Source organism: Doryrhamphus excisus, chromosome 8 (genome assembly GCF_030265055.1).
Source record: "Doryrhamphus excisus isolate RoL2022-K1 chromosome 8, RoL_Dexc_1.0, whole genome shotgun sequence".
Classification (NCBI taxonomy): domain Eukaryota; kingdom Metazoa; phylum Chordata; class Actinopteri; order Syngnathiformes; family Syngnathidae; genus Doryrhamphus; species Doryrhamphus excisus.
Genome location: NC_080473.1, coordinates 16,380,372 through 16,441,697, shown reverse-complemented (window position 1 = coordinate 16,441,697; position 61,326 = coordinate 16,380,372). Strand labels below are relative to the sequence as shown.

Here is a 61,326-nt window from a genome sequence, read left to right as displayed (position 1 = left end):
GTTTCCATAAATAAATCAGTATTCGTTCCATGGTGGACTAAATAACATAACAACGATCAATAGAAATCCAAATGATTAACCCATGGGGATCTGGATTCTGAATCACTCAGATCACAGGTTGATGCCTCAAAATGAGGCTTGGTGGTGTTCACCTGAGATCTCCTCTTGGACCTTGAGCAGGGCATCAGTCAGCTCTTGTCCAGTCTGTGGTGCAACAAAGCGGTGGTGGAAAAGAAGGACACAACGTCCTAGAAATGCTTGATGGGATTCATGTCTGGGAGTGCAGGTCTCCAACCTCTGGTGCTGATGTAAACGCTGGTAACCAGAATGAAAAACTAGGTAGCCATTGGTGTCTCATTCCTACGCTAAATGAATATAGTCAGACATTGAATGGACCACTAAGATCCGCTCAAGTAAAAAACTCTTTATTGGCACAAACAGTAACATCCATGGAGTTAATAGTCGACTCAAAATGAACCCATTTCCTCCAACCCACAACTACACAAATGCTTGCTCTCTTCTCAACCAATCAGCAGTCAGGGTTCAGCCTGTAATGTAATTAACTGCTGGCTCGTTACACTATTCGTTTGATGGCACTGATTTTGGCAAAAATGGTTGAGTCCGTATCTTTTGAGGCGAAGTACAGCCAAACTTTGAAGCGTTTCAGCCTGAACCAATGCGCTACGTCAAAAACAAAAAAACCTAACATCAAGCGTAACACCATCTGATAGTTGAGTGCCAGTGAGACAGTTGAGTGCCACTAAATTAACAGCAAGTATTAATAACCATTAATTGAGTCAGTCAGTGTGGTTACTACCGTTTATATCGATAATGGACATTATGGTACAGGATATGAATATCCATGCCTACATATTATAGGCTGTACATGAAACACGCCCAGTTGCTTGTTGGTCTATGCTGCAGGACTCATTTGTTTAGTACTGCTACTGTCCAGTCCAGTCCAGTCCAGTATGCCATCTCTAGGTATACTGGTGGCCCGGCCACAGGTAGCAGGTGTCAACAGAAAGGACCGCCCTTCATCCAATGTTTTTACTTTGCTTTTTCACAATGACATGTCAAACATGAAAAGAAAGCGTCCATCTTTGGCTTTTTTGTCTGTTCAAACTGTCCTGAAGTTTGGTGAGTTAATACGAGACTGTGTGTGTGTGTGTGTGTGTGTGTGTGCGTGTGTTGGTTCTTGGGAGTCGGTGTGTGTGATTGGCACACAATGCAGATGTGTGGGCTGCAGATGCCATCTGGAGAAAACTGAGTGGGATGCTGAAGGGAGGGGGGCCGGGGCGTACGCTCCTTTTACCCCTCCTCCGTCAGAAAAAAAGACTTTTGTTTGACAGGAAAATAAAGGAAACGATGGGAGAGCAATCAATCAACAACACATTGACACAAATAAAGGAGGACAAAGTGCCACTCGCTCTATTAGTACTCCATCAGTGGACCTCCAAGATGCAAGCCCCATGAGAAGTTACCACTAATAACAGCTTAGAAGAGATCAAAAACAGTCGCTGGACTTTTGGCCATGAGTTGCTTCTTTTACCAGAAGTGGACCATACGCTTATTGACTACTATCAAATCAATTGGCCAATTTTCTTGCACCACATGTTGACTTAACATCATTACACTTGGCAAGATGCTTTACTGAGACACCCCTGCAGACCCCAGTGCTGCACCCCCCCCCCCCCAGTGTGCTACGTAGCCCTCCCCACATCCCTGCTGAGGCATGGAGAACATACGCTAGCTTCCCAGCGCTGCTGTGTTTACCTAATCCATCCTACCTCCAAGTGGAATGCTGGAGGGAACACAAAGCTGTCTGGTGAAATTTAAGGTCAAAGCAGAGCTATTTGAAGTGACATCAACCTTACGAGACAAAAATACTTAAATAAGCTCTGCTTCTTCCTATTCCCTTTCGGACGTGTTGCTATTGTGTGTTACTGTTCGTGTCACTCAAACAAACCACGGCCATCATACAGTACAGATGCTTGAAGCCAAAGGAAACACAAGGATGAGACGATCCACATGACGCTATCATGTTTTGGCTGCACAAAGAGGCTGTGTGACCTTGCGATCAAGGGCACTCGGCAAGGTGAGTCTTTTCCAGCTGAAGAACTTTCTCTGTAATCTAGAAAGGCCACATTCTGTGCAAAATTGCAGACACGCCACATTCATGAGAATGCTGTCAGAAGTGTGTGGAGCTGCACGGTGACATTGGAACGTTGCACTGGAACAACCGACTTAGCGGTAGCAGACCAGGAACAACCGACTTAGCGGCAGCAGACCAGGAACAACCGACTTAGTGGCAGCAGACCAGGAACAACCGACTTAGCGGCAGCAGACCAGGAACAACCGACTTAGCGGCAGCAGACCAGGAACAACCGACTTAGCGGCAGCAGACCAGGAACAACCGACTTAACGGCAGCAGACCAGGAACAACCGACTTAGCGGCAGCAGACCAGGAACAACCGACTTAGCGGCAGCAGACCAGGAACAACCGACTTAGCGGCAGCAGACCAGGAACAACCGACTTTGCGGCAGCAGACCAGGAACTACCGACTTAGCGGCAGCAGACCAGGAACAACCGACTTAGCGGCAGCAGACCAGGAACAACCGACTTAGCGGCAGCAGACCAGGAACAACCGACTTAGCGGCAGCCAACCGACTTAGCGGCAGCAGACCTGGAACAACCGACTTAGTGGCAGCAGACCAGGAACTACCGACTTAGCGGCAGCAGACCAGGAACAACCGACTTAGCGGCAGCAGACCAGGAACAACCGACTTAGCGGCAGCCAGCCGACTTAGCGGCAGCAGACCAGGAACAACCGACTTAGCGGCAGCCAACCGACTTAGCGGCAGCAGACCAGGAACAACCGACTTAGCGGCAGCAGACCAGGAACTACCGACTTAGCGGCAGCAGACCAGGAACAACCGACTTAGCGGCAGCAGACCAGGAACAACCGACTTAGCGGCAGCAGACCAGGAACAACCGACTTAGCGGCAGCAGACCAGGAACAACCGACTTAGCAGCAGCAGACCAGGAGCCCAAACAGGAGCCCTGGTTGTACCTAATAATTCTACCTAATATTCACCAAACATCAATATATGCCTAATTCTTGTGTTCCAATGGATCATTTGTACCAAACCGTGGTCATTGGTCACCCTGTACAGTATTTGTTGTTTTGGTATGGTTACCAGCCATTTTGAAATAATCAAACCGGACAAATAGAGTCAGCAGGATTAGGCAATTAGGCACTTTGATTAATACTTCAGCCTTGGTGGACGACTGATCTCTACTGAGTAGATAAAGCAAATAAAACGGTACAAGGAATGGCCCCCGGCCTCACTTTGGACACCCCCGTCATAGGCGTCGCCATGGCATCAATAAAACAGCATTACTTATGATGCCAAGCTGTAAGATGACATCATAATAGTTGAAAAGCATTTCCATTGAAGCCCCCCCCCCCCTTATGAAACCCCCCTGTCCCCCTAATGGCGCCTTGGGTTCATGTAATCTTTGCTTGCATCCTGCTTGCTGAGGTGTTTCATCATCAATAACACGACACCAAGTGATTGGAATCCCAAATAGCCGCTGCCAATTCCACAAAGTGGAATTCCCTGTCATATTAAGGAGGTCACAGTCCTGCTTGTTCTGCAATCCAATTTGGAGGCAGAACAGGCGTCAATGTGCCCGCTAGGTGGCGACCTCGGCCTGGTTCGGCTCACCTTGGACCAGCTCTGCCTTGACTGGAGCCAGACAAGCCGCATCAGCACAGACAACTGGTGCGTGGCTTTTAGGAGTTCTATGAGGGTCCTATGAGGGTCCTATGAGGCTCCAATGAGGGTCCTATGAGGGTCTTATGAGGGTCCTATGAGGGTCCTATGAGGCTCCAATGAGGGTCCTATGAGGGTCCTATGAGGGTCCTATGAGGCTCCAATGAGGGTCCTATGAGGGTCTTATGAGGGTCCTATGAGGGTCCTATGAGGCTCCAATGAGGGTCCTATGAGGGTCCTATGAGGGTCCTATGAGGGTCCTATGAGGCTCCAATGAGGGTCCTATGAGGCTCCAATGAGGGTCCTATGTGGGTCCTATGAGGATGATGGAGGGATGGGTGCATACTTTAATGTTACTGTCAGGCTAAAATCAAGTGTGTGAATTATGCATAAATGCATCGTTGTGATAGTAGTAGTTTATCCTAAATGCCACTCGATGCCCCCCCCCCAATGTTATGATGGCTTGGCAAATGTCACCAGTCCATCTCCATCCGGACATCCTCCAATTGCTAGTAGGGGTGTTCTTGCGCTATTTGCGACACCCCCACTTTCAGGAGGGACGGATCGATCCAAATATTGACAGTGTCGATACCAATAACGGTTGAGTTGTGCCGGGTCGGTTCTAGAGCAATGATATCGATATTTTCAGTCTTATCTATGTTTTTTTTACATTTTATGTTTTGTTGATGTTGTTACTTATTGTATATTGTTGTATGTTTTTTGTCATGTTGCATTATTGGCTTAACTTGATTGTAATAAAAATGAATCGTAATTTCTTTTTAAATTCCATATAATCATGATAAAAAAAAAACTAAAGGAACTCGCAAAATCATTAAATACCATTTTCATTAAAAAAAACAAATATTGGTATCCCTACCCCGGATCCCGTATTCATCTGGTATCGTCTCGATACCAAATCTCCAGTATCGCCGACCGCCCCCCCGTCGCCCCCCCCCCCTTTCCTATTTGGATTGACGGGGTCTCCACACGTCAGAGAAGACCCACCTCCAGCCTGTGGAGAGCCGAGTGGGTCTTTGGCTGGTGTCCGCTTCCATCCTTATTCCACTGGGGAAGAGGGAGGGAGAGAGCAGGACCCGAAAGGAAAAGAGGAACAACTTCCAAAAAAAGAATAAAGAAAAAGGAAAACTAGACGGAGACACAAATGGCATTCATGGCGGGGATTTTGTTCACGGTTGCCTTTCTTGTTTCTGTGATTTCTACACTTGTTTCTCCCACTCGGACATATCCACCCAATGAAGGTAAGACGGCGTCTGGCGTGTACTTCAAGCTGGAAGTACACGGACACGGACACGCTGGGGAACTTTTATACTCTTTATTCCTGCAAAACTGCTCACAACTGAAGCCTTTCCGACTCTGCACTTTGCGCATCAATTCGGATTCATGCCGGATTGAATTATTCTATTTATGCATTTTGGCCACATGGAGAGTGTGTACTTCGTAGACGTGTACATTTACTTGATACATTACCATCCAATGTAAAGTACTTGCATGCCATAATTTACCCGAAACGTTAGGATGTTACTCAGCATCGTCCCGAATATTCCTGGGATTAGACTTGGAATTTTAATCCTAAAATCTTAATGGCATATTTACACCATGTTATAAACGTCATTGTGGATATGTACATACGCACATATACATACGCCCATATAGATAGGCACATATAGATACGCAGATATAGATACGCAGAACGGCTGTTTTCATATAACAAATTTCATGCTTTCATAGAGTTAGCCATATTTTCATTCCAAATGTTGTAGTTGTTGTATCAAACAAACACAATGTTATATTTTGTATCCTGTTATATTTTCTATACGCCAGCAATGTCAAAAACAAAGAATCCAGGGGCCTCTTTGATATTTTAAAAAGCTTTTAAATCCAAAAGTTAGTAGTATATACATTGTATATATATATTATATATTGTCATATTCCAATACATTTCAGCTTTTGCTTTTTGCATGGTGCCTTCTTGCTTTATTTTTCACCTTTTTTGCACCTTTATATGGTATTATTAACGTTTTTGGAAAAAAATGAAACGTTTTCTACCTCAGGGAACTTATTGGAAAAATCAAAAGAGTGTACAAGAAACACCTTGGTATTTTTATGTATCTATTTAAGTTGTAATAAGGATACAAATGAATGTAATATTCATATAAAACACAAACAAATATGTCTATTATTATTAGTTATTAGTATCAACAGTTTAGCAGCTTAACTTTCTTTCTCTATTTTTGAAAATTCTGCTGTTTTTGTTTTTCTTTAATTGTATTTGTACAGGAAAACGCAAACCTCATGCCTTTAAATGGTCCCCAAACTGCACTTTGGACACCCTTGCATATTTCAACATGTATTACTGTTGCAAATATGAATATAATGTTTTTGATTTTTTTGACATACAACGGTTTTCTGAGTAGCAGATGTTGAGTAAATGGGACCAAATCATTCTTTTTTGTTAATTGAATGAAACTCAATCAAAAGTTGTTATTCTTTGGGGTAATTTACATGGACACGTTTTCAATATGGCTCCTATGGTACTTTGTTTTCCAGGCCCACGTTTGTCAGAGCTGAGAACGCACGCTCATTTCTCCTGTTCTTGTTTTCCAGTCACGTTATTGGACTCCAGAGCCGCACAGGGGGAGCTGGGATGGGTGGCCAATCCGACAGAAGGGGGGGTAAGTACAGCAAACAAGTGTCCCCTTGTGAGAACGATGCTCCCTTATTGTGCAAAATGAAAACAATATCTATTCTTCCATTGGAAGCATCTTTGGAATAGACCACTAAATAAATACACAATGCTCTTTGGGAAGTTTTTATCCGGGTGAAGCCTTCCCTGGGATCCCAGATTATATATTGTGTATTATGTGCTGTCTGCCTTGCGGATATCAAGGTACATTTACTGCGATCTTAAAGGTAACGGCTATCCTGCCCTATGAAGACCTTCTGGAACCCCCTTATAGTTCCCTCTACAGACGCACTTCCATTTCTCCTTGTTCCCCTTCCCTGTGACGGTCAGAGGGTGATCCTGCAGTGGGCGTCAGGTTTCCTGAATAGACGAGTGAATTGAATTGGCCTTTGTGGAGAAACTTTATATCCTTTTCTACCATAGCGAGGGAGGATTTGGGGGTAGGCCGGCTTGCTGCTAGGGGAAAGGTCCTCTGGAATGGATGAATACAGGGTAGAGTATAGACTGGTAGTGGGTAGAGTGGGCTTCAGCTACTGCCACCGGAGGGGTTTGAGCTCTCCCTGGACAGGGCAGGTTGAAGCACGATTCCTGCTCTAATGAGATGTCTACAATGGCTTTGATGAGGTAAAAAATGATGATTAATGGTAATTGTTAGAACAAGGTGAGACGCATGTCAGTCTGATCTTAGGTTGATTTTTGCAGGTCAGTTTAGTCTATCATCCAACCAGACAGGGAACCTGTGATGTATTTCCTGTGATGGGAAAATACTTATAATAAATACTTGTTTATTTATTATATGGAAAAGGATGACTATTTTGTGATAAATACAAACCATTAAATAACTAAACAGACTTTTAAAGGTTTAAATACCAGACATCCTGCTTATTGTTCACAAAATGTCTTACTGTCTTTTCATCCCCTTTGTAAGTTTGACCATGGGCTCAAGGTAATCATGTGATGCTTTGTGAAAACTAAAGAAATTTGTATTACATGTTTTGTAAAAACATGCTAGGTTAGCATTCATGCTATGAATGTGAGTGTGAATGGTTGTTTGTCTATATGTGCCCTGTGATTGGCTGGCCACCAGTCCAGGGTGGGCCCCGCCTCTCGCCCAAGACAGCTGGGATAGGCTCCAGCATGCCCGCGACCATAGCGAGGATAAGCGCCATAGAAAATAGATGGATGGAAGTAGTGTATGTTTTGACCTTATGGAAGCTTTAAATAAAGTTGTGTATGATAAGGGACCAAATTGAATGTGACAGGTGAAGGGTTATTCTTCACTCCTCAAATAATATTATTATGGTTTTAATGCCCACAGCCAAGCTCTGGACAAGACGCATGCTGTGAAACACACCGTTTGAATCCTTGGAGGTAGTGAAGTGAAGCTATATCAAGAAGGGAATTTGATCATATGTAAAATAAAGGAGGCCCTGACAAAAACTCATCCCGCCATACGGGGGGATGCGATTCAGGCGGCCGTCATCCTGGTTTCCTCCTACTATGACATGAACGTGTGTGTCTCAGCCTCCAACTTCTCATCAGGTATTCATATGTAAAGCAGGCTTATATGAGGCTATTTGCATGGTTCCAGACAGCAGCCATATAATCCTGCTTTTTGGCTTGTGGGTTATAAGTATTACTCCCCAAGTAGTGGAAGAAAGGCATCACTTAAGCATTTTTGTAATTACAGATTTCCTCTCTCGCAGTCAAGCAAAACCCATGAATATCAATATCTCTATGGGTGTGAATTTGAACATAACACGCCTATTAGGTGCAATTCATAAAATATGCATTAAGTTTGGCCATCAATGAATGGCTCTGCTGAGACTGATGAGTTGACTAATCTCCCCGGCGTGTTCTTTTGCCAAGCGTGTGTAATTCCAGACATGAGCAGCTCATACTTATGTACAGTGTTGGCATCATAAATATCATTACTTCAACAATCATTGATTGGTGTACTTAAACTTCCATAAAATTGGAGTCATGTGATCTCACAGATAGATTCCAAAGCTCTCTGGTAACCTTTTTGGTCGTGGGCTTTTTACAGTGGGAGGAGGTGAGCATCATGGATGAGAAGAACATTCCCATCCGGACGTACCAGGTGTGTAACGTCATGGAGCCAAACCAGAACAACTGGCTCCGCACGGACTGGATTCCTCGTGGAGGTGCCCAGCGGGTCTACATCGAGATCAAGTTCACCCTTCGAGACTGCAACAGCCTTCCCGGGTTGATGGGAACGTGCAAGGAAACCTTCAATCTTTACTATTATGAGTCAAACAACGACAAAGAGCGCTACATTAGAGAGAACCAGTTTGCCAAAATTGATACCATCGCTGCAGACGAGAGCTTCACTCAGGTGGACATCGGAGATCGCATCATGAAGCTCAATACGGAGGTGCGCGATGTCGGTGCGCTGACGCGGAAGGGCTTCTACTTAGCCTTCCAGGACGTCGGAGCGTGCATCGCCCTTGTGTCGGTCAGGGTCTTCTACAAGAAATGTCCTTTGGCGGTGCGAAACCTGGCCCAGTTTCCTGATACCATCACTGGAGCAGATACGTCCTCACTGGTGGAGGTTCGCGGATCATGTGTAGATCATTCGGAGGAGAAAGAAATTCCAAAAATGTACTGTGGAGCCGACGGAGAGTGGTTGGTGCCCATCGGAAACTGCTTGTGCAACCCCGGATTTGAGGAACGCAGTGCGGAATGCCAAGGTAAGAAACCTTCCGTGCTTCTTCCTTTACCCTTTTTTGTGTACCAAATGGTAATTTTCTGCAATGGGATTCCTCCCTTGATGACTTGTGACGACAAGATGAGGCCAGGAGTTTGATTGCGGATGGTATAATCCAGTTTTAATCCAGTTTTAATGCGGTTTTAAACAGATACGAGCAGGAACATAAGCAGGCGTGAGATGGAGACAGTTGGAATGTTTATTGGGGTGAAGACAAGTCAAGACAAACTTATGCCGATTCTGTCACAATAGTCTACTGGTGCACCCCCCCCAAATGAGCACAAGGCCTCAGCAATGGGGGTCATGGGCTGAGCATGGGTGATTAACAAGGAGGCCGACAAGGACGCCTCTCCTTATTTATGAGGCGGTCTTTATCTCGGACTAATTGCATGACAAACAGGACTGGTGATTTAGGGCTAGCTTCTAGCTGCTTGAGGGAGCCCCAGCAAAGCCATCCGAGTGGTCCCAGATGGTCCTCTGTGTCTACATGTGCTTGTGCTCACCCGGGAAAATTAGGTGATCGTCCAGTCTTGCTGGGTTTTGATGGCCAAGACCAGGTTGCCTACCCCCGTGTTAAGGACGGGAAAAAGAGAGACTGTGGTATTTCATTCATGTTAAATATTCTCCTAAAAACTATGAACGAAGGTGATAATTAAATTCATCAAGCACAAAGTGACTTAGTACTTGATGGAGGAACCAAGTACCGAAAGCAGTGGTCAGTCAGCAGGACGGGTGTTGGTCCAAATCCTGAAGGTTTTGATACTGTTCCTTAGAACAGTATCTTATATACGTATGATTAAGGGCCGGTTCTTAATGTGCTTCTTCTTCAACCACTCCTTTTTTTGCCTTGACTGTTTGTTTTGGGTCATTGTCAAGATGGAAGCCCCAACCACAACTAGCATTTAGCGCTCTGGCTGAGGTTGTTTTCAATCTGCGGACATGACCGCATTCATCGGTTCCTCAAGGTTTCCTGTACCGCCAACACAGATACTACAACCTCAAAGATGAATCTTTGGACGGTTGGATTGGATTTACGTACCTAGATTATTCCCGTTCCCTCTTGCTTGTACGCTGTTGCCAGTCAAAAGTTTGGACACACGTCCTCATGCTTTGGAAACTTTTGACTGGTACGCTGACTGGTATTCTACGTTCCATCCATCACCGGAGCCTGCGGAGCAGAAGAAGGGTGATTGTTATCTTGAATTTATTCCGTTTTTTATTTATTGCTAAAGCTATTTTTCAGAACAGACAGGAATAATTTGTGTGCTGTTAGGGATTCTTGCTAGTTGGCAGAGGATCATATATGTATTTCACTAAATACAATGCAAACTCATGCGTTTTCTGTCTTTGTTCAAATTTTAACAACCATAAAACAAAGGGCTGTAAGGTTGGTAACGTGAGGTTGGTAAACAAAGGGTTGGTATATGCCATAGAGGATGTATTTTCCCCGCCATCCAGCATCTTTGTTTCATTTGTTTTATTTAGAAGCACCATTGTAATTTAGATGAACACGTTTTATGCAGTCGTTTTTACCATTTGATTTGGGAAACACAATACTGTAGTATACGTATACTGTAGTATATACTGCAGTACATACTGCACGCCTGCTAGCTAGCAGCGGTGCTAGCGGTGACCTGGGAAAGTAAACGGCAGTGAGTGAAGGGTTAAAAGTTACATACATATGCGTGCGTGCGCGTGTGGGCGGGGTCATAGAAGCACCTCAGCCTCCGGTTCCCAGCCCAGGATGAATGGGCCCTCCTCCATCATTGTTTGGGGCAGTGTGGCTGGTGTTCCTGGGTGGGTGTGTGGGGGTCCCGGACCATATAGTAGTTGCATTCTCCACCCCTGGCAGAGGTCAGAGGTCATCCCCTCCCGCATCCATCTTAGGCTCGGTCTGACAGGGTCGCAGATTCAGGATTGATTAAGACGTCAGGGATTTGACAGCTGTGTAGAGTCCATGTCTGCACTGGAGGTGGGCCTCGGCTGGCGAGGGTGTCGACTCCAGGCTCAGGCGAGAGAGGGGCAACCGGGGCGCTGAGGGCCAAGGGGCCACTGATTAAAAAAAAAAGGGAAGACTCTCTCTCTACTTTTGCATTTCCCTGCTCCGTTGTGGAAGGGTGGGGGTCAGGGCATCCTCTCGCTCCTCATCTGGTGAGGGTTCATACTTTTAGAGGGACGTTGATGTGCTGGTGGGTGAGGGGAGATTAGTGGACTACATATGTCACTCTGGGGCGACGGTAATCACAATTTGTCTGGTCAGGGAGGGAGAGGAGGAGGATGAAGGACTCTGGCATCAATTTGACTTCCACGTCGTCATCATGTTTGTTTTTAGGAAAAGGAGCCGGCTTTTTCCGTGTTTATATGCAAGCTGTTTATCTCCGAGCTGTGTTTGTTGAGGACGTAGTGCGGTTGAGGCGTGAAGGTGACAGACCTTTTAGACGGAGCTGTCAGCTCCCCCACCAACCCCTCCCACGCTCACACATGCAATTCATCACCAATCAGCACATCCTGTATCATCGTTAGCATCGCCTCAAATGCAACAAAGCTAATAGTCTGCATTGAGTCAACATCATTTGGAGTAAAACAAGCTTTTGTTGAATGGCTCTTTTAGTCTAAATAGTAATTGTTTTCCATCACAACATAGTTGTATGTTGGTGCGTGATTGTGTGTATCCGTGTGTGTTTTGGGGACACGTTTTTATCTGAGACACCAGTGAAGAGGTTTTAGGGAGTCCATCCCCTTTGCACATTCACCCCCGTTATCTCTTCATCTGATGACAGCGTTAAATATTCACTTGGGAGTACAATTCCAAGTTCACCACCTAATTCTATTTAGCCTGATGGTCCCTGGTGGCTTCATGTAAACAGACTAAGTCCTCCAGTTCCTTCGTCTTTAAATGGATGTGTTTGCCACATGTGTCTCTTCCGCTAAACTGCCTCCATTTTCCTTTTAGGATGCATTGAATTTGAACGTACACGCCGTTCTGACTGTCCATGTGGTTAGTGATGTGGGGGTTTGACCTTGGCTCTTTATTGTTATTGTTTGAAGGAATAAAAAACAATGCGGAGAATCTTTTGCACAAAAAGGCATGGCGTACGCCTTTGTGTGATAATCAACCTGTTGTGCAGAAAACACTCAATATATGATAGATAAGGTCAAATTCCCTTCAGCTGTAAAGTCGCTGTGCATTTGTTCAGCCAAATATCCTTTCTCCCTTTTTGTGAGCGGTGTATAATATAGTCAAGTAGAAGCTTATTTGCAAATATGCACTGCAGATGTACACACTCATTAGTATGCGTTAGCACACCCGCATAGACGTTGAGAGGAGAGCGGAGCCCAGCAGTGGAGGTGAATGTACTCATCACTCACCCCGCCACCAAAGGGGCTCATTTTGTGCTGCTGAATAGACACAAAGATTTCACCAAAGAGACGTTGGAAAAGCGACAACATTTTTCACCTAAATCCTCCACTGCACCTTCTTTAATGCTGAAAAAATGATTTAAAGTATCAAACTAGTGTCTTTTTTCTCCTCTAATAGAATTTCCCCTCTAATGCACAAATCTTTCCTTGCCTGGTCAAAGAGGGAGGGGCGACGCGGGTGGTGGCGGTAATTCAGCCATCATTAGCTAAGGTGCTGAAATGCTTTTCCTGCATGGCACGCCGGCCTGCCTCAGCATTTGTTTCCTTCACAGTTCCTGACACTCATCACCCTTTCTCTTTCTCCTGGCCGTGCCCTGTTAAGGGCAGGAAGCCACCGGTGATGGAGCGTGACCCTGCTTGATGGCTTTGCTGCTCCCACAGCGCCGGCTACACAACTTAGGATGTGTGTACACTGCCAAGTGTAGTACCCAAAGAAAACACAAATCAGAAGAGTACATTTATTTGAAATATTGTGAAAAAGATTTCGTTATATTCTTTTAGCTACATTTACTGCCAACATCAAGCTGACAGCACAGAGACGTGGCTCATGGACTGGTATCGGAAATAAATGACACTGGTATCGTTATTGGATCGACCCCGTCCCTCCCCTTGACAGTAATATATGATCACCGCTGCCATCTTTTATAAAACACAGCATAGAAAATGTCCAAATTCAAAAGCCACGGCTCACTCACTGCAACTAGGATGTAATTAAAGGGGGCCAGCAAACAAAGCTTTCTAGATCTTCCACAATCTGCACCTATTCAGCTGTCATTTTTTGGATTTCGTGGTTCCTGTGAAAACGGTCAGTTTTAATGTATTCCACCCACAGCCCGCCTTCAGGCACGCCCACTCCCGCATGCATGGAAACATGGTTGATAATGAGTCGATAATACCCAGCTGTGCCGGATGGTGGCGTCGTTAGGAATCATAAACAAATGCGGCTTTACGAGCTTGGGAGAGGGTGGAGGCAGCAAAGCTTGAGGGGGGGCTGACAGCTATCTGCTTACAGACACGTCCATATAAGAATGTCTGCCCCTCTGTGACATCACAAAGGGTCAGTTTTACCACGCCTTTTGAAACCGAGCATTTTGAGCCATCCCAAACTTCTTTGAGGGCTCACTATCCTCATGACTTGAAACTGTGGCATTGGTTAACACAAGAATACAACATTCGAACAACATTTATAGGAATCATCGGTCTTTGAGTTTGAGGAGTGAGGCACCCTCTAGTACAGAGGTAGGGAACCTATGGCTCGGGAGCCAGGTAGGGCTCTTTTGATGACTGTATCTGGCTCTCAAGCATTTACCACAATAAAAATGTATTTTTGCTAACATTTTAAAGTAAACATCACAGAAATGACTGTTAAAAATATTAAAAATCAACAACTTTCTTATGCATTTTAATCAGTCCATCTGTTTTCTACTGCAATACGGCCGACCATATCTATCTTTCCTGATGATATTTTCCAGGTCAAACACCAAAACTCGATTATTACTGGGTAATGCGGTAGTGTCCCTCGGTCATTAAGATGTAAATGTAAACTTTCCTCCTTTAGTCAAATAGTCACCTAGCTAAAGCTGCAGAACCAAGCCTTCTGGCAAAGATGGCCAAAAGAATGAAATATACGGAGTACGGTGCAAAATCATGCAGCAGCAGAAGTTGCATTAATGGCAGCAAGTATTTGATTTATTATTGGACACTGCACTGCTCACAAAAGTGTGCTGGCCACACCCCCTTGGCGTGGGTTAGTGTGCCTGGTCTACGTAATTAGAGCCCATTATATCTAAAACTGTTGGTCTTACATAAAAATGCACACATTTTATTGCATTCAATGTTTAAAAAAATGTATATGGCTCTCACAGATACACATTTTAAAATATCTGGTCTTCATGGCTCTTGTAGCCAAAAAGGTTCCCGACCCCTGCTGTAGTATAATGGTAGGGAAAACCTTTCACTTTTCAGTATACAGTAGATCATTTATTTTGCTCGTGATGGACGGCATAACAGCCAAGAAAAATAAAATATTGAGCCAAATTAATCAGAGTGATGAGCCTCCTGGGTCATTCTTGAACGCAAACATAAAAAGTAGAAGATAACGATCCAGTCATCCTCTGATAAATCTCACTGCCATTCATTAGTGCTTATGCATATCATTTCCTGTCCGTCAAACACAGTAATTGACAAGTGCATTTTTATGCAAACACCTTTGGCATATCTAGACCGATTAGCACATCACAAATTTGACAACTTCCATGATGGATGTTTACCCAGGTGCTGGCGCCGCATATGTTGGGGGTACGAATATGTCATCATTCACCCTCCTCTCTTCTCCCGTATCCTTTTTTGAAAAGCATCCTTTTTGATGGGTAGAGGGAGCGGTTAAAGCAGTCAGCGAGCCAATTAGCATGTCAAAGGACCCTGAATCAATACCCGGCTTCAGCATCACAACCCTGCAGCTCTTTCAATGCCCCTTCAATGCCGTTCTCCCGTTCCTCCGGCTGTTTTCCTCCGTCTTCCTTCGTTTTATCCCGCACTCATGCACACTCTTCTCCTTGCTCTCTTGCCCCTGCCTTTTTCTTTAGCTCACACTAAATTCCCCCCTCCCCTCTTTCTCCAAAACCCCTTTCTCCCTCAGTTGCGAGATGGCAAGCAGAGGAGGTGTTTATAAAGAGAGATGGACTGATGTATAGGCAGAGAAAGACGGACATAGAAGGAGAAGTGGAGGGCCATCAAGTAGGCATCATGGGCTATTTTAGAGAGAAAAGAGGCCTTTTTGGCCAAAAAGTGCTGAGAAGATGGAGGAAAGAGGGGGGGGGGTGTAGATTAACACAATCCACAAGGGAAAGGTATGCTTTAGTGGTCAATTCATCGTTACACCTGCTTTGTAAATGCATCTTACCTATCATCTCGTCTATATTCGCTTGGTGCACTTGTTGCATCAACTTCTGTTGGTGTTGGTGTTGGTGTTGGTGTTGGATCTCAGGCGGCAGACAAAGGAGTCCGACAGCTCATCAGACGCATGGGCGACTCTCACTCCCTGACAATGGCCGGGTGATTGCAGACACCTTCAAGCGGCTACATCTGTCCCGAGTTCCTAAGCGCTCCCCATCCTAACCGGATGGTCTTGGTTGCTCATCCGTTTCCCTCCAAGGCACAGATTCGGTGGCCAAATCAAAGGCTGCTTCGGGGCAATCAGTTAGGTCTTATGACAAAAAAGCCTTGCAATAAAGGAATGCTCTGTAATCTGATGGGCCCTGGCACAGGACACGGGGCCAATTTTAATTAGCTCAAACCCTATTTATAATCACGGCAGTGCTTGGAAATGGCACTGTGGGTAATTCTCCAAGGAAATCCTAGATTTAAATGTAAGGAGTGTTCAAGTTTAAGGCCATTTGGTAAGCCAATCTAATCGCCTTGTTGAAGAACGAGTGAGAGTAAGATGGTTTAGCCCTTCAGACAGACACGTAGCCATATTTGATATTTGTGGAATGTATATATTAATACAGTGCTGCCTTGGTTTTGTTATGAATTTGTTCCAAAAGGTCAGACCAAATCAGAAAAGTATGAAAACTGAGGCAATTTTTGTCCACAGGAAATAATTAAAAAATTACTCAATTCCAGACACCCAAAACTATTAAGTACATTTTACAGTGAATAATTATAGTTTTACATGCAGAAAAAAATGCGACTATATGTAAATATATTGGGCGGACTGGATGGAACTTATTGTTGACGCTCACAAGATTGAATTTAATCGTGTTCTCACCTTCTTTATCAAACTGCTGCCTTTCTTTGGCCCCATGCTGGGTTATTTAGCAGTCAAGCTAAAATAAAAAAAATCCACGGCCAGTGAGTCAGCAACGTTTAGGTTGCTTTGTTTGGACACTTGATTTTGCAACACAAACTGACTATTTCTGTAACCGCAACAGCTTTTGGCGCGAATCTTTGATGAAAACCGAATCATTTATACGGTAGCTGCGGCACACCAAGTATACAGTATATATTTACACTTGCGTTGTGAGATTGGTGAGTCATGAGAAATGTTGAAAAACAGTCGTTATTTGCTTTGAGCAAGTCCTAGATGACAAAACTTGGTAGTTTTTATTCTTTGAAATCAGTCAAATTCATCATCCTTTGTCCAGGCTAATTTTATGGGGGCTACAGTAAACCAAGATAGCTCACGTAACTAACACAATGGAATGTACTATTGATCCTCTTACGTTGCCACGTACAAGAAATTTTTTTTTTCAATTTTCAAACCTTTTCAAAGAAAGCTTTATTGTTGGAACTGCATTTGCTAGCCCTTTAATACCTGGATTACATCAAACTTTAAAGTCCTAAATCCATCTAAAGCTGCGTGTTAGTAAAAGGACCTCTAATGGGAGTACATGCGTTTACATACAAACATGTATCATGTACATGTATTGCAAACGTGCACGGACGCGCCTCAGGGTTCCTGCGCAGCGCAGCCTCACTCCAGGCAAGCTGCAAATGTCATTTGGTATACGGAGGCTCTCAGCAGCGGGGATCCAAAGCTGCGGATCAGTGACCAAAGGCAGAGGTGTGTCCATGCGAGGGCACGTCTCTGGGATTAGAAACCATGATCCCTTCTGATCCTCAGTGAGCTGTCAAATACTGCTGGAAGGGGAAGAGGAAAGACACAATCCCTTGCAGGCACACGGTCGGAGGAGGGACGGGGATGAAATAGGCAAAGAAGGAGGCATTTGAAAATAAAAGAGTGCATATAGTGGTATCCAAGTACAACATTGATGCGTACATGTATGTGTAGAGGATGTGTGAGGATGACGATGATGAATGGACTTCTGTCTAGTTGGCCTGATAAATGACCGGAGATGTGAAAGGTGAAGTGGGGGGTTATGGGTATTGATGGTGATTGCTCTTTGAACAAGCCTGCTGTAGTCAGGTCTTGACCTGCAGTGGCTGTAGACGGTATGACTGTCACCATCACGTTATGTTATAGGTTAGCTAAGCTGGAATGAAGGAATAAACGTGGAATCCTGGTTGGAGTATTCCAAGAGTATGCCGCCACCATTTTAAGTGCTCGGGAGTTTGCCTCCACCACAGCGATGACCTCAGCCTCGGACAAAGACATCGGAGGGTGTGAAGATTGACATCAGAATAGGTCAAAGGGTAAAGCGGCGACAGTCAACAGTCACTGGGTTGACATGAACTTTTGAGGAATAAGTCACCCAAGACCAATCTGATGTACAAGGAGGCACATATACATACACAGAAGTCATAAATGCAAAGACACAATGAAGTGCAAAGCACACGGAGAGCCATGCACACCCTCCCATGCACAATGGAAGGTGCTTTGGGGCCCCAGACAGGCTGTCGTCTGCAAGCTCCACGTAGATTACGTCAACAAATAACCTAAAAATACCTTTCTTTTCAAACTTGACTCAACTTAGTCCGACTCTTGAAAAGCCACCCTGCCACTTCTGAGACGTGGATCATATGAAAACTGTCCCTGGGACCACAGTCTGGGAGTTTTCAGTTGTGGTAGTTTTATACTGTGTTATGTTATGTTATATGTAGGCAGCGTATGAAAATGTGTCCTGTAATTGACTGACAGCCAGTCAAAGGTGGACCTTTAGCCATCATCAGCTGGGATAGGCTGAACAAGATGCATGGAAAAATGGATGGATGGATGATTTATAGGTGTGCTCGTGCAGGTTTTGCAGAAATATTGACATATGTTTGTTTTGTAGTTGATCTGCAACTTTTTCTGGACGGAACGCCAGAATCAACTTTCATGTTGTGTTATGTAATTCAAACAGGCACATCCATTTATTGAAGTTAGGTTTTACTTATTAATACCTATTGTGATTATGACAGGCTTAGCTGGTCATATTTAGCGAGCAGTGACTTTATAAGTTGTGTAAAGTTGATTTGTAGTCAAAGTGAAATCATTCCATATGGGACTTTGTTTGATTTGGGCAGTGGTTTGGTTTCAACATGTGGATTACGTTTGTTTACAGAATTGGATATGAGGCCCCTTTGAGAGCGCCTTCCAATCGCTTCCTCTTCCCCTTACCTATTCTTAGTGTGTGTTTGTGTGTGTTCTCACACATCCTCCCTTTTCCTGCCCCATTCTCCTTGACATGCAGAGAGTGGAACGTTTGTCTGTCTCCATTGTTTGCCAAACGTGTGTCCCGCAGTGTAACCACATTAGCATACTCATCTACCTCCTAGCGCCCTGTTTTGTTTGTTTATGATTGAATTAAGATGCACTTCTTTTCATTGTAAACAATGCCAGGAAAGCATTTAACTGTACTGCCTAATCAAAGACACGTCCACCTGTGTCCCATTAGTATCCCCCCCCGAGATCTTAGAGAAAGAAGCTGCAGTAAGACAATACCTTGGCCAAGTTTCTGTACCTTCCGCTGCCCCAGTTGCTGGTCTTACGTGGCTTAGAGGCGGCCTACGTGGAAACTTCATGTATTTCATCCACATGGAAACGGTTCTGGGGGCCCTCAAACTGTATTTTTTTTTTTATCTGGCAAAGTCGGCTTGTTGTTACTGTGCAGGCGAGCAAGCCGCTGCTTTCTAAAAAGGATGACGTCACCGCCAAGTGACCAAAAGTGACAAACAGACCGAATATTCAAATACTTTGACTGACATGACTCACCCTAGTCGACATACTCCTGATATTTTTTGTGACTTGCAGAAGTAATTCCACTTGTTAGTCCAGATAAGCCTTAGTTTAGTGTCACGTGGTTCTGTCTGCTGGTCTGGTCACAACACTGCAGGTTCGTGTCCCTTATGTAGTACATCTTTTTCCCCCAGTGACGCCTTCTTGTCCGGATGCAACTATTCACTCATCTGACACTCGAATATCCAGAGGGGCATTTCTCTGTGGCGTTGGCATGCTCTGCTCGTGTGTGTGTGGGTTAATTAAGACTCTAAAATGTACGTAGAGTGTAAATTGTCCACAGGTGAATGTGAGTGTGAATCTAGTCTGTCCTGTGATTGGCTGACGACCAGACCTGGGTGTACCCTGTGACCTACATTTGAAATGGTGGTCCCATTCCCAAGAGGCTGGGTGGATTACTTGAGATGATTGTGATGTAACTATTGTACTGCAGTCTCAGTGCCAGACCAGAGGAATTGGGAGGGAGTTGATGGAGGTAATGCCTACGTGTCGATACCAAGGTGGAGTGCTTGGTACGCAGGAAATATTCCAAACAATATTTCATTTTTTTGCTGGTTTATGCACCCACCAAAAACAATGTGAGGCGGCTCCCCAATGCATTCATCTGCTGTGAGAGGTGTAGAGAACTAGGAATAAACTATGTACTATAGGTATTATTTTTACATTTTTATTGCAAAAAATATAAAAATTGTCCTCAGCTCATTGATTCTGTGTAGTCATTGCAATGTCTGATGAAAAGTCGTTAGACACAAAAGCTATTGAACCTCGTGGTCGTGACTACCATCAGCCCAACTTTGGCAATTATCGAAAGAATGTTATTAACATTTTGAACCTTTCTGTGGCCTTAATTAGCGCTAATATGAATAACATCCACATGTTACTGACTCATTAAGTTTCCCGTCTTAAAAGATGATGTTGGACTTTCCTGCCGTCAGGTCAAGGTTAAGATGAGTATGGAGTGCATCATCAATCATGGTGATCAGCTCCGGTGACCGTGTGTCCCTCATCCATCACGCTGATTCCGTGGCCGTGTGGCTGCGTGTCGCCGTCAGGGTCGGAGGCAATTAATAACCCGGAGTGACAGGATTAATGAGGTAACCTGCTTCACTCTCCTGCTGTTGCTATGGCAGATGCTAACGGTCAACAGCTAGTCAGCGCCAGTCATCCTGACTACTAGTGGAGCAGATCTATGGCGGTGCTTCTTAGGTGTTATTCATCTATGTCAGAATAGACAGCACATCTATCCAGGCTTGGTGGTATCCACCAGAGGAGTCCTGCAGGAACACAATCCACTCGGAGAGAAACCAATAAAGGAGTTGTGGCATAAAGTCAGCGTGAATAGCGACGTGGCCTCTCAAGAGCAGAGGCGCTCTGTGCCCTCGGGTCCTGAAAGCTGATCGCTTCTTTTTTTGTTGAAAGAGCAGCTTTGTATGAAGATGCTTCAGACTTCTCTTGTGAAGTATGCTCGCTGTCTGTTATGACTAAAAAACAGTGGAGGGGTTTTCAACACCCTGAGAAGATGAAGCACGGTCGTGAAAAGAGAAAGGAAACCTGCCTTCTCATCTTTTATCATAAGAGAGGGGATTGTTAGCGTGCCAGGCTAGGTTAGCGTGCCAGGCTAGGTTAGCGTGCTGCGTGATGGCTGTTATATTCCCGAGTTGTGGAGGACTATTGTTCCATAGGGTTTCTCTCAAGCTTTTAGTGCCTGGTATTGAACGCTTTGTTATGTAGTCTACCTATACTTTGCATGCAGGTCACTGATGGTGGGCTGCGGCGGCTGAGTGTGTGGGTTGATGGTTGAGGTTTTATTTGGCGTCCATTACTTTTCAAAGCCTTCTGTGTAGGCTGGTTCCACGTGGGAAAACTTGCCGGGTTTTAGTTTCCGTGCTTGTCTGTTGCCCTCATTGTCTTTTTTTGTCTACTTGCTCCCCTCATACGGTGCGACTCATTCAACCGGCATCCCGCCGCCCAACACAAACAAAACTACTCATTAACTATCAGCAATCATAGCACCCTGTTCTCTGAATATGTGTTCCTTTGCAAACAACTGGGATGTGGATGGGAGAAATCCTTCAAGAAAGAGAAAAGATGAAGAGGATTGAACGAATGAAATAGATTGTGGGGGGGTGGGAGGGGGGGGGAGAAGAATGTGACATCCCACACAATGAGGGGTTTTGGGGCTTTTCAGAATAGAATAAGTCACCAGTCTTTTGTCTGCCTTTGATCTCCCAGCTAAGGGATTTGGCACCTGACAAAAACCAGCACTATCTGGAAGGAAGCCCACAGAGATAGACAATCAGTGGGCAAGAAACACATCGTATAAAAACATGCTGCAGAAAGCTGGTTATCAAACCCAGAAAAAAGCAATATGTGTACGGTGTGAAGGCTTTCTATTTGGGCTTGGATGCGGGTTTGCCACGCTGGCCTGGGCAGTGATAAATCCCGACTCTTAAGGGAGATTCCTCTCTAAAGCCAGAGTTTCGTAGACCACCCACTGCTGTGGTTGTCTTCCCTTGCACACGCTGCTTCTCCTGATAGGACGTAAAGTCCTCACTTGACTTAGACATCAACCACCTCGCCGCTCTTCCTGTCTGCAGGGTCGTCGCTGCTATAAACACGTCCTGGTGTGGTGACATCACATTTTTCATTTTCAAAGATGTCGTCACAGATGATGACATTTGTCAGATGGCAAACAGGGATTTGCAAGTTTGGGACTCAAGGATCAGCTTGGGATGGCTTAATAACTGAAAACCTCATCAAGCGTGCACAGTTTGAGGTAGCTTCCCCTAAAACCGTGTGTCTTTAAAGAGGCTCAGACCCAAAGACTGTGAAACCTGGGACTCAATTAACTCTCTCTTCAGCTTTTTGCTGAAGGCCATCATCTCCAACAGCTGCTTGACCCCACTCTCAACTCCGCACTTTTCTGGTCAGCGCACATGTACAAACCGTTCAAGCAGCCATGGCTTTTGTCACCTGAAATCCCTGAAACAATCCCCACCAATCCCGAGTGTCTTTAGAACGGATTCCAGTGCAGGAGACTGCGTTAAATAGAGATAGAGATAATAAGAAGCACCTCCTGACTAATCTCTCCCCTTTTTGCAACTGCGAAGAAAAGAAACGGAGGCTCCACGCACCCCTGCAGGCCCCAATCAAAGAGGCCCTTTGCTTAGCGGTAGCGAAGATTTAGCCCTGATGAACCGAGCGGGAGAAGAAAGGCTCAGCAGGTAGCGGCTAGCCCAGCTCACGGTGCTACGCTAATCCAGCAGTTGAAGAGAAGACATCACGGCCCTAAAGACTAAAGACTCCCAGTAATTTGATGGTTTGGGGGATTTCCTGTGCTCTGTTAGTTTGTATCATGTACAGTATGTAGTACAGCATGTATTGCATGTGCCAATAGGCAACGATTTGCATCTTAGAGAGGATCACCTTACCCCTGCAAACTACGAGTCCATCACGACAGGTGGTCTTTGGTTTACGGCGTTCCAAGTTTTACCGCTTCATGGTTACATACACACTGCCTTTAATTATTAATATTGTACAAACAAAACTGGTACATGGACTGAAAAAGAACTCTTTTGGTATGTATTCTGTGGATGTTTATACTCATGTTTGAATACTCCTGAATTATTTGTAAATGTTCGAAAAGGATGTCATCTTTGATGCTTATTTTTTAACCTTGGCAAGGCTTGCATGCCAGAGTGCTATTTTTATCTCCAGTTGGACTCTTTGCATCGCTATAATGCCAATTTACCAAAAGCCAAACCACCAACTGTCTTGCCTCAATACCTCTGACCGCACATGGCAACTTCCTGGAGCGACGGGTCGTTTGGTCCAATCGGTGTTGGGACCGCATGTGCTTCACCTTTCACAGAATTGCTCTTTTGTCTGCCTCCTCCGGTTCAGCAGTTGGGATGAAATACAAGACTCCCTTGGCCAATATACAAATAAAAAGACGATGGAGAAACTCCTTGAAAGATGAGCCCCCCCCAATCAAACTGTCACCAAAGAGAAAGCTGACTACTGTTGCCAAAAGGGGTGTTACCTGCCCTACCTTTTCAGATTGAGATATATGTGTGTGTTTGTGTGTGTGTGTGTGTTTATGTGTGTGTGTGTTGTGCCTGAAATGTAAAAAACAATCAATGTGAAGAACAGAGCCCCTGATTGGCCAAGTGTTGTCATTTATGAACTATGAATATGTCTGTAGTCCAATACGCCAGCAGCTGTCACTGTTTTCTTTTGTAAAAAAAAATGTAGTCATTTAATCTTGTTTAAAATGAAAATGTGTACTTTCTATTCTAATATAATACTGAAATGTTTGCTTTGGAAGTCGGAACAAACAGAAGCATCGAGGACTGAAAGTGAAGAAAAATGATTGTGTTGGACGCTCCGAGGAAGCTCGTTGTTTTTCTTGTCAAGTGCTAAATTGTCTTGATGATTGTCTCTTAATGTGATGTCTTAAGGGAATTGGGATCATCAGATTTTTTTTCCCAATGACTATCCCAGTTAACCGCATTGTCCTGGCAAGCGTTCACAGTGAGCTGCTATAAAGCAAATGTCTCTTTTTCTCTTTCAGCCTGTAAGATTGGATACTATCGCGCTCTGGCCACTGATGGCGCCTGCTCCAAGTGTCCACTCCATAGCTACTCCATCAGGGAGGGCTCCACCTCCTGCGCCTGCGATAAGGGCTACTTCCGCTCGGAAACCGACCCAGCGTCCATGCCCTGCACTCGTAAGTAAATGCACAACGCATTTTTGCCTTAGACAAACCAAACTACAAAGCAGGCATTGAGTGCACCAACAACTGCAATGTTTGTGCATTCCAACAGGCCTCCACGTGATACTGTGATTATATGTCCATGCAATGTTAACCTGAATTAACCCCTCCCACATTTGTACACATGCATAACCAAACCGTGGGATGTTTTCGAAGGTGTTTTTTGAATCTAGGTTGTACTTAGTGATCAGTCACGGTGCACCAGATCCAAATTCAGTATAAACCGGCACATTCCTGATTTGTTTTACCGCAGTCCTTGCAGAACAGGAGGAGAGTACGAGAGACAAAGACAATCCTTTTTGTTCTGTATGTCGTCACTTTCTTGATTTAGTTGCATTCATTAGTCATTCTATTACTCCTTGCCAAACTCACAATGATTGGCGGAACAAATACTATTGACAATCGTTCCTTCTCATGATACTCATTCCCTTCGAGATCCCGTTTCACCTCAGAGTCACGGTATTTGGAGTTCCTGCTGGTAGAAATGTCCACAAAGTAAGGAGAAAAAGACAAGCCACATCACACAAAAAAGGCTCTCCTCTGCTCCAAATAACAGCAGTCCTACTTCCATACGACAGATGTTTATGTATGACTGAGTAAGTGTCATAAAGCAATTTCTACCAACTAAAACATCTGTTGAGTTACTTTGCTCATAGTTGGCTCCCCATCCAGCCCAAATGAGCTGTCAAGTTCCGGCGGACTCATCAGTCAAGTCAACATTTTATTCAATCAGATGAGAGTCCCAACAATCCGCTCGATTGGATTTCTCCTTTGGAGTTTGATAAAGCGTAGGTTCAAACAATGCTTGATTAGGAATTATTTTCTTCATGAAAGATATGTAATATCTGTAATGGCTAGATATACATAATAATCCCAATCATAACAACACTAATAGTTCAACTGACGTCACTGCAACTCGGACTTCCTTATGTGGGCTGCAGATTGGCTGTACTGTAAACTAGCAACTACATTTCCGGAAGTCCTCGGGAGCACTTGGGAGTGTGACCAATCACAGTGGAGTGGACTGGGTGGGAGGAGGGCCGGGGGAGGAGTAAATTACACAGACCGTTTGGGTGGGAGGCAGGAAATCCAAGACAACACTGCTGGAAGAGGCATAGAGTCTGGAAGATCTAGAAAGCATTCTGAGCTGCACTATAGGAATCCATAAGTCAATACAAAGTCCCGAAAATGAGGATAAGCTTTATTTTGGCAAATAGAAATTGAAGTGAAGTACATGTATGTGTACTTGCTGATGACAGCGTGTCAATGGTGAATCTTTACACTTCAATTTTTATGTGAATGAATTTGTTCCAAATGTCTTGTCACAATTTATTTGCGCCAATTAATAGTAAATGTATTGTTAAATAAAACCCCAAGCCCCTCTAAGCCAATTATGTGGCATCGCTTACGTATCGCGTTACGATATGGTCGACATGGTCCCCGTGGTCCAGTTAGTCAGTGTGGTATTGGACCGGGGCTCTGCCAGCAACAGCTGCCACAGCTTATGACCGGGCTGCTTTGATTGGATAATGCCACGCAATCTCCTGCCTTCTCGTTTGTACCCCAAGGAACTTGACATTGGCAGGATTCTGACCTTTGCCCCCCTCCTCGCCAGCTGGTCAACAGTTGATCTTTGAACCGTCCTCTCTACCGACTGTTTGTCTTCGCTTCCTTCGCTTCCTTGTTTTTTGTTTGATTGTCATCAGAGAATGTACCACTTTACATCCCATAATTTGGCTGCTTGGATGGCTGACAAATTATGTGAAAAAAATATGCCTGGATTTTTGTCAGTGCGCCAATCAAACTAGTTGGGGGCCATGGGCAGACACCCAAGGGGGCTGGTTGCTCCGCTGCCTGCTGGTTAAAGGGGGTGTTCTACAATTTGGGGTTTCTTTTGGCCCTTGATGTGTTTCTCACATTTTTCCCAGTTTTCTTAGTGGTGGTTTGGTTTGGTTTGGAGGAAGGCCTGGTAGAGAAGATGGAATGACGACTCGAGTGAAGCATTGAAAATATCTATGGATCGCAGTGGGGGGGTTGATCCTTGGTTAATTGTGCCTGCCCCCTACCTTCTCCCCACACAGCAGTCTGCTGACAAACGTTAATAGAAAGAGACAGGAGGAAAGCAGGAAGGAGAGACGTTTCAGAAAGTGGAGTAAAAATGAGAAAGACAGATGAAGCCTCGGCTGACAGGAAAGAAAGAACTAATGGTCTGAGCAAATTGCCTGCCCATAAATGAATGGAAAGCTTTTAGCTCAAACTTTATTTTGGACAAACTTTTGGACGTGTGACTTTGCATGTTGAGGCCATTTTGAGCGGACGTTGGTCCGCAATCCATTTTCCCTCGCCACACACTCCCTTGGGATTAATTACAAAGTGTCACTCAAAGCCAACAGCTCCCCACTTGCCCACTGGTGCATTATGGGATAGCAACAGGTGCAGTCACATGTGGTTGACATAGCAGTGTGGACATGTTTCAAGCAAGGAAGGAGAGCAATAATCCTCACTCTTAATGGACACTGTTAAGGAAGTAGAATGTCATTTTTAATGAGACGTGGTTAATCTTTTTTTATTATTGAAGACTGTCACTATGGGTGTTACTTCTAATTAGTAACACTGGTCTTGGTCTTTTCTGTCCCTACCCTCGAGACCCGCTTCTTCCGTATTAAAATGAGTTTTCCAGAAAGAAATGGTTTGCCCCATTTTCAGTTCCGCACGCACATCCAGCCAACAAATTTTTCCCAACCCGATCTTGGGCGCCAACATTTGTGCACAAACGCTCTCGCACATCTCCTGTGGGCGTCTATCGTCTGTCCCCTTCGGTGCTCCCAGTGTCTCAGTGACATATTTCATTGTCATCATACTCTTCTAAAAATAGCACCGATAATTAATTTCCTTTGCAAAATGATTAGTCTGCCAACTGACTAGATTTCATATTTCAGCGTGCATCGATCCCCTCCAGTGTGCTCGCCAGTGCTTCATTAGTCAAAGAGAGACATAGAGTGGTGGGGGGTGGGGGGGGTTAAGTCAATTACCAAGTCTTATGTTTGAAAGCAACACAAAAAACACATTGATTACGGTGGCGCTTACATGGAAATGGAAATTGATGACGAGAGGGCGTCTGCGTCACGTCTGTAGTGCCTCTTGCATAGAAAACTAGTGCGTAGACTTCCATCAAGGCTGGTGGTGGTTGGTGGGGGCGGGGGGGGGGGGTTCTAACACACACTTGGTGCATAGTTTTTAAGTGGCAGCCATAAAGACCTTCTGTTGCATTTGGCACTTAGCCATCACCAGCTGATTCATATTTGCATTCATATGAAGAAATGTGTTCGTTGATCGGATTTTGGTTCATTAAAAGAGGTGAAACTAGATTCTCCCTTGCTTTGATCCACAAGACATTAAAAGGGAACCTTACATATTTCAATGTAATAGCTAACATAGATAGCGTAGTTGGTACACACGGACAATCAACAAGTTGAGGGTTGATGACCCCTGACTGAGTCGCCAGCGATTATCGAAGACCAGAGACACCCCATGACTCTGGACTCATGACTGAAGATGTGTCCATGTAGCGTAGGGTGAACAATGAGTACGTTGACATAGACGTGTTGTCGACATAAATGGGTTAGACTATTTTATGAATTGACTAGCTGACTTATTAAGAGCTTTTCACCGATTATTAGAACTATGTCACCTGGATGCAAGTTGCAGGAAAAATGTCTCCATCCCTCCTTCAACAAAAACCACAACTATATTTTAGTGTAACTCGGTACACTATTTGACCCAACGTTGTTTATTCCAACCATCATTTTTTTTCTCCACAGGACCTCCGACGGCGCCGCTACACCTCATCTCGAATGTAAACGAGACCTCTGTCAACCTTGAGTGGAGCCCTCCAAGGAACTCGGGAGGACGGCAGGATCTGACCTACAACGTGGTGTGCAAACGCTGTGGGCCTGATGGGCGGCGATGTCAACCGTGCGGCAACGCCATCCACTTTAGCCCCCAGCAGCTGAGCCTGAAGGGAACCAGAGTGTCCATCAACGAGCTGCAGGCCCATACTAATTACACCTTTGAGGTGTGGGCGGTGAATGGCGTCTCGCCACAGAGCCCCGGGCCAGAACAGGCGGTGTCTGTGACCGTCACCACCAACCAGGCCGGTAAGCTGATCAGCTTTGATTGACTTTGTAGGAGGGGGGTGTTATTAAAAAGCCTGAGGGATGTTTTTAGTTCCAACTGTACTATTAAAGGAACCCGTCCAAGAAAGCTGATGCATCCATCTGCTCTTTCAGAGAATACGTCTTTGAACCCGGGTGGCTCATATCCTATAGGTATATGTATTGGGCAGCAAAGTGTACTGTACAGTCCATATCCATATGCAGTCAGTGTTGTATTGATTCATTATTCAATAAATGTCTATGTACATGTCTATGTCAGCCCGAATGGACATTGGTTACGCCGATTGACCCAATTTACGGAATCAACCCCTGCCAATCCAGATAGATTCATGCCATAGAACACGTGTTTGCGTACATACTTCTGTACTACATTTGTACAACAGCTGAGGAAGAGTCAGTAGTAGGAACAGTAGTTGTGAAACTGAGCGTATCTTCTTTGTACCGTTTTTGGGAGGTAATCTACCTACCAAAACACCCCAAAAGTATGCATGTGGTGAGGGGCTAAGAACTACATTTAGCGCTATAGCTATGAATTACATGAGTTGTAGCGATTCACAGAGGTTCCATTGCAAATGCTGCTAGATTCCGTCGGTGCAATTCCGAAAGCACAATATGCCCGTCAATGCAATCTCCCTTCCAGTGTGGGAGGGGCGCCCTCTAAACCCGGGGGGTCGTTCAGAGTCTCCTGTTGATTTGTCATTTAGCCATTTTGTAACCGATGGTTGTTGTGCAAATGGATTTTACGACCCGGGTCCTTTCTGGTCATCCCTCCCTGCTCTCCACCACTTAAAGCCGATCATTACTTTGGTCTTCTTTACTGCTCTTCTCTTGGGTGGCAAGCTAAGTGCCCTTTTTGTGTCGCTTTTTTAGCACTAATTTCCATCCCTGGCAAAAGTGAATGTCTTGAATGGGGGTTTGGACTGGCAATTTGAGGACACAGTGGCTTGATTTATCAGATGGGGTCAGGGAGATAGAGATGAATGGCTTGCTGCCTGTGGGGGAGCTGAGAGTGCTGCCAGAAAGCCGTGTGTAGGAGCCGTAATGGAGGACACCCGGGTCCAAGGGTTCGCAACAGTAGGACATATTCTGTGCGCCGAAACAAACAATCCAACGAGTGCAGTCTCGCACATGGAATCTCCCAAGTCGCACACAAAGCGACATCCCTCTGGACTAATCTGTTGCCTCCAGGTTTAACCACACGAATGTTGCTTTTGGCCGTCACTCTTGCATGTTTCACAACCTTTTCAAATGATTTGTGGAGCTTGCAGCTGGAAGTGCTGATGTATGCCGTATGTCTGCACGGATGCTAAAAGTGACATATGCTGAAGTGTGCTTAATTTAATACATTAATGAGGAAACGGTCCGCATTTGCTGCTTAAAGAAAGTCCCCATGTGTGCACGTCTCTCGTGCGCCGGAGGATGTTTGTTAAAGAGAATATCTCCAGACTGATTGGATTTCTTTCTGTTAATGCTCAGTAGAGGCTTTGGAATCTCTGGTTTCAGCCTCTGGTAATGCAGCGCGTCATCTGCGGCTGCCCCCCTCCCCGTGCAGCCTCCCTTCATCCAGACATGGTGGATTATGCATTTATTATGATAGATTTATTAGGATTTATATCTGCTGTGGAAAAGACGGCTCCACCTCCTCCGCCTTCCCATAAAAGTTACAATTTCAGTCGCAAAGGAAGAGGTGAGCTTGGCAGGTTGGAATGTAGAAACGCACATGGATTTTGGACAGTGAGGAGGATGGATGGAAGCGCAGCGGAGAGGTGCGCCAAGAGAAAATTAACACATTAGCACTGTTGATTGCGTGTGCATGAATGTGGAACCAACGTGTGTGTATGAAGGAGTCAGATTCTTTGCCTTCAAATGAACAATTCCACCAGCATAAATCAGTCGAGGGTGTAACCCTATCATGCTGGAGGGGGGCTGGAGGGCTGGAGGGGGGGTTGGCCCGGCTTTGAACTGACCCCTGGCTGTACGTTTGCTCCCTTTGTGGGATCAAGAACTTTGTGTGTGTTTGTGTCAAAAGAAAATAAATCTCTGTATCTATACCAAATTCTAAATATAAATGACTAAATATGAATCCAAGCATGAGAAAGCGTGTTTGTTTGTCAGCGATGGCAAATGTTTGGAGAGATGGAGCCAGCCGTTTCAGGGGGTGGTAACAGATCTTGTAAGAAGAAGCCATTTTCTTGACACTGTGAAATACAGCTCCCTTTCCAACTTTTTTTTTTTTTGGTGCCAGCAAAACCGGGGGACTCCAGTTTGGCAGCCGGGCTTCAATCTGGCAACCACATGTGCTGCTCAGTCTTACTTTTTCAATGTTAACACAACAGCACATACTGTAGCATAAGCAGTGAATGATTAACATGCTTTCCAAGACAAACCCACTCGGTGCTTGGAGGAAAGGCTCCCAAACACCACCACCAACCCAGTGGGAATGGCTTTCACACGCCGTGGAGGTTAGGAGGTGATTTGCATGCAGCTCACTGATCCATGAAAATATATCAGCATATCCACACAAGGTTTAATATTTGTCGCTTGTCCATTTATTTTGTCATGTCACCTAAAAGTATGGCTCGTCTCTCTTAAGGCTAGACGTGGTTTTACAGGATGTCATGGTTGTCATTTTATCAGCTTTAATTGTGCATTCCTGTGAATTTCTCTTCGTTATATCAGAAGACATGATGGTTACCCGATGAGTAACCCCATTCCTGTCTGTACTGTTTGTAAATAGGGTTGTCCCATTATGTTAGCTGACCCATATCGATAATGGTAATGGTAACAAGCTGGCTAGCTCAGTGTGTCAACTATTTCAACTTTGGATTGTAAAAGTCCAATGACTTTTCTGCGTATTGCAGGATTTGTCTTATTTTGCACAAACTGTGTTTATTTGATAAATGTATGCAGCAGCATCACAGTAAAGGAAGCCTAATGAGTTGGTTATACGACATTAATTTGAGGGAAGAGCTGCTGCCAATATGGGTTTTGGTAGATATTGGTATTGGTAATGAAGTTCTGTTTGGAACCTCGCCGTTTCGTGTAAGGACACCACTCAAAAGTCCACTCATCTTCATCCTCGCATGAGGTGAGGGAGAAATAAAAATGCACCAAGAGAAGCAGAAGACAATTAAACGGCCATATCTGTCATCTCAGGAGAAAAGATAGATGTGTGGACTACTTGAGTGGAATGAAGGTCTGTGACCTTTGTGGGTTTTTTCTTTCTTAGCTGGAGTGTCCTGACTCAGTCCCACGGGAGCCTTCAAATTGTCTCTCTCGGACCGGCTAAGATTGATCGGGGGCTACAAATGGCTGCCGACTAATTGTTTAACAGAGATGCAACACATTAGACCAACAGGATGACACAACCTTGGGTTAATCCATTTACCAGGAGATGTCTGCAACGCCATACCTCTTCATCTCCATCCCAGCTCCCACGAGTCCCGCTCAAAGTGCCACTCCTGCTGCTTCTTTATGCAACTGAAACTCAATCCACGGCGGTGCTTCCATTGCAGGCCTGTTTGAACTCAATCCTCTGCTAAAAGCAGGGTTTTGTTAGCGTAGGCTTAAATGCTGGCCTCCCTGGAGCCTCTGGTCAAAGTGATGAGGATGTATATCATATCGTAGATAATGCAATCATGATCGCTGGATGCTGAAGCCCTCATTAATCACTCCAGGGTGGTGTTTTAAAAGACAGATGGCCTGGAGTCAGGAAGGTCACGTGTCACCGAGACGTGTCGGTCAAATAAGGACTCCTTGTGAGCGTTTAGGTCTGATCTTATTCTGCTTGGCCAACTTTCAGTTGGTTGAGGCGTTGAACTTCCTCCTGTCTCACTAATGTCTTTGTTCTGCCCCGTCAGAAGCTTTTTTACAGCAGTCTGCTCTCCGCTCATTGATTTTTCTCTTATTGGGTATGTATGACCCAATTTTAATGTTGGCAAGCTCCCGAAGATAGAGCTTTGATTTGTGCGGCTGTGATACACCGGAGGAAGGGCTGGAGAGCGAGCCATTATCTTTACTTTAACCTTCATGTGTTAAAGGCGGCACAACGCAGATAGCTCCGTTGCTTGAATTATGGCCTCATTATCAGCGGCTGCAGAAATGCTTCATGATAAGATCGCTCCGTGACGCTTTAATGAAAACCAATTGATTTGCTCTCTGGAAGACAAAAAAGGCCAAAGTCTTGTGATCGTTTGTCCGCTTTCTTGTGGCGGGTTTGGTAGCATAATATGCTATCCCAGGGTGACCTGACGAGATTCTGAAAATGAAGATTGTCATGATTTTACCACCTGGAGGCAAATTGGATCACTTGTATGGATTTCAACCATGAGTACGGCAATGCGTTCATTTGGTCAATACGGCTATGCGGTCGTACTGCTTTTTAAATAGAAGCCAACACAAGTAAAGGCCTTGTGGTGCGGCCCACTCTATGACTTTCTCAGAAGGATGAAAGAGCCGTGGATTTAAGAGGGCAACAGAAAACAGACTTATTGTCTGCGATGCTGAAAACACTGAAGAAGGAACAGTAGAACAGCAGGATTAAATTGCTTTTTGTCTTGTTTAGCTCCCTCCCCGGTGACATCTGTCCAAGCCAAGAACATCACAAGACACACCATCTCGCTGGTCTGGCAGCCCCCAGAACGAGCCAACGGGGTGATCCTTGAGTACGAGGTCAAGTACTATGAAAAGGTAGGTTGTTGAAACCTTGCTATTTTGTAAAAGTATTGTTTTCTCTTTGTTTCTCTTGTCGTATTTGACTTTTTTTTTGCCCTGCAGGACCAGAATGAAAAAAGCTACAGGATCATAAAAACTTCATCCAGAAACGCAGACATCAAGGGTCTCACTCCCCTGACTTCTTATGTGTTCCATGTGCGAGCACGCACGGCGGCCGGCTACGCCGAATGCAGCGGCCCCTTTGAGTTCATGACTAACTCTGGTGAGTCGAGCCTCTTTGGCGATGGCGTTTATGCAAGGCAATGATAGCATCGGCTATGAGCCACTTTCATTTTACTGGGTATTGAAAATTGGCAAAGAGTACATTCCGAATACAGGAAGTGAACAAATGTATTGGGATTGATGTGAAACAAAGAAGATCAAATTAGCTCTGCTTCTTCCTACTCCCTTTTGGACATGCAGAACTGTGAATTATACTTTGTGATTTACCATTTCTTTTTCATCGGGACATTTGTCAAAATAGATGTTACCTCAGGAGGTGCCATTGTTGACGTTGCAAAGACTCTCGGCGGGTGTGTCCGTAAGGGTTTTGAAGAATGATACCATTTTGACTGAAATATTGCGGCTGGAGTTGTTCTTGATGTCACGGGCAGGTTTAAATGTGCCCACCAACTAAGATGAATGACAGTACTGTATTTATGTACTTACATCCACCATTCAAATTCAATCTCGGGTCCAAAATCTTTTTGAAAGATACTAAATATTGTTCATGTTTGCGTCTGGATGTGTCTAGACAGCACAGAATAACAATAGGAGGGAAATTGTAAAAGGTGAAAGCCTTGTTGTGTTGTTGTGGACGGTTAGAGCACCGATGGAGGGACCAGGTGTCCCCTTTGTGATGCAGATCCCAACAGCAGTGCATGATAATAACATGGTCAAGCACACATCCTAATGGGCTGTCATTGTCTTTCAATGAGGCGCACGGCCGGACACTTTATGGGGGGGTCATAAAAAGCAACGTTTGTGTGTGTGTGTGTGTGTGTGTGTGGAGATATGGAGATGGTTCCTGAGGTGTAACTGACAGAAACATAAGCTATCTGGCCCATTTTCACTCTTTTTTCACTCTGTCCTGCCCCACAGTGCCAGCTCCCATAATCGGCGATGGAACCAACTCCACGGTGTTACTGGTGTCTGTGGTTGGCAGCGTGGTGCTCCTCCTCCTCCTCATCAGCGCTTTTGTCATCAGCCGAAGGTGGGCCTCCTCCCTCGGCGCCCTCTGTTTTCTGTCAGTCCGTGTCTCCTTGTGATGAACGATGTCTCGCTTAGCACCGGGAGAGGGGCTGTCAGGAGATGGGTGTCAGTGGAAAACACACACACACACGCACACACACACACACACGGAGCCACACAACAAGTGCATTGCAGTCCCAACCATGAGTGATGGCTCGCCACAGCAGAGACATGATTGACAGTTAGGACAGCTGAGATGCAATCAGCGACCCCTGGCTCCCTGTCCTCTGCATCCATTCCCGCTTCTCATCCTTTTTGCTCCTTTTAACTGTTTACTCCGTACGGACTCTAATCTGGGCAGCTGGTTATGGAGTGCCTTGCTTCCTGCCGTGAAGCAAATGAGAGGGAAGGAAGCGGTGATGCAAAAGGGGGAGCAGTGGACAATGAGAGATGCCAGAAATCAAAAGTAGGGCTGGAATTGAGACAGAGTGAGACAGACGGGCATCAGGTGGATTTGCAGGGAGCCAATCTCACGCTGCTAAAGTCACATGATGGTTTTCCATGCAGATGGGGCTGCCTCACCTTACAGCGTCAACGGCAACCACTTTGTGTGATCATTTCTTCATGATACTATGTGTACTTTCCTGCAGGTAGTATTTGTTAATGGGTCTGTGTGAGTGTGCGCCTTTCATACGGAAACACAATGATTGTGTGTTGTGTCTGTGTGGGTGATGGACGCTGAATGGCTGACTGTGTGTGTCCTGGCTTTCCATGCGATTGCCTCTCTTCAAGCCAAGCAGGTGGTTGTCTTGGCCTCCTTTATATGCATGTGATGACCAGCGTCATTGTGCTGCAGCGACCATGCGGTGACTGTGGGGAGGGACCGTAATCACATCGCCGTTAACCCTCATTACACAACTGCAGAGGAGAACAATGTGTCACACATGTGGTCGTTTCCACCATCGACGTAGCGCATCGATATAAACACAGGTGTCAGGTTGCCTGGACCGTTTCTAGGCATTCTTCTATAAGATTGATTTGCAACATTTACATCCATATTAGTCCGCTATTCCAAATTCCTGATGGGTCCCTTTTGTACTGATTATGTGGAAGTCCGATTCATTGAATGAACTCTAAATCAGAACATCAGAAAATCATAGACTTTCCTATCGCTGCCTCATTTTGGTTCTAAATCAATACATACTTAGTCACCTGCTACAGGTGCTTGAAGGTGATATTGTGCAAATAAAGTTTTCTAATTAATGCAGCGTCCCCACAGACTCGCAGTCTGACATCTTTTTAAATGTTATTGGCGACGAGCGCTTTCAAGCACTATTTGAAAAGTACTGATTGGATTATATGCAAACAACACCCAACCCTACCTCTTAGGAACATTCAAGTCTTATCCTTGTTGGTTTTTTTATGTGCGAGATGACTGTTATCAATCATTACTGTGTGTTTTATTTTAACCCTTGGCAGTATTGAGTGTGGAATTTCAATTGAAACAACAAACAACTTTAAAGTAAACTTTGAAAAATCTAATCAAATCAAACCAACTTTATTTGTAGAGCACTTTTCCTGCAAGGACATGCAACACAAAGTGCTTTACAGAATTAAAAACAATTACCACAATTAAAAAGAAAACAATTTAAAAGTGATCTGCCAGGATTTCAATGAGAATCGACAATGACTTTCCTAAAATATGTAACCTGACATTTGACAGTACCGTATTTTTCCAGACTATAAGTTGAAATGTTTTCATGGTTTGGCTGATCCTGGGTCTTAGACTCCGGATCAACTTTCCTATTACTCCTGTAGCACTGAAATGTACAATGTAAACATCAACGTATTGTTCTTCTCATTGTGCATTCATGGCTGTTGTGACTTCGAGTCCGGATGGACATTTACAACTCCGTCACTGAATGACTCCAACTGACTGTCTTGGTGTTTTTCCCACCCGTAGACGGAGTAAATACAGCAAGGCCAAGCAGGAGTCAGATGAAGAGAAGCATTTACATCAAGGTAACCCAAAGCACCTGAGAAACATTAGCGCTACCAGATGTGCTACCACATGCATGTACCATAAACCACAACCGAGGCCCATAAAAGATTAGGAGGGCACATACTATTTTGAAGTTAATATACTAGCATCCCAACTTGCCCCAAACACCTAATTATCAAGTCTTCAGCATGGGTATTGGTGTTCCATCAATGAGCCCCATCTTCACTGACATCAATCACAGTGACAGGAAAAGCATTCGTGTGAATCAAAGGATGGGGAGAAGAAAAGTGAGGCTTGGCCTGCAGCATCTGGAAAATAAAGAACATAAGCAGAGTTGTGACTTCATGAACTGACATTATTCCCTTTGTCGTTATTTCTTCAGGCGTGAGGACATACGTGGACCCCTTCACCTATGAGGACCCAAACCAAGCTGTCCGCGAGTTTGCTAAGGAGATCGATGCATCTTGTATCAAGATCGAGAAAGTGATTGGTGTTGGTAAGGAGCATTTTTGCAGCAAAAATACTTCAAGAAAATGCAAATCAAATATATAAGTACAATTGATAATAATAATAAATAATGAAAAGTACGTTGTAGATGTAACTATGTAGTACTGGCTGTCCTTTTCAGGGATGAAACCATTTCATCTGCCTTTGTGGACTAATTCCATTGTTTGTACTATTCTTGTAGCTGGAGACGGGTCATCCAATGACAAAATAATAAAGACAAAGAATCAATATCCATTTCCTCTTGCTGCCTCATTGCAAAAGTGGGCGTGTGGGGGGGGGGGCTGCAAGGGATTAGAGACCCTGGTCAATGTTCAAAGCAGACCCCTTCCAGTGTGCACACACACACACACACCAACACACTCATGTAAAATACACTTTTTCTTGTATTTCAGGGGAGTTTGGGGAGGTCTGCAGCGGACGTTTGAAGATGCCTGGAAAAAGAGAGATCTGCGTGGCCATCAAGACGCTGAAGGCCGGGTACACCGACCAGCAGAGGCGGGACTTCCTGGCCGAGGCCAGCATCATGGGCCAGTTTGACCACCCCAATATCATCCACCTTGAGGGCGTGGTCACCAAATGTAGGTTGTTTTTCACTCAGGATGGTAGATGATGTATTTGTTGTTCAAGTAACCTTCATTTATTTACAAGTTTCCTTTCATTTTTGACTCCAATATACACACACCCACCATTAGCACACTCGCCTGGTGCTTTCATACACAAGAAGGACATTGTCCTCTCCTAAAATGTAACAATAAATCATTTTGTCCTGTTGGTGCCTTTGGGGGAATGTTGACTGAGAAAAATGGAAAAATGTCTATTTTGGATGGTAGCAGCTCTTCATCTCATCTGGAAGGACTTTGCTTTCAACTGAAAGTTGGAAAGTTGAGATGAATCATTTTAATTATGATAATATTTAAGTGAACGGAGTGGGTGACTTTATGTCTCCCATCCTGACTTTAGCATTCCAACATTTTGTCAGAGTCAGGCTGTGACATCCTCCTGGTGGCCTTTGTCCAGATGGAGGGGTGCATCGTCGGTGGGAAGGGGAACTAGAGCAAGGTGGGCATTTGGGGAGGGGGGGGGCGCTAATGGCCCAAAAACAGACCCTGTAGTGCAGCACCAGGCTCATTAATCATGGTGTCAGCTCTAAATGTGTTTGGGGTTAGGGAGTGATACCCTATCCCTCCTCTATCTGCTGCTTCACGGTCGCAAAACACTGGCCACATCCCCCCCGCCCTTGGCTCTATCTACTCTAGTTCCGTCTGGCTTCGCTCTAGCTTTTGTACATTCTGGCGATGCTGTTTGTGGAGGTGGACGTGCTCGTGTGTGTTTATGTGTGAAAGTCTTGTCAACACGTCTGAGCACTTTGTGTTGCATGCGGGGGGGGTGGCTACCTGAGGCTCCTGAGGCTAGCGCCTTAATGCGTGGTGACATAGCAGCAGCCTGGTCCTATCTCTGCTAGATAACACGTCTCTCACCCTTTTTACGCACGGACGGCCTGGCGAGATCTGAAGGTGAACATCAGCTTAGGCCAAGCTGCAGATCCTTCCAACACCGTTAGAACGTCCTGCAGATGAACCCTTAGACCTTAGCCAGATACGGAGAAAGACAGAGAAAAGACAGATGGACAGGCGGAAGCAAAAGAAATCCGAGCCAAGCGACAAGTCAGGGAAGGTGCAAATAGAGATGGAGAGAGAAAGAGACAGCCGACGGTTAGAAGGTGATGGATTGGAGGAGCGACGGAGAACAACAGCAGCGGCGACAGCGAGAGAAAGCAGAGAGTTGCGGAAAGCTACCGAACCAGAGGCTGGAAAAAAAAACAAATAGATGAGCTGTGTTGCAATGATGGCCGCCAACATGAAAGGCCGACGAGCCCAAGCAAGAAGGGCATCAGATAACGCCCACGCTGCTTCCACTCGCCCTTCTGAGGGCTTCCCACCGGAGTGTCTGTGCAATCTATTAAAAAGCCATTATTGGAATAGCGAGCCCCTCTCCATGGCAATAAAGTTAAAAGGAATTCTTAACTGGCCGTGAACTTGTTGGCATGTCCAACAGAGCCATTTAAGGCATATTAATTATGGAAAGGTAAAATACATATTGTATAAAATCAGCCTTAATGTTTAAATCCAGCCTCCATTAAAGTGTCTCATCTGCATAAAAGCAAGTGCTTGTTAATAACGGCAGATCCAGTCTTTCAGTTCTCTATCTAAGGATTGTTGGCCCATTATTATTATTATTATTATTATTATTATTATTTTCCTAATATTGTCCCTTTGTTGCGTGCCTCTCTTCCTTCTTGGTTTCGTTGGCAGGTGATAATCGCCTCGCGAGGCCCTGGCCCACAGTTCAATGCCAAAGGCGGCGAGCACATTCAGTAAACGTGGAATTAGCATGCAGATAATGCGGGGAAGGGGGCGGGGGCAAAATAACGAGAGTTTAAGGTCGCAGGTCAGACGCTCCCCAGACTGGATTTGGGAGCTGTCAATCAATGGCTGCTCCGGGGCTGAGGCGCTTAACAATAGGAACAAAGATGGCTGACAAAGACGGCCCCTGCTCTCCCCCAACTCTAAATCCACTTCCTCCTTTTGAGGCATCATCGGGGTGCCCTGTGATTAATGGGGTGCCAATCACGCGGCGGGTGAGGGGCTGACTGACGGCCCCTTGGCACGGCGGCGGTCTGCGGAGTGGAGCAACGTCACCTTCAAGACCTCAGCTGCCAACGGCTCAGATCTTGGCTGCTGGGAGTCTTCTGGAGGAGGTTCACAAGTTCCACACTCGGCCAAAGCTTTGTCAGCACTCGGTTGGCTGCACCACTTAGAACTCAAAACGCAGGACGTCCTCGGAGGACTTTGTTGTTCTTCTCTCCCTTTTAGCTGCTGATGCGTGGATGCGTGGAAGCGCTTATGGTGTAAAGGATAAAACCCAAACCTTGGTCCTCCTGCCTGCTATCCCTGATCCTCTGGGACACAAAGACAAACCGAAACGCACCAGGGAAGGTCCACCCTCCCCGCCGCCTGCCCTGCTCAGATAAAGACACAGACGTTCCCAAAGATAGCTGGAAGAGGTGAAAAAGGCCAAAGCGGAATGGGCGGGACTTTGGGGAAAAGGGCGTGATGGACGGATGGAGAGGAGAAAGGAATATCGGACACAGTTGACAGTGGCAGATGTGTCAAAAGTTGGAGAGGAGGAAGAGGTCAAAGGGACAGTGAGTCATATGGATCCTGGGGGGGTGACTGCGATGAAAAGTAACATATCCAGTGTCTGATCATATTTGCATATTTGCATGAAGACGAGAGGAGCGTTTAGTCTCGGAGGAGACGCCATCGCATGTACAAAAGAAAAAGGAGGTGGGGGCAGCCGTTACTCTGTGATGATGAAATGAGCGTGGGACGGAGACGGACGCACTAATACACACAAACAACACACACTTACGTCCCCTGAGAATATTATGGGCTGTCGCGTGCATAATTTCCCTCCATAATCATCTGCCTTTCATTCTCTCCATCTCTCTTGCTCTCCCTAGGTAAGCCGGTGATGATTATCACCGAGTACATGGAAAACAGATCGCTGGATGCATTCCTGAGGGTCAGTCATGCGTTTCTTTGTGTGTGTGTGTGTGTGTGTGTGCGTGATGCAGCTGTAGTACGCTGATTGCATCTTATCGCGGAAATGTCATCCACCCAAATTACAAGCATTTGTTCCCAAACATTTGCCCTAATCTTGATCCTTCTCCTTGATCGCCTTAGCGTCTTCAGTGACAGGATTTGGGTGCAGGTTTCACCTCCACGTTAACAGGAGCCCTTTTTCTACCCAAGGAACTTTTCTCATTCACTTTGGGTTTAGAAAAAGTACAGAGTGGTGACGTGGAACTTTTCAGAAGGCGGGCGATGTGAACACATTTGTCGTGTTATCGTTTAAGCTAGTGTGCGGTCATTAAACATAGGTCCAGATGGTCAGTCTAAACCCGAGTCGTATGAGAACTGAAACTATTTTTTCCCACGGGGAACAATATCATTTGAATTAATCTGCTCTGGACTACAAAAAACGCTTTTAATACGCAACTGCTATGACTGTGCTACCCCACCACAATATATTCCAGCTTGCAACTTTCTTGAGTGTCATGATGGGTTGTTCAATAAAAAAAGCACAGAAACTCTCCTATTCGCCCAACAGTTACACAGTGCGTTTGTACGCCTCATCACGTAAACAGAGCAGAGCTAAAATACATACTAAAAATCTGCCTATAGTGTCCCAATTCTAACATAGTGCGAATGTGAACCTACTGTCCATAGCTTGTTATGATTGGCAGATGTGATGCGGCTTGCGTTTCCACCTTAGGGTGTTAGCATAATACACTTGCCCGTCAATAATTAACACGGTAGACAAAAATAACCAGTAGATCGGCCGCTGCACCTACGGATGAATTAATGTTTTTCTTATGGCTGTGAGCGTTTATGACGATACTTGGAGCGATATCGTCTATGGGCTGCCTGGAAGGCACACAGAGATGCAATAAAATGTCAGCTTGGGTTGTAAAAGTGGACGTGTCTGTTTTATACTTCTGTTATGTAGAATATCTATCATCACTATCAGCCATAAAAGCAAGTTATTAGCCTACGTTGCATAAAATATGTCATATGTTTTGTTGCTCCGTTATTGAAAAGAAATCCCTCTTATGTGCAGAAGAACGACGGCCACTTCACGGTGATCCAGCTGGTCGGCATCCTGCGTGGGATCGCGTCAGGCATGAAGTACCTGTCAGACATGAGCTACGTCCACCGCGACCTCGCCGCTCGGAACATTCTGGTCAACTGCAACCTGGTTTGCAAGGTGTCCGATTTCGGCATGTCTCGTGTGCTGGAGGACGACCCCGAGGCGGCGTACACCACCCGGGTGAGTGTGAAGGTGACCCTGACCGGGCGATGCGTCATGGTCATCGTCATGGTCATGGTCAGTGTGCTTTGTCAACGTTTGCTCATGGCTCCGTCTTCTTTCCAAACCAGGGAGGGAAGATTCCCATCCGATGGACCGCCCCTGAGGCCATCGCTTACAGGAAGTTCACCTCATCCAGTGATGTGTGGAGCTACGGCATAGTCATGTGGGAGGTGATGTCATATGGCGAGCGGCCATATTGGGACATGAGCAACCAAGATGTAAGTCAAAACAAAATAATGACATTTTCTTACGACTACGCATTTCAAGTACCACCTATGATCGTTATGCAACTCCGTCTAAACGAACTATTTAAGATTCATTTGGAGCCGCCCACTCAGATTCATTGTGACATTGATTATGTTTTATAGGTGATTAAAGCTATTGATGAGGGCTATCGGCTGCCCCCCCCCATGGACTGTCCCGTGGCGCTCCACCAACTCATGCTGGACTGCTGGCAGCGAGAAAGGGCGGAGCGACCCAAGTTTGGCCAGATTGTCAACATGCTGGATAAGCTGATACGCAATCCCAACACCCTGAAGAGGACCGGAGGGGACGGCGCTGTCAGGTGGGTGTGTGGGGGGGTGGGGGGGGGCGGTAGCTGGGATGTATTGGATGTTATACAGACGCGCTGTTTGTAGAAGCTTCATTTAGCAACTTTGTATCCATGACGACATCTGGCTCTGTGTCATTGATTAGTCTGTCTTTAGCTTGTCTAAATACCAGAATAATGACTATATTATGTAATAAACACCAGTTAAAATTACAGTAAGTCGTGAATAATGACTATATTATGTAATTAACACCATTTAAAATTACAGTAAGTAGTGAATAATGACTATATTATGTAATAAACACCAGCTAAAATGACAGTAAGTAGTGAATAATGACTATATTATGTAATAAACACCAGTTGAAATGACAGTAAGTAGTGAATAATGACTATATTATGTAATAAACACCAGTTGAAATGACAGTAAGTAGTGAATAATGACTATATTATGTAATAAACACCAGCTACAATTACAGTAAGTAGTGAATAATGACTATATTGTGTAATAAACACCAGCTAAAATGACAGTAAGTCGTGAATAATGACTATATTATGCAATGAACTCCACCATTAATAATATACAGTATGTTGACATTTTATTTCATTACCGCATAGCAATGTGGAGTTTCATCTGGAAAGTAAACAAGATAGGACGTTCACATACTCTTAATATTTCATATTTATGGTTCATATTCATATTGTCGCGTCACACAGCATGTCCACAGCACTTGTAAATAACAGCTATGTGTTGTTCAGGCTTACTTTTGGCTAAATGGTGCTTCAATTAACGAGCACATGCCTCTGATGGTTTCCTAAGTGACTTGAGATTGTCATAATATTATAAATTCCACATCCTTTATTATTTTTTAACCCAATGTTGCAGGCTAACAAAGGGTCAATCCTCACTGCTGATTGGTTGAATTTGAGCTTGTGTGTATAACGAGTAGAGATGCCATCGACAGCACAAATAAGACTATTAATTAATTAATCTTCTACTGTATTTAACAATACGTGTTATTTTCCAGCAACATGTGGCTCATTTCACCACAAAGAGCTCGGGTGTGAATTCCTCAGCAAATAAGCTTTAGTAGTACTCCAGACCCTGGGTAGAGAAGTACAATGTAACGCTAAGTTAAAAACAAATGTGACTACAGTACAGCTATGCCGTTATTACTGTTGAGCGATCAACAATGACCTCCACGTGTTAAGAGACTCAATGCAGCCCAGTGGAAGCCTGTTTGACTTTAATGAGTGAGCACACACTCGCACGCTTACCTAATGGGACTCGGCAAAAGGGAATGGTATTCCTCATGGAGTAATTAGCAGACGGCTATGAATGCAGTTTTTAAAAGGTACAGGAGGAATGAGGAGGTGTACGTATGCGGATGGCAAAGTACACTAGTTCCTACAAAGTTCCACCTCTCTATGAACGCTGACTTATTAAAGAGTCTGACATCCTGCTCTCACTTTGCAAGCCAACATTGGTTAAAAACCTTAAGGTTTTTAACCAATTGTGAACCTGGAGAGCAGTCCAGTTGGATCAGACTGGCCAACCCCATGGAGATGTTTCATGGCCAATGGAGCTGATGGACCTATTGTCCATGCACAGCAGACAACAAAAGGAGAAGGAAAGATCTCATTCTCGTGACTTTTCAGGAGAAATCCCACAGTTTGGCTCAACAGGGTGTCCATTATCTCTTAGGTTTTGGGTTCCATGAAGGAAGGCTAAATACTTAACTTATTTGACTTGGTTTTTGGTATCCATAACCACGGTGATATGGAAAAAGTGGCTTCATCAGTAGTAGGATGGTGAATATTATGTCGTATTAATTAATATTATGTAGTATTATCATTACACAACATGCATTATCGTGCTTAAAGGGGAACTGCACTTTTTGGGGAGTTTTACCCATCATTCACAATCCTTATGTGAAACCTGAACTCATATTTCTTCCTTTTTCTGTACTTTATTACACGAGAAAACAAAATAATTTGAGCTATCTTAGAATGCTGTCATTGGGAAACACGTATTTCCACTATGAACAACGTTTGATATACGTAGATGCTGTGATCATTTATTAACACGTACACTGATGATAACATGTATCTTGACGTGTTATGATTATTTAAAACACGATGCTATGATCATTTATTAACACGTACACTGATGATAACATGTATCTTGATGTGTTATGATTATTTAAAACACGACCCAAACTTCTCTTCCAGGTGCATTGATACACATCCTTATGCTAGTTCCTTCAATAACAACAGCAGCAACAACACTTATGATGTCCGCTCTCATTGGGATGGCTGCGTCTTCCAGCACAAACATTTCAGTATTCGGGTAAAAAATGCTGACGGCAAGCGAGCATCTTGTTGAGTGTTTGTAGCGAAATTGAGAGCTAGGTATCCTCTCTTCCGTCGGTGAATGACGCTGAGACTAGCGATTAGCGACGTGTTAGTCCTCGAGATAAAAATCGTTTTTCATGCTAGCTCATATACAGCTAATATCGCTGTAGCTTGGTTAATATATACTTAATAAAATGGTTAATGGTTAAATGGTTAATATATACTTATATATACTTATGTAAATACTTAAGTCAGGATGTAAATGGAACACTTTAGCATCAAAATAGGTATTTCCCATGACGGCCGTTGCTAGCTAGCTCATATAAACTTGTTTTCTCGAGCTAGAATGTACAGAAAAGGGAACGAAATATGTGTTCATATTTCACATTGTGAATATTGGGCAAATTTTTAAAATAGTGTGGTTCCCCTTTAAGACCCAATCCAATTAACCTTTTTTTAAAGGTTTATTTTTATTGTTGAATTGTGTTGTGCTAAATTGACCCGAGGTGGTGGAACAACCTCAAGCTAACCTCGCCTTCCTGTTCTTTCTACCCTCACCAGGCCGACCACCATTCTGCTGGAGCCCGGCAGCCCCGAGGGGTCGTCGGCGGTGGGCACCGTGGAGGACTGGCTTCAGGCCATCGGCATGGACCGATACATCGATAACTTCACTGCCGCCAGCTACACAACTCCTGAGGCGGTGGTCCACATGACACAAGAGTGAGTATGACGGAGACAATAAATTAATAAATTAAAAATAAAAACTAAAGATGTCAGAGCAAGTACATGCGTGTGAGTGTACAAAGTACTTGTGCTGACACAGCAGAAAATGAGTTGGTTCAAAATCATTCAGATATTATATAACATATTCGGACATCCCCGGTTTGTGTGTGTCATTAAAGTTTGTTCACTTCCTTTGTTTAAATGTCACCATTTTGTCACCAAACAGGGATGTAAATATTAATTATAGTTTATTGATTTGGTAGCTTGAAGGACAAAGCAGTTAAATTAAACTAAATTAAATATGATAATACAGATGTCATATGCGCTTCTCCATTCCTTTACCATTGGTGAAGACATCATTTATGACGTGTGTCAGTCTCTGTTATTTTAAGCATTCATCTAAGATCTGAAAATGACAGGATTGGGATTTCTGTGCCGGCAACTGGGAAACTTCTGGAAGGCTGCAAAATCCATCATGTGGATCATAAAGTCTGCCTGTTTTTGTTATTGTGGGTCCTCACTCTTAAGTGCGCTTCCTCTTCTTGCAGGGACCTGACCCGCATCGGCATCTCCTCGGCAGCACACCAGAGCAAGATCCTGACCAGCGTCCAGGGAATGCTCTCCCAAATGCAACAAATGCAAGGCAGAATGGTTCCCGTCTGAGATCTGAGAACAGGGAAGGAAACGGGAACAAAGTGACTTCATTTCCTAGAAAAACAAAGAAAAAACAAAAAAAGAAATTTTAAAGGAGACAAACTATGAAGAAATAGTTGACCTCATCTTTGCACTTTAACTTTGCTCTGAAAGAAAAGTGGGGACAACGGCACTTTTTCTCAAATTCAGACATTTGCCCTTTTTTGTTGGAAGCGTTTGTGGATTGATGGAGGAACGTCCGGAAGTGCTTCCAAAAAGGCCGACCTGGAATGCCTTCATTGGATTGGAAGGAAAAGCAAGACATACGGGAAACCTTTCCTCACAGGCCAAGTGTTATTTCTACACAGAGCAGTTTTTTTTACATGCGACCGTGTTTGTCATACACGCTTTGTCTCCGTGGGACGTCCCCAAGCACCATTGTTCTGTCTCGGCTGGATCGGTTTGCTAGCTCGCACACTAAATACAGGATCTTATCTGTCAGAGGCCGGGCGGGAACTTGGCAGCACGGTGGGGACCTGGATGATGTTCCTTCGCTGGACTTCTGGACTTTCTTGGCCCTCAAGACGCAACTCCCCTTTCTTCCTAAAATGTCCTCCCTCACCTGGACGGAGCAGGCAGTGCAGGTCGTCCCATCTTTGCATCAGAATCACAGCCTTGGCGGCCTCACACATCCTGCTGCAGGGCCCCCGACGCTTCCTCAGCGCTCCCAATGGAATATGGTTTGGCTGGATTTAATTGGGTTTATTGGAGCAGCAATACAAAGGAACATATGGCGGCATTTCATCAAAAGGATGTCTGAAACAAATACAATATGGATGCCAGTGAATAACAATCATCACCCTCCACTGAGGATTAGTCAAGCTGTTATCAAGGTGAGAATTGATTGGGTTTGCTTTTGGGATTGCTACTATGCTATGCTATAGCGTGCACTCAAACCTCCGTTTTTGGACGCCCTGGTTTTTGTAAGATTACATTTTTGGGAGAACTTTTTCACCACAATTTGACCTCAATTTTCATACACCGTACTTTATTACACGTTACAAACTGTTTACTGACGTTTGTTCTACCAAAGCGAGTGGCAACTCACAGTCTGCGAAATAACCTGTCATGGGGCCAACCAAAGGAAGTCGGAATCAAAAATAAGTTCCACCAATTTGTATAATTAATTTGCATTTTTTTCTACATGTCAAACTATAATTATTCTCTATGATATGTATTTTTGGGCGTCTTATATGATTTCCAATGGGAAACATTATTTTTTCAGTGGGCCTTTTGGAACAAATAAATGATGAAAATGGAGATTCCACTCTACTACGTATGTGTACAAATGTAATGGTAAAGCCGATACTCACAGGAAGGTCAGAGTCACACAATGATATGAATGATATGCCTTTATTCGTATACAAACAAGTAATTGAGCTTCCTTTTTAGGTACAATCATTATGTAACTGAAATGTTAAGCTCAGCTTAAACGTTCAGAGCCAGCTAGAAATTAGGCTTCAAACCCAACCCGGACTTATGGATCAAGTCATCCATTCATTGAGGAAGAGGTAGTACTTTATGTATATCTTTCTGAAAGGAAATATACAGAAGAAGAAGAGAGCAACTACCAATGTTAGCAATTTTCCAGAGCAGTTCAGCAAAGCATGCTAGGAAGTAGCGTATGTCCAATCAAACGAGATGAAATCATCTAATCTTTTTTCCCAAGGGTGTAACGTTTTGTTAACGCGGCTTATGGACTAGTTCATGTAACATTTTTATTTGGGTTTGCCAAATGATTGCACCTTACAGGATAGTATAGTATCCATGAACTAAGCAGGATTTGGTGGTGGGTGTGTGATCCAAGATGGCTGAATGAACAAGCAATGGGAGTAGTCCATCCATGTACAGTATTTATAAAACAGCAAAACTCTGTATATTGTATGACAACCAAGGCAATTTTTTTGCCAAAAACTGAACCATATGAAAACAGTGGAACACCAAGGTTCCACTGTGGTGGACGTTGTTTTTCAGTATGCTATGCTACGTAGCAACAAGTAATGAGCGGGTCTCTCTCTTTCGCCCCCCCAGCTGCTGCTGTCCATCTTCCAGAATTCTTCCTCCTTCCTTGTTGTCTTCCTCCTCTTCCTCTCCTTGGAGTCTCACCTGACACCGAGATGCTGAATCCATCCCCAAGCACCTGACGTGTCCACTTGACGTTCTTCCTATCATGTGCTTGTGGCCATCCGGCGCCGTACTGGAATAATATGAATGATAACTGCATTGCAAAAAGACTACGTGAAGAATGTAATATAATCCAGAAGCTCCAGTGGATGATGGCCTTTTTTTTACCATTTTTAGAGATCATCCTGACTTTGTGTTTTTGCCTTGGTTTGTGTGTGAGAGGTTAGATTTCAGTGTGCGAATGTGTCCAATGTGTGTCACGTCCCTAAAGATGAGTAAATGTGTCCATCCAGGAGCCACTAGACGTTGGGAAAACAGACCAGAAAAAGAAAACAATGTACAATAAGTTGCTCCTAAATGTGGGAGCTCGTCTTTGGAACCGCTTTGTGGAATCAAACCAATTTGGACACCATGTTATGGACAAGTGTGCCTAAAAAGAACCACAAACTCCAGTTTGGACTTGTCAATCAAGCTGGTGATGCTAAATGTGATGCCTCCGTACAACAACAGCAGCCAGTTGGAGGACAAAGAAGGGATTTCTTTCTTATTTTTTATCCCACAACAAATGATACAACTCCAGGTTTTACCCGGTGGACTTCTTTTGCTCACTTCCTTTACGTCTTCAAACTGTACTCGTGTGAGTGTGAACGTTTGAAGCTTACGTTGGTGACACGTCACAAAAACACCTCCGTCCTTAAAACAGCTCCACTGCTTTTTTCCTCTCGCCAACGTGGAACTTTTGGGTTTCAGCCAACAAATAAAAGGACTTGTTTGGAAATATGCAAGACATGTTAGGAAGGAAACCAGAATGTACTGGAAAATGTTTTTTTCCTTGACTCCATGTCTGATGCTTTGACAAAACACAAAAAAAGAAGAGAGAAGTTGATGTTCTTGTATGCCTTCCGATGCCATATGATCTAGTCCTGTAGATCTAACATCTTTTTCTTCCTTTTTCACATGATCATGTTCTTTTTTTGTCAATGAGATATAGGTACATGTAACTTATGACATTTATTTATGTCCTTTTATATCTAGTTTGTAAAATAATAGCCTCAAGCGAAGGAAATAAAGGGGTGCTGAAGTGCACTCTTATTACAGTAGAAATCACATGATGTTCTTCTGTCTCTTATTCACGTTTTGGAAAATATTTAGAGATATAAGATCTCAAACTGCTTATTTTATACTTAAAATGTCTTTTTTGTTTGTGGCAATATTTGCAATATTTGCATAAAAATGAGATATCATATCCACATAAGTTTGAGACCATCAAGACCAGTATGTTTCACTATGTTGGGCTTATTCATGTTGCTATACACAGAAAGAGCTGCGGTCTACACCCATATCAGTTGATATTGGTATCAATAATAAACTACATTAATACCTTCTCCATCATGGATAATTAAGGTCCAGACCTGACCCAGGTAAGTCCATCTATCCATCCATTATCTATTCCGCTTATCTTCACAAGGATCGCGGGTGTGCTGGAGACTTTGAGGCAAGGTTCACTCTGGACTCGCCAGCCAATCCCAGGGCACATATAGACAAACAACCATTCACACTCACATTCATACCTATGGACAATTAACCTGCTATGTTTTTGGAATCTGGGAGAAAAACATACGGAGATGTCCAAGGAGAGTCCAAAAAGGATCAGGATGTTTCCCAAGTGAAGGAGTTTTCGTACCTGCATGAGGAGTTCTTGGCAAGAGACCAGAACAGTTTGATCCAACATCCAATCCACGACTTAGTCTTTAGACAAGGAGTTTCCAAGTTCAGCAGGTTTTTCTGATCCGGAGCCCAGTCCCGCTTTTCCAGTGTTGTTGATGCGTGTTTAATCGGAATAACATCCGGAATAACATCTGCTTCCTGCGGTCAGCGTGAACAGCGATAAAGCACCGATAAAGCACTGATAAAGCACTGATTTCCCAGTCTTTGATTTGATGAGAACGGCGATGGAGAGAGCGAGAGCCGACACAGATATCAGGCCAAATTGTGTTTTTCACATTTCTTGAGTAATCAGCAGTACAAGGCGTGCATACCTTGTGTATACGTGTACTTCCATTTGTTTACGTTTGCAGAGGGAGATCGTTATCAGCCTCGGAGGAAATGTCCGTCATTTACAAAACGTCTTGGCAGGCTTAGCGGCAACGACAAAGAAAGATGAGAAAGACTTTATTTGTACTTATTTGGAGCGGTATTAAAAAATAATGAAAGTAATCTCAAAACTGGTAAACAAAACAGGCAGGAGGTATTGCCAAAAACACATGAAGATGAAGCCACACGGATAGAAGATAGAAGATGTTTCCTCGTCCTTGGAACACAGCGTGAAGGTATTCTTTTCTCCATTGAGTCATGGAAGAGAACAAGAGACGAGTGGCTGTCAGTGAACTAAACAAACACAGGAAAAGCGACTTGTGAGTGTTTAGTCGAGGGTGAATGATGAGTGACAACTTTGGCGACACGATAAACAAGATCTTCCACAAAGGAATTTCACAAGAGAACCAAAGACTGCGTGGCATTTATTTGCTATTCAACATCAACAACTTTAAGAGCACCTGCACCGTCGAGTCAGGACCAATGCAAGCGCTAAAGGCTAAAAGCTAAAGGCTAAACGCTAAACGCTAAAGGCTAAAGTAGTAGTAATAATAACAGTTATGCTACACTCCAAAAACGGACTGCAGTAGAATGCAGATTGTAGATGCTAATACAAGATCATCTAGGAAAACAAGGACCTGATGAACAAACTGTTACTGTGTACAAAAAAACCTAATGTTTGTCAAGACACTGAAAGCTTTGACATTTACAATCAAGTGCTTTAGTTTACAAGTTGAATACGGGGGCCCGCCCCGCTATTTGGGAAGCACTGCTTTGAATGTTTTATTCATCCATTGGGTTGTAACTAAGACTCTAATGTTTTTTTTTTAATTGTCTTACTGGCTAAATGGCAACGTGAGAGAAAACATTACAAAATTCCAATTTTCAAGTGGTGAGTTTATAATGGGCTGCACGGTGGACAAGTGGTTAGCGTGCAGGCCTCACATCTTGGAGACCGGATTTCAATTCCACCCTCGGCCATCTCTGTGTGGAGCTCCAGCGGATAAGCGGTAGAAGATGGATGGATGGATGGATGAATGGATGGATGGGTGGATGGATGAATGGATGGATGGATGGATGGATGGATGAATGGATGGATGGATGGATGAATGGATGGATGGATGGATGGAGTTTACAATGAAAGCCCATTTTCCATTCAATTCCTCTAGGCGGTATAGAAAATGAATGAATGAATGCAGAAGCTCAAAGAGACACTATGGGTGCCATCTTCAATCCACACAATTCCAGATCTTGTATCCTGATTTTCCTTGGACCTGGAGTATTACACGGAACAATACCAGGAATGAGGGAATATACTACGATACTACTAACTAGCAGAGCTCTGGGCTGCGCTTGAAAAGGCAAGCATTTGGATAGAATATCTAATATATTTGGATATTATGACACTGTGGAGGTGTATCTAATGAGGTGTCCAGTGATGTTATGATGTACGCACAAAACAGGTTTCAGTAAAATTCCTTTGTGATGAATAAGATTGATAAATTTCAGCAAGTTTCCGGTGCTTTCACACTCTGGGGATGAGTACCGTTGGAGACAAGGGAATGATAAAAAGATGTGATGGGGGGATCTTGGAGAGGAGGCTGACAGCCCCCCCCCCAACCCCCCCGGTCACGAACTGTCTCTCTGCACCTCATAAAATGTCTCTGTTTCCAAATATTTGATGGCCTTGAACAGCTGTCAAACGGTTAACAGAAGAAAAGCGAGAGAAACATTACACGGGAAGCCAGATGATGGTCCAACACTCAACGACCATCCCAGCTGTTTCTCCAGCAAAACAACACCTATTGTTTGCTGCACATCGGAATTGGAATGTTGAAGCTCCAGGCTTCACACCAAACCAAAGAAAGGCAATTTCTTGTCTTTGTGTGGGAAAGCTCGTCTCTCCAGGAGAATAATCCTTCCTTGAGTGTTGCCCTGTTGGAAGAACGTAGCACTTCATCAGCCCCCCCCCCCCACCGTAATCTCACCTCAAGGCCCAAGAGCTCCAGCGGGTGGCCTCCTACCAAATGAAGGCCAAGGGAGGTCACCTCACCTCATGGAGCCCCCAATTGCATCTTAACCAGATTCCTCGGCTGCACCGCCAGCCCAACCTGACAGACTGAACTTTAACCTTTCCACTGCGAGAACATGGAAGCAAATAAAAACACAAACACGTTCATCTGGAGAGCAAACATGCAAACCAGCTTTGGCAAGCCTCAAGGCTCTTGTTCGGGACTTCTTAGGCTCAACGGTTTCTGAAGAGAAAGTAATTAGGTGATGTGGATTGGCTTCCATGGTGGCAGGATTGTTCATCGAGTCAACCCCCAGCAGCTCCTTTTAGCCCCCCCGTCTGAGCAGCTGCTTAATGAAGGTCCAGCAAGCTAGCAGCTCACCCGGAATGCTAATTTAAAATCCACCCCTGATGGCTTGATTGGTTAAGATGGACTGACTGAAAAATGTTGACAAAAACAGTTTTGCGGTTATTTTTTGTTGAGCTTTAAAGCCGCGTACGATAAAATGAATGCAAAGCTCACAAACTGTTTTGACTAATTTGAATATGTCACTCCGACTGACAAGCTACTTTGGCGTGACGCCGTATTGGCTGATGATCCAGCTAGCATGAAACCAAGGCTGACGTTTCAAGGGTTGTGATATGCTGAACTTGACGACATCCACTCATCCTACGTCGTATCCCAAGAAGAACATCAACAGTCAGACAATAATTCAAATGTCATCAAGGCTTTAAACTAGTACTACTGGTACTACTTCATCACACACATTAAACCTACTTTTGTGTACTGATGTTGACAAGAGGTTACTGCCAAGACACAAAATACACAGCTTCACAGACAAAGACTTGCCACTCAACGATGCCTTCAGAGACTGTGGATCATTCCCTTGTCTTCCATAGACGTTTCGAGTCCCTTGCACTACGAGATGGAATTCTTTTTATGATGGCCTTTATCAAATCTGTGAAGTCCCTATCATTGAGCTGAACATCATCTACTCAAAACCATCTCAGGACGGGAACATCGGTTCATCAAGGATTATTGATGATGCCTCTAATTGGGGTATTGGACGTCCTCCAAGGAGTGGACCAATGTTTCCACAACACATTCCCACCAACGCAGCTTTATGTATTCCATGGTTGGATTTCCAATAAAGTACAGTGTACTCAGTGTACTCTCCATTCAGTGTACTGGGTAGTACAGTAGTAGTACAGTTGGTAGAACAGCAGAGTGACAAAGAAAAACTTTTGGAGCTCCTTTGCACTACTTTTGAGGCTCGGGCAGGGTGCTTATAAATGTTGATGTGTTTATTTTCAACCACCATGTTTAAGCTAGCTAACTAAGCTAACTGGAAATGTGTTTATTTAGTTTTTACAAATTTACTAAAGTAGCCTGGTGCCTCTTTTATGTAGATTTGTCAATTGTAGTCCATTGGCCACATCAGCATACGGTGGTCCTCATTGGTTCATTGTACTTCCTAGATGCAGTGACAACAACACAAAGAGAAGAATCTGGCAATGGGACAAAAAGAAAAGGCAGCACGAGGGCCATCCATCACTTGCTGCTTTGAGACGCTTGAGAGAAAGAAGGAGCGATTAAAGAAGACGGAGGGCTGGTTGAGGCTGCTGAGAGGTTCAGGCTCAAGGATTTGCTGTGTTCACCACAGATTTGGCCTTCAAGAAGAAGATTCCAATCACGGCTCTCATGTTGGCTATTACACATGCACCTGGCGTGCACACACACACACACACACACACACACACACACACACACACACACACACACACACACACACACACATTTCCATTTAGAATGTACATGGGCAACATTCCTCACATCTAATCCTGGCTTTTCAGCAGGAAAATGATAGGAATTAAAAAGCATTCCTGACAGGAGATTGAGCTCCAACACCTCAACAGTGATAACATCACAGAGACATGAATACAATCTTGGTGAGATATATTTGATTTATTCTGTATTTGCTACTACCATTGCTCGGTATTTGAAATGGTAAAACTAGGAAACTGATATTTTCTGTGTCTCATGAATACATGATTTAAAAAATATGAATATATATATATATATATATATATATATATATATATATATATATATATATATATATATATATATATATATATATATATATATATATATATATATATATATATATATATATATAATAATTAAGTTGTGCTTGGGTCGTGAACTATGAACTGTGACAAGATTAGTACTGCATAGCCACTGTAGCACCGTACTGAATACCACATTTACACGCATTTTGTTCCTGTAGTGGTATGCAATTTGGCATGCCAGTATTGTACCAATTACTAAATTAGTCATGAACGATATGTGTAAAATATTCTTTGACTAGTCAACTACGAAACAGCACTATTTTTTTAATGAATAGATCCAGTGAGGAGCGATATATTCTACTTTATTAGGCGTATTCTGTACAGTAATAATGAATTGAAGAGAACACGGGCATGGCTGGATACTGTATACCCCCCCCCCGCACCCTTTAAGGCGCAGCGTGTGTTTTTGGGATAGTAAACTCTGAGCACTCAATAAAGCTTTTTAATAAGCCTTGAAAACTGCTGTTTAACGTCATAGGTTATTTGCAGCCTCGCTATGGTGACATTTTGGGTCTGATACGAGTTCTTCACCTACACTCGACCTCATGGACGGAACGGCTAATGATTGATGCTCACCTTTGCTAACTGGCCTCTGGAGCCCCAAGAGAAGCAAGGCTGACTGGCCGCTAGGCTGGATGGTGTTTGTGTGAGCAGATGCAATCAGCCCAGGAGCCGCTAGAAAATGGAGGGATGAAGCACAACGTGTCTTTGTGTGCTTGTGGAAGAAATGTGGGAGACTTTAAGGTAGAAGCCTTCTGGAGGGGGCGAGGTCTACTGGATTTTTAGGGGGTTGATTTTGTTGTTATTGTTTTTTTAAACAATATACAATAATGGATGACTTGGGTTCATAGAGTTGAGTTCTTGAGTTCTTGAGTTCTTGAGTTCTCGAGTTCTCGAGTTCTCGAGTTCTTGAGTTCTTGAGTTCTTGAGCTCATAGAGTCCCAGCTTGGTCACAAAACGGTCACAAAAACCACATGTCAGTACCTCTGTAGGGAATTTAGAACTGGTCAGTCTCGGTTTGGGCGCCACTGCAAACTGCAAAGAGTTACTGGAGAGGCGCTAGTCTGCTTTCGGACTACAGCTGGCGTGTCCTTGAGCAAGGCATTGCGCTCCAACTCGGAGTTTATGTCACTGTTTGAAATCTCACCTTGCAAGCCTGCATGCGTTTGTTGTGCATCACAATATGTACAGGAGAGTATAAACTGAAATTCCCCTTGAGGGTTCATAACCAGTATAATAAATTCAATTAAAATTAATTTTGTTGACTGGCAGTACAACTGGTATATTTTGAACCCAGGTCAATTTAATTACCATAAAGCACTAATAGGGAACATAACAGAGGTCATGATACAACAACAAATGCCCTAAATTGTTGTTAATTGTGTGTTTAAACGTTGTAAACATTGGACATACTTTTCCTGAAGTAACAACTTGTGGCTTTTGTAGGAGTTTGCATGTTCTCCTCGCTCTTGCAAGAGTTAATGAAAGTTATCCATCATGAAGGAATTATTAACTAATGCACATCGGCTATTAGATTTATTCCACTTTTGCATGTAAATTGAGATGATGAATCCAGTCTAATCCAGTCCTGATTGAGCTTTGAGTTAGGATGAAGTATGTTCGTGCACTAATGAGGAGGTGTGGCTTCAAATCTCCATCATCGTTCATCCCAAAAGTGTCGACCATGAAGTTCCTTGACTGAACTTTGCATCGTGCACCGGGGCCGTCATTCCCAATTTTGGAAGGGGGGGCTGAACAAATGGCTGCAGCCCAGCCCCCCACTAATGAATTAATGGCGTAAAGTGCGTCGTGATCCTCGTGTCCCTGCAGCAGCCATACCTTTGAAACGCGGTGACTCACGCATGCGTCGACAAGCAGCTGCATGAGATCTCTCATTACTGAAGAAAGATTAACGACAGGATGGACGTGATTACTGGGAGCCTAAGAAAAACACCACTTGGGTCTGGAGGAGTTCCACTTTAGAGGACGCTTCACGTTCAACAGCTAGCATACGCGTACTCCAGGCCGGGAGATCAGGCAGATGTTCAAAACCTTAATGAGGCGTTCATGTTCATGAAAAGGATTAGGAAATTATCTTCTACGTTGGCCACAGCAGAAGACACTAAGATGCAAACACTCACAAATATGCTTTTTTATTTATATAAAAAGTAGTTCAAGTTGGTGAGTTCACTTTATTTTTAAAGTCTTATAGCCCAAAACGAAGAGCTTCCTGTGGATCAAATCTAAGTACACAAATATTAATAGTAAGAACAAGGTGGAAGGAAATACTGAAGTTGTTAATATACTCTCTACTGGTAATGAAATACACTCCAAACAGAAATCTGACACAGTTGACACAAGGTCATTTTATTCTTCTCTTCTTGCCCTTTTTCCTCTTTCTACATTTTCATTCGCTTCAAATGCCCGTAGGATAATTCCTTCTTTTAGAAAGATGACATTATTGCGGCCGTAGGAGACCAACGGTAGTCAAGGGAGGAAGGAAGAAAATGTTAGTGTAATGTAGTTCACTTAAAAATAGACCCCACTTGTCTGAGGGGGGGAGGGGGGGGGGGGCACAAAAGGCTTTGAATATTCATTAATTCAATCATTCATTTTCTACTGCTTCATGAGGGTCGTGGGTGTGCTGGAGCCTATCCCGGCTGTCTTGGGGCGAGAGGGGGGATCCACCCTGGACTGGTGGCCACCCATTGTGGGAGGAAAGCGGAGTAAAGCCACGCATGCACGGGGAGAACATGCAAACTCCACACAGAGATGGCCAAGGGGGGAATTGAACCCGGGTCTCCCAGCTGTGAGGTGTTTTGTTTTCCTGAAATGTTCCATTGTAAAACATTATGACCCGGACAGCGGTCCAATGCCAGTTAGGCGGCCTAAAAGACGGAGGAGCCGTTGAGGAGCCATACCTACGTCAGTCCAAGGGAACACCTATGGAACCTATGGATTTACATCCAGTACATCTGTACATCCCATAATAAGGCCTCATGTATTATTCATGCAGTCCCTATGAAAACCATAAATACTCCTACTTCACCTGCCTAGCTAAGATGCTAGGATGACAAGGATTGGGAATGAAATCAGGCGGGTAGTTGAACGCTACATTGGGGGGGTCGTGTTGGATCTGTGTGTGTGTGTGTGTGAGGCCTTTTGGTGGTTAGAAAGCCCCCCCCCCCTTCAACAGCCCAGCATTCCAGCTTTGACTGCCTATGAAAATGTACATCCCACACCCAGTCATAAAGCAGCCACTCGCCTTTCTTTCCTTCTTTCCTTCTTTCCTTCTTTCCACCTCCGCCTTTACGATCTGGAGTGGACAGCCTGTTTGAGTTATGAGCTTTTTGGTGGCGGGCAGGAGAAAAATAAAAATGCTATACGGCCCCGCCGTGTGGAGCAAGGAGGGGTGTTCTCGGTCCTGCTTGTGTTGCTGTGTTGGTGCACTGAAGGTCTGCAGAGGATCAGGTGTGTGGTTTCAAGTCATGGTTTCAAGTCATTTGGTGCCATTAGATCCTGGATGTGAACACATCCAATCAAAGCAACGTGTGCTAAGGCATCAAATATTAAAGCTTAAATCAACTTTCCGTGTGCAAAGCTGAGGGAGTAAAAGTGTTTGTCATAAGAAAGTCTAATGTGATAAAAGAATCTCCTTTTAACACGATCCACACCTTTGGAGCCGCCTGATGACTTTGAAATACACACCACTCCATTTGTCAAGAGCAAGTTGCCCTCATTAACACTCATCTTCATCTCCACAGCGCTAAGGTCATCCTTCTCATTGGCATTCATCTCTTTAAGTGTACTTGTACACACAAACGCAATACAGTAACAAATATGTATTTGAATCATAGTCTTTGCAATAAAGCATAGAACTGCTGTGTTCTCACAGGCAAAGCTTTGAATTGTAGAATAAAAACAGATTTCGGGCTTTTATGTTTACTATCTTCATGATCTTGGTCAGATATCAAGATGGGAAACACGGAGAAGGTACATGTTTGGTTGCAAAACCAAACCAACCAGATGCCTCCAGACAGGGTTGAGCAATCAAGAGCTGGGGGGGGGGGGGGTGATGATATCAGCACTGGCCTTGAGCGTGTCGCAGTCATCCATCCACACCAACAGAGAGGAAGGACGGGGCAGTCCGTCACCGGACCTTCACACCACAGAACCAAGCTCATAATTACAAACCCTGGCAACCCAAAAGTCACGGTCCAATTATTAGATGTTAAAATAGAAATCACAAACCATGGATGGTGATTCTTTTACAGTTGGGACACTATAGACCAGGGGTGCTCATTAAGTCGATCGCGAGCTACTGGTCGATCGCGGAGGTGGTACTGGTCGATCGCTGGTCGATCGCGGCGTGACATTATAAAAATATCATCCCAGCATCAATGCCGTCAATCAAACTACGTCGCTAAGTGCAGCAGAACTTACGATGTCAGCCTATCATCCATCCCCGTTACTTGATTGACATACAGGACAACCAATCAGATGACAACTGAATTTTGACCTTTAGGTCACCGCTCATGCGTAAACAACGATGCAAAGTGCTAAGCTAGTCGGCGAATTGCGAGATTTTAAAGCCCTCGCTAAAGTTTATGGTCACTAAAATGAGTGAAGGAGCTGGACCAAGTAAAAAGGCAAAAACTGGACCAAGTAAAAAGGCAAAAAACATATCACTTCCATACGGATATGGAATATTATACGGATATTATGATACAGATATTATCCATGACTGATAAACATTTGGAAGTGTGCTTGAGGCTGGCTATCAGCAGCTACTGTCCGGACTATGCATCCCTGGCTGGTTCAATTCAGTGCAAGTCATCAAAGTAAACTCAGGTAATTACAAAAAATGTTAATAGTTAATTATGTGTGTTTTGCAATATTGGCTCATTTGGTTATGTAAGGTACATCAACATACATTGTACGTACAAATAATCCTCAATACATTTGAAAATAAATAGATGTTATGCATTATTGTAGTGGGTAGATCATTTTGACTCTGTCATTTTAAAAGTAGCTCGCATGCTGAAAAAGTGTGAGCACCCCTGCTATAGACAGATTCTTTATTGTTTGTATTTGTTTGTAGAATGCCCACACAACCATAAACAGTCTGGATCTGTCTCCTTTCTAAAATGAATATAGAAATAGAAAATAAAAATATTGGCGTGATATGTCAGGCTGCAGGGTTAGCATGCGGGCCACACAGCTAGGAGACGTAGAAAATGAAATAAGCATAATGCATAGATGAATGGCAACTTTGCTAGTGCATCAATTATACATGTACAATTACAAGTAGAATTACAAATACAATTACAAATACAATTACAAATACAATTACAAATACAATTACAAATACAATTACAAATACAATTACAAATACAATTACAAATACAATTACAAATACAATGATGTGGTTGCCAATGATTTATTCACAACAATAATTGTAGTTTCCAATGTTGGTTCATTCAGTTTGTTTGAGTGACAGGTGAGTGAGTTTGTCGTAGAATCTACTGGTCATTCACCAAACACGGAGGATACAAAGAAATACATGACAACATTATGTTCTAATATTAAATCTGGGGCTGTTATAGTACCAACACATACTGTACATGTACATGGTGTCCAAAACAGCCTTTATTCATCTGGCTAAATATCTCTGTCAGTTCCGGTCGGGCGACAGTGAAACACGGCAGCAGCAAAGACGATTGCTCATTAACAGCAAACGTATGAAGGATGCGAGCAGCACAGGTTGGTTTTTTCTAAATGACTCCAGGCTGGTCCAACGGTCTGACCAAAATGGCTTTCTTCCAGCTACCGAGTGAATGATTTAGTCAGTAATGAGCTCATGAAACAGCCAACATGGCCGCCCATGGATGAACAGGGCCAAGGATAAGAGTCGCAGTTTGATGTTTAGCTCTCCTTTACGTAACGGGAGACCCGGAAGAACCAACTCATATCCAGGCTATGAAGGTCAACAGAGCGTGCAGAGGAAAGAGTGAAGGTTAGCATACAAGTTGAAGGACAGAATGTCCACACAGACACACGTTGCAACAGGAGAGTTGATTTTCCTCCCTTGGTGGTTCCATGCAGACTAACACAATTACGCCACAAAATGGTAACAAAAAATATGTTTTGTTGTTTTACATGCATGAAAATTTTAACAAGTGGGCATGCTGGAGCCTATCCCAGCTGTCTTGGGGCGAGACTGATGGCCAGCCAATCCCAGGGCACATATAGACAAACAACCATTCCCACTCACATTCATACCTATGGACAATTTGGAGTGGCCAATTAACCTAGCATGTTTTTGGAATGTGGGGGGAAACCGGAGTACCCGGAGAAAACCCACTAACCACTCAACCACCGTGCAGACTCATGAAAAATGATATTTTAAAAAATGGCTTATACAACTCATGTGTTCATCCCACCACAGGCGATATGTCATGATACACATATCGGTATTGGCTGATATCAGTATCGGAAATCGTGAGTTGGACAATATCAACATATCAGGTTTGGCAATATTGGGCATCCTTAATTTATATGCATTTAAAACAGTTTTTTTTCACTATAAAACCATAAAAAATGTGTTAACATTGTTGGTTTTCTGGAATGGTTTATTAGGATTTACATGATATCATATAGGAAATGATTGTGTTTTGGTTAGAGTAGGACCTGGAACAAATGAATGGTGCTAACCAAGGCCCCGGAACTAGCATTGTTCACGAACAGATAATCCATTGTATTTTGACATTTTGTTGTGTTGTTAAAAAAAATGAATGGACTGAAATGTCTACCTGTGTTTTTTGAAGCCGCACAGTAAAGGAAGCCAGTATGAGCCAACATATTTAAAACAAACACCATGCCATAAAAGCCGCATATTGAAATGGCCTGAAATCATTATCCATGTTCTTACCTTTGCTTTCATTGCTAAAGAATCTTAAACTCTCCCTTGTGGAACCAGAATAATAATAATCCAACAGCCTGGCAAGTCAATGGACCAGGAGAATCCAATATATAATC

General features: G+C 44.0%; 1 protein-coding gene across 1 annotated transcript; it reads left to right on the top strand.

Annotated features, from left to right (window-relative positions):
* Positions 1 to 4,770: 4,770 nt before the first annotated feature.
* On the top strand, positions 4,771 to 49,188 carry epha4l (eph receptor A4, like). The gene is made up of 18 exons (XM_058080079.1): positions 4,771 to 5,039; positions 6,406 to 6,473; positions 8,532 to 9,195; positions 23,885 to 24,040; positions 27,907 to 28,242; positions 32,825 to 32,949; positions 33,037 to 33,196; positions 34,075 to 34,186; positions 36,128 to 36,186; positions 36,549 to 36,662; positions 37,066 to 37,251; positions 40,197 to 40,258; positions 41,357 to 41,566; positions 41,677 to 41,826; positions 41,977 to 42,173; positions 45,072 to 45,230; positions 45,782 to 46,759; positions 47,958 to 49,188. The coding sequence occupies exons 1-17, from the start codon at positions 4,943 to 4,945 to the stop codon at positions 45,894 to 45,896; spliced, it is 2,970 nt and encodes a 989-aa protein (XP_057936062.1). The 5' UTR covers positions 4,771 to 4,942; the 3' UTR covers positions 45,897 to 46,759; positions 47,958 to 49,188.
* The last annotated feature ends 12,138 nt before the right edge of the window (positions 49,189 to 61,326 follow it).

Bases quoted from the DNA above. Each gene is read 5' to 3' on its own strand.
- epha4l (XM_058080079.1), top strand. From the start codon at position 4,943: ATGGCATTCATGGCGGGGATTTTGTTCACGGTTGCCTTTCTTGTTTCT. The intron at 41,567-41,676 runs GTGAGTGTGAAG...TTTCCAAACCAG, and splicing joins AGGCGGCGTACACCACCCGG to GGAGGGAAGATTCCCATCCG. The intron at 42,174-45,071 runs GTGGGTGTGTGG...TACCCTCACCAG, and splicing joins GGAGGGGACGGCGCTGTCAG to GCCGACCACCATTCTGCTGG.